The sequence below is a fragment of the Crocuta crocuta genome, unplaced genomic scaffold, assembly GCF_008692635.1.
Source record: "Crocuta crocuta isolate KB4526 unplaced genomic scaffold, BGI_CrCroc_1.0 scaffold125, whole genome shotgun sequence".
Lineage (NCBI taxonomy): Eukaryota > Metazoa > Chordata > Mammalia > Carnivora > Hyaenidae > Crocuta > Crocuta crocuta.
Window position 1 is genome coordinate 9,277,716 of NW_027531143.1, and position 70,944 is coordinate 9,348,659.

At 38.1% G+C, this 70,944-nt stretch overlaps 1 protein-coding gene and 1 long non-coding RNA gene across 3 annotated transcripts in view; both read left to right on the forward strand.

Moving 5' to 3' along the window:
- LOC144237393 (uncharacterized) overlaps positions 1-9,766 on the forward strand; it is a 16,992-nt gene extending 7,226 nt beyond the window's left edge. Inside the window, exon 4 of one of the 2 annotated variants that reach the window (XR_013336840.1) lies at positions 9,711-9,766. This is a non-coding gene — a long non-coding RNA (uncharacterized LOC144237393). Of the gene's footprint in view, positions 1-83; positions 441-9,710 lie in introns of those variants that run through there. The other variant, XR_013336841.1, reaches the window with a different exon arrangement.
- Positions 9,767-18,254: 8,488 nt separating this feature from the next.
- On the forward strand, positions 18,255-55,048 carry CLCA2 (chloride channel accessory 2). Its single transcript, XM_077771034.1, has 14 exons — positions 18,255-18,496; positions 19,364-19,501; positions 22,657-22,807; positions 25,867-25,975; positions 27,035-27,194; positions 29,253-29,480; positions 32,204-32,434; positions 33,223-33,400; positions 34,207-34,313; positions 36,334-36,558; positions 39,411-39,681; positions 42,941-43,111; positions 46,402-46,635; positions 54,513-55,048. Exons 1-14 carry the CDS (start codon positions 18,311-18,313, stop codon positions 54,953-54,955), a joined length of 2,832 nt encoding a protein of 943 aa, XP_077627160.1. The 5' UTR covers positions 18,255-18,310; the 3' UTR covers positions 54,956-55,048.
- The last annotated feature ends 15,896 nt before the right edge of the window (positions 55,049-70,944 follow it).

A 70,944-nucleotide genomic window follows, 5' to 3' on the forward strand; every position in this document is an offset into this window, starting at 1 on the left:
GCAAATGGGTGTCCTAGTTCAGACTGCTATGACAAAAGAACCACTAACTGGGTGGCTTAATAACAGAAGGTTATTGCTCACAGTTCTGGAGTCAGAGAAGACCAAGATCAAGATCCCAGCCAATTCAATTCCTGGTCACCTCCTGGTTTTCAAATGGATACCATTTTGCTGTATGCTCACAAAGGAGAGAGAAGAGAAAGACCTCTAAAAGAGCTACTTACAGAAACACTGAGACAGGCAACTACTCCAATTCTGCACTAACTAACTAAGCCATTGTAGGTTGGGCTGGCCATAAATGTGGAGTGAGGTTGATATGGGTTGTTATAACAACAGTGGTTACAGCGAGGGCTTCGGAAACAAACCAACCCATACTAATGTTTTCTAGCTACAAGTCTTGGACAGGTTACTCTACTTCCCTAAACTGTGTGTTTCTTTAAAAAAAAATCAGGGGCGCCTGGGTGGCTTAGTCGGTTAAGCGTCCGACTTTCGCTTGGGTCATGATCTCGCGGTTCGTGGGTTCGAGCCCCGCGTCGGGCTCTGTGCTGACTGCCAGCTCAGAGCCTGGAGCCTGTTTCAGTCTGTGACTCCCTCTCTCTCTGACCCTCCCCTGCTCATGCTGTCTCTCTCTCTCTCTCTCCTAGAAATAAATAAAAAAAATTTAAAAAAAAATCAAAGAATAATTCTACCTGCCTGCTAGGATTGTTGTGATGATTGAGGTCTTATTTGTAGGGCACATAGCCCTGTCTGATTAAATCATATGTGTCCTATAGGTGGGAGGTGTTAGTAAAAACTGGTTGTTTTAAGGTGTAAAGCACATGATAGAACATCAAGAATAATTATCTCTCTCTTTTTTTAAGACATTTTAAAAAAGTTTAGGTTCATAGCTAATTTGAGAGGAACATTCAAAGCTATATATATATATATATACACATATATATATATACACATATATAAGGCTATATATGTATATATATATACATATCCACACAGATACATAACCTCCTCCATTATCAACATCTCCCACCAGATGGAAATTTTTTTAAAATTGATGAAGCTAGAGTGATACATCATTACCACCTAGAGTCTATAGTTTACATTAGGGCTCACTCTTGGTGTTGTATATTCTATGAATTTGTACAAATGCATAATGACATCGTATTCACTATTACGATATCATAAGAGTATTTTCACTGCCCTAAAAATTCCCTGTGCTATGCCTTTTCATTTCTCCCTTCCTGCAAATCCTTAGCAACCACTGATCTTTTTACTGTCTCCATAGTGTTGTCTTTTCCACCATGTCATATAATTGAAATCATACGTTATATATCCTTTTCATATTGGTTTCTTTTACTTGGTAATATGCATTTAAGTTTTCTCCATGTTTTTCATGGCTTGATTGCTCATTTCTATAATATTCCATTATCTGGATGGACCATAGTTAATTTATCCATTCACCTGCTGAAGAACATCTCAGTTGCTTCCAAGTTTTGGCAACTATAAATAAAGCTGCTATAAACATCTGCATGGAGGTTTTAATGTAAACATGTTTTCAGTTCCTTTAGGTAGATACTAAGGAGTGAGGTTGCTGGATCTGATTAGCTCTTTTCATCCAGATATTTTCTAGAGACATTGTGGCTTCAGACATGAACCTTTAAAAAAAAAAAAAAAACAAACTGTAGTAACATAAGCGAAACTACCTTTTCTTTTAAAGTATAAACAATCCCAGGGGCACCTGAGTGGCTCAGTCAGTTGAGCGTCCGACTTCGGCTCAGGTCATGATCTCATGATTCGTGGGTTCAAGCCCCGTGTCAGGCTCTGTGCTGACAGCTAGCTCAGAGCCTGGAGCCTGTTTCAGATTCTGTGTCTCCCTCTCTCTCTGACCCTCCCCTGCTCACGCTGTCTCTCTCTCTCTCAGAAGCAAATAAAACATTTTTAAAAATTTAAAGTATAAATGATACCAGCAATTACCGTAATTTGCAAAAATCCAGAATATTTGACCAAATAAACACTGTCAAATTCAGCCCAAGTTGTAGCATATGTTCAATATTTACTCTCAAAAAAACTATTTCATGTATAGAACATTTAATATGTCATTAGATAATTTTAAACCAGAATAATTTGTTTTAATATCATGCAGAAAATAACATTTCTTATCCTTATATTGTAAGCTCAGTATTCTTTCCTCTGGACATTATCATTTCTTTGACCAAGGGAAAATGATGCATGAGTATGAAGTTTCCTTCTTAAAATATATTATTATTTGGCTCTGATTAGGTTTTAAAAGCTTTAAGAATAAATCTAAGCAATTTAGGTCTCATGGCATAAAGATGTTGTGTGGTCATAGAGAGTATAGACACTATTTTATTATTTTGTATTGTTTGAAAATCTACAAATATAACTAAAAGTTTATTTAAGGGTTAGTTAACTATTTAAAGAATACTGATAATTGCATAGCAAAGGAAACCATCAATATCAGAAAAATGCACCCTAGTGAATGAGAAAAGATATTTGTAAATGATATGGCCAATAAGGGGTTAATATTCAAAATATTCAAGGGCAGCTGGGTGGCTCAGTCAGTTAAGCATCCAACTTCGACTCAGGTCATGATCTCACGGTTTGTGGGTTCGAGCCCTGCATCGGGCTCTCTGCTGACAGCTAGCTCAGAGCCTGGAGCCTGTTTCAGATTCTGTGTCTCCCTCTCTCTGACCCTCCCCTGCTCATGCTGTCTCTCTCCCTCCCTCTCAGAAATAAATAAAACATTAAAAATATATATTCAAAGAACTTACACAACTCAACACCAAAACCCAAACAATATGACTTAAAAACAGGCAAAAGAACTGATGACATTTTTTTAAAGAAGACATACAGGTGGCCAATACATACATGAAGAGATGTTCAACACCATTAATCATCAAAAAAATGCAAATCAAAACCATGATGAAATAATCACCTCACACCAGTCAGAATGACTACTATCAGAAGACGAGAAATATCAGGTGTTGGAAAGGATGTGGAGAAAAGGAAGCCCTCATACACTTTTGGTGGGAATGTAAATTGTTGCATCCACTGTGTAAAATAGTATGGAAGTTTCTCAAAGAGTTAAAAATGGAAATACCACATGATTCCAGTAACTCTACTACTGGGCATTTATCTAGAGAAAATGAAAACACTAATTCAAAAATAAACATGCATTCCTATGTTTATTACAGCATTCTTTGCAATAGCCAAGATGTAGAAGCAGCCCAAATGTTCATCAACAGATGAATGTACAAAGAAGTGATACACACACACACACACACACACGCAATGGAATATCACACAGCCATAACAATAATGAAATCTTGCCATTGGTGACAATATGGGTGGACTTAGAGAGTATTATCCTAGCGATATGAGTCAGACAGTGAAAGACAAATACCATATGATTTCACTTATATGCAAAATCTAAAAAACAAAACAAATAAACAAAGGCAAAAACAGAACAAACTGGTAGTTGCCTAAGATGTGGTGGGTGGGGGATCGGTGAAATAGATAAAGGGGATTAAATGGTTCAAATTTCTAATTATAAGATAAGTCACAAGGATTAAAACTACAGCATAGGGAATACAGTCGATAATATTGTAATAATGTATGGTGACAGATAATTACAACACTTAGGAACATTGAGTAACTTACAGAACTGTCAAATCAGTATGTTGTATACCTGAAACTAACATAACATTGTATGTGAGTTATAACTTCAATAATAAAACAGAAAAAAAACATAAAGAAGACTGAAAATTATGAAGTCATATTTCTTCAAATATGAAGAAAAATATTCATATGAAAATAAAATGTGGTCCTTTGGAAACAGGAAATTAATATTGCAGAGATACAGTACGAAATTGGCATGGTTAGAACATTTGGTCTAGTATACATTTTAAGAAAAACTTAAGCTGAAGGATTAGCCTTGTTGTTTGCCTTTTAAAAGATAATTTTCTTTTAGGCCTATTTATTTTGGATGGGCTTTTGTCAATAGGTCTTTTCCCCCTAGTTTATTGAAGTTCAGCATGATACTTTTGTATGGAAGAGAAAAGTGCTTGGTCAAAATTCTACCTAGGAGATGAAAATACTATCAATTTTTTATCAAAATATTATTATAGTCCACACATTAAACCATTATGTACATGATTCCAAATACTGATTGGCATGTTTTAGAAATATCAATGCTATTTTTTGAAGTGCCTTTATCAGTAGTAACAGTTTGGGTTGGAAGTAACAGAATACCTGACTAAGTTGGCTCAAAGAATCGGAGCATTCATTACCTCACACGGTAAGATGTCTGGAGTTAGGCCCTCTCCAGATTGGCACAGCTGTCACCAGAGTCATCAAGGACACAGTCTCTTTCTACCTTTCATCTCTACTACCCTTCACTTTATGGCTGCCCTCTTCACCTTCCACCTAAGGGCCACAGAGGCTCCCTCAGCTTCTGGCACCCATGTTGGAAAGAAAGGTGGGATTTTCCTAGACATTTTTCATGTATTTCAGGGAAGAAAATATCATCTATAAATGATCTCAACATCACCATCTCCTTCTCCTCCACCTCCTTCCTGCTAGCAAACTAATCCTTAGATTATTGGCTTGAGTCAGGTCACAGACTTGTGTGCCAATATGAGGGAGGGTTGCGAAAATGAGCATCAGACATGTTTGACCTCCATCATGGAAGACAGCTTCGGCCAGCAAGAAAGCGAAAGAGGCAAGCTATCGTCCAGGCAACTAATGTTGCCTAGGCAGGTGCCACACACACCAGAGAAATGCCATAAATTAATATAGATTAATATTTATTTTTTAAGTTTATTTGTTTATTTTGAGAGAGAGAGCAGGGAAGGGGCAGAGAGAGAGGGAGTGAGAGAAACAGACAGAGAGAGAGAATCCCAAATCCCAAGCAGGCTTTGTACTGTCAACACAGAGCCACACACAGGGCTCTATCCCGTGAACAGTGAGATCATGACCTAAACCTAAATCAAGAGTAGAGGCTTAACCAACTGAACCACTCAGGTGCCCCTGGATTAATATTTATTAAACTTTTATTGTGGCCTAAATACAGTTTTAATCACTATATGTCCTATTTTTAACTTTTTAACTGTTTATTTATTTTTGAGAGAGAGAGAAATAGAGCACAAGTGTGGGAGGGGCAGAGAAAGAGGGAGACACAGAATACGAAGCCTACTCCAGGCTCCAAGCTGTTAGCACAGAGCCTGACATGCGTCTCAAATTCATGAACTGCAAGATTATGACCTGAGCTGAAATCGTATGGTTAACCAACTAAGCCACTCAAGCACCCCACTACACGTACTATTTAAATTTTACAACAATTTTACAAATGTGGAAAGTGGGGCATGGAGATATTGGATAACATACCTAACGCCACACAGTCAGTAAAAGGCAGAGCTGGAATTTCAATCAGGTTAGTCTACTGTCAAAGCCAAAATCTTAACCATTTAATTGCTATTTCTACATGATCATTGCAAACAGGATTAAAGCTGAATGCCAATAAAAATTTATATAATTGAAAACAGAAGTGGCAGAAATTTTTAACATATTCTTAGACTCTGGAATTTTACTATATTGGCTTTATCCCCTGCTTAGTAAGTAATTTACAAAGCATGACTCATTGCTATTATCTATATTATGATAACTCATCCAAGCAGAGATAGAACAGGGATATGATATAATGACATTTAGGATAAATTATGACACTAAAAAAAATTATTTTATTCTTCTTTGAAAAAGACCAAATGTTTCCCAAAAGTTTCCTTTAAAAAATATGTCACTTGCTCACAACCATTGCTTTTAAAATACTCTTTGGGGGCCACCTGGGTGGCTCAGACGGTTGAGCATCTGACTTCGGCTCAGGTCGTGATCTCACGGTTCGTGGGTTCGAGCCCCATGTCAGACTCTGTGCTGACAGCCAGCTCAGAGCCTGGAGCCTGTTTCAGATTCTGTATCTCCCTCTGTCTCTGGCCCTCCCCTGCTCACACTGTCTCTCTCACTCTCTCAGAAATAAATAAAAAACATTTAAAAAATTAAAAAAAAATTACTTTTGGGGAGAGGGAGTGAAGATGGCAGAGCAGCATAGAGACCCTAAGTTTGTCTTATCCCTGAAATGCAGCTAGATCAGCACCAAACCATTTTTTACACCTAGAACACTGATCTGAGGATAAGCACAACAATCGGCATAACTTGAGCCACACAGCCTGGCAGGTACGTAGTGTGGAGAGAGGTGAACTGGGGGAGAGAAAAACCACAGAGGGTCAGGAGCTGTTTCTGAGGCTAGAAGACTGAGAAAGGGGAAGAATGCTACACATCGGGAGACTGCAGGAAAAACACTCCTCTAAAAGTAGTTGGAGTGAAAATGTGCAAGGGGACTAACAAGAAATCTGTTCCTCAAAACCATTGATGGGAGGAAAGGAGACAGTTTCAATACTGCCTGGATTCGATAAACAAGTGGAGTGCAGAGTCTGAAATTCTAGAGCTCTGCCCAGCAGTGCTCTGAAGAAGTAGGGTGAATCCCTAGGAGCAGGCAGCAGGGGTCCATGTGCCTCATGGGGAAAAGTGATTCCTCTACTTGGAGAGCATTTGTAGAGGCCATACAACCTCCCCACAGGCAAAGGTCCCTGTGGGGAGACCTGGAGAGCAGCCACAATTGGTGATATTAGGACAAAGACATCAGAGTGCAGTGAAACCTGGCACTGGCTGTGTTGTGATTTGTCATAATCTCTGATCCTCTGCCACTGCATGATTGCACAGGCATTTTCTGGGGCAAGCTAGTGCCTGGACATTGCTCAGTGAGACCTTCCCTAGAGAGTCGAGGCTGGTCCAACCACAGGCGTCTCTGAAGTGCAGGATTTTGAATCAAACCTCATCTGGAATAAAACTCTGGAGGGAGGTGCCGCCTGGTAGGTGGATGGCTTAGACATGAACAAGGTAGAGGCCAGGAGTGTATGAAGGCATGAGACAAAGGAGGGCTGCTTGATTGTGAGTCAGTGACAGTGCAAAGTTCCTGTGCTAGAGACTAGGGAGCTAGGTGAAGCCATTTCCACCTCTCTCACACATGCAAATGAATGCCACACTGATTCACCCTAGTAAGCTAAGCAGAGCCCCATGATGGAGAATGGAGCCATTACACCAAGCCCCACCCAACAGTGCCCTCCAAGCACATCCCCTAGAAGACCAGCACAAGTCCCTTCAACCTATTTAGTGTATGGACTATCGAGGGCTCCATAGTTTCAGTTCTAGGGGAAACTGGACGTAACTTCATTTGGTTTTTATTCAGTTTGCTGGTTCATTTATTAGTCTTTTTTTTTTTTTTTTTTTGCTTCTATTTTTGTTAAAAATTTTTTTTTTTCCTTTCTTGGATACAGAAAGAGAAAATTTTCTTTTTCTTTTTTTATTTTAATTTTAATTTTTATTACCTTATTTTTTATTTTTCAAATTTTTTATTCTATTTCATTTTCCTTATTCCATTTTATTCTATTTTATTATTTTTAAATTTTTGAACATTTTCTTTCTTTTTTTCTTTTCTTTTGCTTTTTTCTACATTCTATCAAGTTTTTTCAACAAATAGACCAAAACATTCCTAGAATCTAGCTTCCTTTATTTGATTTTTTGTTTTAATTTTTTAATTTCAATTTTTTAATTTTGTTAATTTTTTTTTCCTCCAAAATGACAAAATGAAGGAATTCACCCTAAAATAGAGAACAGGAAGAAATGACAGCCAGGGCTTAATTGATACAGATATAAGCAAGATGTCTGAACTAGAATTTAGAACTACGATAATAAGAAAACTAGCTGGGGTTGAAAAAAGCATAGAATCCTTTTCTGTGGAGATAAAAGTAAAATCTAGTCAGGACAAAGTTAAAAATGCAATCACCAAGATGCAATCTCAAATGGATCCCATGATAGCAAGGAAGGATAAAGCAGAGCAGCCAATCAGCGATATAGAAGACAAAATTATGGAGATTAATAAAGCAGAAAAAAAGAGGGAAACTAAGTCAAAAGACCACAATACAAGACTTAAAGAACTCAGTGACTTATAAAAAAGGAATACCATCCAAATCATAGGAGTCCCAGAAGATGAAGAAAGAGAAAAAGGGCAAAAGGTTTATGTGAGCAAATTATAGCAGAAAGCTTTCCTAATCTGGGGAAAGACACAGACATAAAAATCCAAGAAGCAGAGAAAGCTCCCATTAGATTCAACAAAAACCAACCATCACCAAGGCATATCATAGTCAAATTCACAAAATATACAGACAAGGAAAAAATTATGAAAGCAGCCAGAGGGAAAAAAGTCCTTAACCTCTAAGGGATGACAGGCCGGATTCACAGTAGACCTATCCACAGAAACTTGGCAAGCCAGAAAGGAGTGGCAGCATATATTCAACATGCTGAATCAGAAAAATATGCCCACAAAATTCTTCATCCAGCAAGGCTGTCATTCAAAATAGAAGGATATGTTTTATAGAGAACATATCAAACTTAACACCCATGAGACAAATAATCCAGTGAAGAAATGGACAAAAGATATGAACAGACACTTTTCCAAAGAAGACATCCAGATGGCTAACAGACACATGAAAAAAAAAAAGCTCATTACTCATCATCAGGGAAATACAAATCAAAACCACAATGAGATACCACCTCACACCTGTCAGAGTGGCTAAATTTAACAACTCAGGCAACAACAGGTGTTGGTGAGGACGCAGAAAAAGAGGAACACTTTTGCACTGCTGGTAGGAATGTAAACTGGTGCAGCCACTCTTGAAAACAGCACATAGTTTCCTCAAAAAATTAAAAATAGCACTATCCTATGACCTAGTAATTGCACTACTAGGTATTTGCCCAAGGGATACAGATGTGCTGTTTCAAAAGGGTACACGTACCCCAATGTTTATAGCAGCACTATCCATAATAGCCAAAGTATGGAAAGAGCCCAAAGGTCCATCAACTGATGAATAGAAAAAGAAGATGTGTATACACACACACACACACACACACACACAATGGAATATTACTCAGTGATCAAAAAGAATGAAATATTGCCATTTGCAACAATGTGAATGGAACTAGAGTATATTTTGCTAGGTGAAATAAGACAAATATATGATTTCACTCATCTGTGGAATTTAATATACAAAACATATGAATATAAGGGAAAGGAAGCAAAATAACAAAAAACAGAGTGGGAGACAAACCATAAGAGACTCTTAAATACAAAGAACAAACTGACAGTTATGGGAAGGGTGTTGGGCTAAATGTACAAGTGGCATTAAGGAGGACACTTGTTGGGATGAGCATTGGGTGCTATATGTAAGTGATAAATCACTAAATACTTTTCCTGAAATCATTATTACACCATATTGTAACTAACTTGGATTTAAATTTAAAATAAAATACTCTTAATATTTTTATATTGTGAACATCTGATCTTAGCTAAAATGTATTATCCGTTGTACACTTTTAGTTTGTAAGATGACTGCATTTCTAGTAACCAATTATATTAAAGGAACTGATAGAGTTTTCATTTTTTCTAGTTACATGACTTTAAAGAGACCTTAATCCAAAAACAATCCCATTACTTTCTAATAGAGAAAAAAATAAATACAGCTAGGTAGTGAAAGACATATACTGTACTAATCATTTCTTTAAGTTGGTCCCTATTTTTTTGGTAGGAGAATCGAAAAAGACAGAAGAGAAAGTACTCATTATGGGAGACACAAATGAATTGGTGAGTAGTAACCAAAAAGAAAGGAAACCAAAGATGGTCTCAGTTTAAGCAGAGTGTTTATTGGAATTTTCAAGCAAGCCGCAGCCAAATGTGGAGGTTATTCAGGAAAACTGGGATCTAGGCAGGGTGCTAGGTACTGCAGATCAGGGAAAAACTCAGAGACCTTACCTATGCCCAGATAGTTAAAGGGAAAATGGCAACTTTAGGGAACAGAAATGACATATCACAAGAAAAAGAATGGTGGAAGAATAAAAATTTTAACTTCCAATTTAGAGGAGAAGAAATAGAAAGGTGTTGAAGCAGCTCTTGAAGCCATTCAGGAAGATTAGTGACTAAGCCAAAAGAGTCTTTGAAACCCCTCATTGGCTAGAATCCCTCCTGGGGAGAACACTCGATAACCTTCTGAGGTTGAAGGCAATCCCTTCTAATCTTCCTAGGCTGCCTGGTTTCTGAGTGGTGCTAAGGACTCTAAGGAGTAGGGCATTGGCTCTGTATGAGGCCAGGCAGGGGTTTTGTAGGTGGTGGTTAGCTAGTTGTTTGCTTTTGCTGTTGAAAGTAAGGAAAAGAGGAAAAGGAGGAGAGTTTAGATCCCTCAGGATAGAAAGACACTGAGGCAAATGGGGGCCAAGAGCGCTCCACATTTATGGAAAATTAAGGAATGCTTGTTATACCCAGATCGCAGTATCCTCACCGACCAGAGACCACCAGGGAGACTGAGTCACACATGCAAAGGCAAAGGGCTTTATTACGGGCTCGAGCTCAGGCTCACAGACTTCACCAGCACCGTGGATCCGTGCTGAGAGACTCGAACAAGGGCAGAGTAGGGTTTTTATGGGGTTTGTGATGGGGGAGTTACAGAAGTTGTGACATGGGAACAGTGATCCAATCATAATTATTCAACATTATTGCAGTGGGTTTAACCATACACATTGTCTAGAGTATTCGTTACTTTTGGCGGGATCCAATTACAACATTTAGAGTACCTTTAAATTCAACCAATCACAGAGTGAGCCTAGGGTCTTGTTCGGCGACTAACAGGTTAACTTTAACATTAGGTAACAGGGTCCTATCTATAGTTTCTATCTCCAGGCCTCTCCCTTAGTAATGTGGAGGGTGGTCGCTGGCCTTTCCTGATTGGGTGTTGCAAGGGTGGTTTCTCCTGCCTTGGGCAATGTGTAACTGCCTGATAGTTTTGGGAAAGCTGAAACTTAGGCCTTCTAGTTTAGAGGGGAAACTTAAAGCCTGTCATGGAGTCAGTTTGGGTTAGACGTTTAGACTTGTGTCCTTACATGCTGATGCCCTCAGTGATTGGGAAATGCTTTATTTGTCTGTGACATAAATACTATTCTAGCTCCACCTATGAACTCTTCAATAAAGTCTAAATTGGTCACAAACAACCTATGTACATGTTTCTTTGGAAAACTCCAAACGTTATGTTTGGAACAAAGTAGCAAAGAACATGGACAGCCCCTGTGGCTCCAGGAAACAGGAATTTTAAGAAATCAAGTGTGCAAGTAGTTGTGGAAATCTAGGAGGGGGACCTGTTTTCTCCAGGTCATGAAATTGACACAGATAAAGACCAATTATACATAAGTTTCTGAGGGACAAGGGGACCCCAGCTGACAACAACAGATAATTAAATTAATAATAACTATATCTACCACTTACCAAGCACCTATGGACAAAGCATCAACTATAGATGTCATTCTACTATAGATAGCCTCACATCATTTTCATGTCATTGCATCTCATTTTATCTCTTCCGTAGTCAGCATTATGTGAGGGATTTCTGGGCAAAGTATTCTTTGATTCCTCTCTTATTAAGCCTACAAGCCACAGGACTTTTATTTTACCTTAACAGCAAAAAAAAAAAAAAAAAAAATTACCTGGAGAGAAGAAAGGAAAGTCCTAGAAAGCTGAAGGAAGGCTAAAGACAACCAAGACCGTCACCGGCCCCTGCTACCACCCTCGGCCTCTTCACAGAAAGGAAACCTGGAAGTCGGATTGTGTCACTCATCCACCTCCACCAGTGATGGCCCATTTCACCGGTAAACTCGTCTTTCCCATGAGCTACCAGCGTATGTGGTGTGTGCACTGGACACGGCCTCCGTGTCACAGCCCCTCCAGGCCCAGAGCCCCATTCATGGCCTCGCTCACTGGTCTCTTGTGCCCGCTCCTCTCCAGGCAGCCTCCAGCCTCAGGGGCTTCCCACTTGACCTTTTCTCTGCCTGCAGTACTTCTCACTCAGATGTTTGCATGTTTCCTTCTTCACTCTGGATAATCAGATCTGTGAGGCCTCCCCCCACCCCCTGATACAAAACAGCAGACTTCAACGTCTGCCCTCTCATTTCTTTCCTCCCCTTACTTCATTTCTTGCTTTGCATAACACTTTCACTAGATATCTCATCGCGTTTGTGTGTTGTCTCACTCCCTTTCCCATTAGGACAGAATGTAAACTCTATTCCGTTCACTCACATCCAGCACTTAGAACAGTGCCTGGCATCTAAAAACAGTTTTATGTTTTTAACACTTTTATTGAGGTGTGTTTGATGCAATTTTATTTTTGAACGAATAACTGACTGAGGTAGGAGAAATAACAGTTCAGGAAGCAGTCCCTGATGAAATATGGTACATCCTAGGCAATTACTTGTTTGACGCTACATTTTGGAGATCATTAAAACAATCTTATCATGGTTCACATAATGATCAATAAGAAAACAGATTAAATTTTGAGGTAAGGGCTCTAATCATAGAAAGGTGATTGTGACTTTCAAGAATCTAAATTCTGTGTTGTTTATTTTTAAATTTTAACTCTGTAAACTGTTTCTTTACAAAGAATAAACACATATCAGATAAAGGGCTAGTATCCAAAATCTATAAGGAACTCACCAAACTCCACACCCGAAAAACAAATAATCCAGTGAAGAAATGGGCAGAAGACGTGAACAGACACTTCTCCAAAGAGAACATCCAGATGGCCAACAGACACATGAAACAATGCTCAGCATCCCTCATCATCAGGGAAATACAAATCAAAACCACACTGAGACACCACCTCACGCTGTTCAGAGTGGCTAAAATTAACAAATCAGGAGACTCTGGATGCTGGCGAGGATGTGGAGAAACGGGCACCCTCCTACACTGTCGGTGGGAATGTAAACTGGTGCAGCCCCTCTGGAAAATAGTGTGGAGGTTCCTCAAAAAATTAACAATAGAACTCCCCTAGGACCCAGCAATAGCACTGCTAGGAATTTACCCAAGGGATACAAGAATGCTGATGCATAGGGGCACATGTACCCCAATGTTCAGAGCAACACTTTCAACAATAGCCAAAACATGGAAAGAGCCTAAGTGTCCATCAACGGACAAATGGATCAAGAAGATGTGGTTTATCTATACAATGGAATATTATATGGCAGTGAGAAAGAATGAAATCTGGCCATGTGTAGCAATGTGGACGGAACTTGAGGGTGTTATGCTGAGCGAAATAAGCCAGGCAGAGAAGGACAGATACCATATGTTTGCATGTATAGGTGGTTTAGGAGGAACTTAACGAAGGACCATGGGAGAGAAGAAAGGGAAAAATAGTTGGGGAGAGGGAGGGAGGCAAACCATGAGAGACTCTTGAATACTGAGAACAAACTGAGGGCTGATGGGGGTACGGAATAGGGGAAGGGGGGGTGATGGGCACGGAGGAGGGCACTTGTTGAGATGAGCACTGTGTGTTATATGGAAACCAACTTGACAATAAACTATTTTTAAAAAAGAATAAACAATGATGTCACCATTAAAAATGCATAATTAATGCAATGTTTTTCTCCTGAGGTCTGAAGAAAGCACAGACCTTTCCCATAAGAAGGTAAAACATATGCATAAAGACTACATAGACTGCGTCGTTGCCCTGTAAGAGCTACAATCACACAGCAAATCCCTGGGTATTCCCCAAGAGCTCTTCGGAGGCCAGCTACTCCAGGTATGGCCCAAGGACCAGTGGCCTCAGCATCACCTGGGAGGTGGGTACACATGCAGAATGTTGGCCTCACCTTGACCTACAGAGTACCTACAGAGTAGAATCAAATTTGAACAGGTGATTATTAGGTACATTCAAGTTTGAAAAGTTCCACTTTAAGTAGCTTTTGGTGTACTCTGGGAGGGAGGTCTGTACTGGTCGATTCTGTTTGCTGAGAGTTTTGTCTGGAGATTCAGAGCCCCAGGTACCTGCCCCCTGAGAACAGAAGGGGGAGCCCTACTCCCCCAATTGCCAGATCTTCCAGTGGGATGGAGCCGCTCCTGTTCTTTTCAGGGCTGGTGGGGTGAAATGGAGTTATTAGAAACAGCACAAGAGGAAGGAAAACCGAAGGATGCGCTGCCCTGCAGTGGGACTGAGGGCAGTAGGGGAATGTGGCAGGGCCTCGGAGTTTCACAGATGGACAGAATCAGAGCAGAAAGAAAACAGGAGGGAGGCTAGGGAAGAACTATGTAGTGTTTGTGCTTCTCATTTCATTTACTGCTTTCTGAGTCTCCCTGGTTATGTTTCATCTCTTTAAAAACTTTCCACTGCATGTCTGCTTTCTCTTTGTATTCTTCCCTGGAAAATAATGATAATAATGATGATAATATCTTATCCACATGATGCCATATACTAACTGGTACATAATATACATGAGTGTTTTATATAAGGCACTTTTATACATGTTTTGCAAATTGGATATATTCCATACCCTTTCCCCCATGTTTTTTTTTATTGAGTTATCATTAAAAGTAGTTCTTGTTTTCCATTCATTTTGGAAAATTTTAGGGGTGATTTTTTTTCATGCAGAGTTCTCGGCACAGTGAGGTTGAGGAGGGGGCTTAATAGCAAAATTCTGGGGGTGAAAGACAACATAGGGAGAATTAAAACAAGTAAAAATATAAGAGTTTCATGCTCTGACATGGTGGTAACTTACCAAAACACAAATAACTTCCCATACCCTATCTGCACCATCCACTTCACTCCTTTCCTTGAAGATGAGTCTAAGTTTGAAGAAAATGGGCTAAGGGAAGGATGAGATGTGCCATCTAAGTTGCTGGCAAACTGTTTTATTCAAATTCTTACTCTACAATTTGTCTCACTTCTTTTTTGATTTATTGCATAAATGTTGCAAAAGCAGAGTGGTCCATAAGCTTTGTAGCCCTGCTACATAGGGAACTTTCCTGCTTTAAATGGAATGGCTAAAGAGTTGAAACAAAAGCCTGAGAGGAAATAATCAAAAACTTCCTCGGGCTCCTCACGATGCCAGATCTCCTGACTTCTCTGACACCAATGGCATGTTTTACGTCCTTTGACTGTGAGTCTCTACCTGCAGACTCCATGAAAATGGATAGAGAGGCCTTCCGGGGCCAGGATGAACTGCAAATTCAGACAATGAACAAAGATGTGCTTTCGACTATTCAGTTACTGAAAGTGAATAATTCTTATTTTCTTGAAAGCAGATAAAAGCAGAGCAGATTCTTAGAATTTATTTATAACCTGAAATAAATGTCTGAACACTGTATTCCCATGTTTCTTCACTTTAGGCATATTTCATTTTTCAGATATCATAAAATCTATAGACATGAACAGTGACTAGTTTTTGAATGCAAGGATAAATTGTGCGGTTTTTTGTTGCTGACAAAGTCACACTTTATCAGAAGTGGACAGTCTGCTCAGGAATGACATTTAAGATGTTTAGAAGTCAGTTTTTAAGAACTTTTTACTTTTGTTTCCTGTCAGGTCCACCTGGTCAGAGCAGAAGGTGGTAAGAATAAATCTTTAGCTGGTCTGGGCCCACGCCTAGTTTCTGACAGCAAAAAGGCGTCGAGGGTACAATGGAACAGAATCGGGGGGAAAAGGCTTTCAAGAGTGAATGTGACACTCCAGACATGGTCAGAGAACGGGTCAGTGACCAGGAATCTTGTAGGGACAGATGATGAAAGTGGATGTCAGTTGAGTGGCCAGACCTGGTAATCAGGTTCTAAAACCAATGGAGCAAAAACAGGTAGACAAGAATGGATGTCATATCTAGGCCCTCAGCCTAGGAAGAGCAAAGCCTGAGTGTACTTGTTCAGGTGAAGTTGAACAAGATTGTTCACATACGGCTGTTCTTTATAAAGTTACCTGCAGTCACTAGGCAGCATTCCACCTCACATGCTAAGCATCCATTGTGACTGTTGTTAAGAGCAAATGGAGAGACAGCCCTCACTGGCCCCCTCAGCCAGAGAACAATTGACACAAGTGTGCACAGAGGCGAGAAGAAACTCTTCTCTGATTGTTGGTGGAAAAAGCTACTTTTAGAAAGGCTTATGATTTTAATTTTTGAGCATATTGGGTTTTTTAAATATTTACTTATTTTTAAGAGAGAGACAGAGAGAGCGAGTGAGAGAGCGAGCATGTGTGGGAGAGGGGCAGAGAGAGAGGAAGACAGAATCCTTAGCAGGCTCCAGGCTCTGAGCTGTCAGCACAGAACCCGATATGGGGCTCGAACTCGGCCCTAGAGATTATGACCTAAACCGAAGTCGGACGCTTAACCAACTGAGCCACCCAGGCACCCCAAGCATGTTGTTTTACTGATGCCAGTAATTTCAGCACAAGAGATTGGCACAAGAAAATAAACTGCCAAGAAAAGTTGAAAATAAAGTTCACTGCTCATCAATGAGTCACATTTACAGGCAAAGCCTCAGAGTCACCACACCTCTGGGCTTCCACTCTGTAATGCAGTGAGAATGTGAGGAAAAATCCACAGCTGGGCATCAGCCTGGGAAGACAAGACAGCTAAGCCGACCTCTGAGTGAGCCACTGTGGCAGCCATGTGGTCACCAGGGACATTCCATTCTCCTACATCCTCCAGGGAGCACCAATACCCCAGTCCCTTCTGACAAGAGGGAGCAAGAGGAAAACTGTTTCAGAGAAGTTTTCTAGAAGAAGAACCTTCTTCTTTTAAAGTCGGGGTGGGGAGTAGCATTTCCACACTATCATCCAGGGCTCTTTTGTAATCAAGCTTTTATTTTCTTCTCCTGACTCCATTCATTCTTTCATTCAACACATACTTATTGAGAGTTTATTGAGCTGAGTGCTAAGGAGGTAGTGATAAAAACAGACAGGGCAGGATGCCTTCTCTCATATGCCCTTCATGGAAAGCAGACAACTACACAAATTACACAGAATGAATGTGACACTTGTAACTATGATCACACCTCAAAGGAGAGGCATCTGATGCTGTGAAAGCACAAAAGAAGGAATTGGACTTAGTTAGGAAGCTCAACTCAGGCTTCCAGGCCAGGACTGGAGACAAGAGGATCCAAATAGAGGGACAGCAAGAGAAGATTTTCCTTTAATATCCCTTAATGTCACAGCTCTGATCACTGTATTTCCATTTCCTTGAGAATGCAAGGAAAGTAATATAGTGAAAAACATTTGGACCCAGTCGGTTTCATTCTAGCACTATGACAATGCTCGTACAACCGTGAACAAGTTACTTAGATTTTCTGAGCTTTAGTTTTGTCACCCATAAAATAGGCATGGTAAAATCCATCACACAATAAAAGTTAGTTCCTTCCCCTACTGGCTAATTTTCAATCCTTCTGAGATTCAGTGTCTTCACTAAAAAAAAGTCAAAATTATGCTTGCATAAGGGAATTGACATTTAAATGGGCCCATTTATAAACTCTAAAGCATTATTTGGTAGTTATCAAGTACTATTTATTAATCACTCACAAAATAGGTGTGATGCTTGCTACGTGCAGATGCGTTGATAGGTCCTTGAAAAATGGAAGGTTAGACTGAAGCACACCCTTGCCCTCAGAAGAGAGTTGCTGAAGGAAAAATTTATTCTTTTGCCTGGTCCAGAGAGAAAAGGCAGCAAGGGCCGAGGGAAAGGCCTCTGTGGCCCACACAGGCATCCAAGCTCCTGGCACTTGGCCCTCCCTGGGGGATATGTGATACCTTACCCTCAGCCATCAGCTGAGAGCTTGCCCGGACGACCTGTTCCAAGGGCCCCAGGGACCGGGCTAAAGGATGAATTTCTAAATATTCAAAATAAGCAGACAAGGGAATGTTACAACAAACAAAAAATGGCTTGAGTGCAGTAGAAAAGTTGTTGTACTGACAGAGGGGATTGTCAAGGATGAGGAGAAATGACGGATTTCTGTGTTTCTGCTGAAAGTGGATTGAACAATCCAAATTCTCTGATTTTCAGCCCAACCAGGCCTCCCTCTTTCAAGCTCCTTTTGTACTGTTTCCCTCTTCCTCCTGAGATCTACAATGAATAAGGAATAATTTCTTGCCCAACCATGATTCAAAAGGAAGCTCAGCCACAGAACAGGCAAGTGTGGCTTTGCCTGTAGAAAAAAGACATGCAGAGGCAGGTTTCAGAGAGATCCACCCAGGTTTTGCAAAAAACACACCTCCTTTATTGCAAGTTCTAGGACCTTCCAAGTTCAGGAAGAAACTATCTGCTTCCCCACTGACAACCTGGTGCAATGAACCCAGGAGGACTCGTGTAAGTAAACTGGACACTTCTCTCCAACATGACGCATCGGGACAATGTGGGTCCTGTTTGCAGCCTGAAGTTTGTGACTCTCCTGGTGGCCCTAATTCCAGAGCTCTTATTCCCAGGAGCCGGAGTACAGCTTCAAGACAATGGGTATGATGGATTACTCGTTGCAATCAATCCTCAGGTATCCGAGGATCAGAACCTCATCCCAAACATTAAGGTGAGTGGCAAGCGTGTTCTAATTATCCTCTTAGAACAGGACTATAGCCTTGTTTAAAAAGCCAACAACCTTCCCTGATTTGTATTTGAGTAGTAAAGAGACCAGCATATCTTTTAAGTACCCAAAATTATAATTATGGCCAAACCAGTTTGTTCATCTAATTCTGTACAGTCTCGGCTCAGTGTTGATCTCGCCGTTTTTGATTTGTTCTTGTTAATTACTACTAATTTTAGCTTTTTTGTTGTCCTAACACAACTACGTTTGGGATAGCAGTTTAAAAAATAACCCATTGTGGTAACAAAGACCAGATGTTTCACCGATGAATAAGCATGATTGTGCTTATATTAAAATCAAATAGTCAGATTTCATCCTGAGACAGAATTCTCTGACAGAAAGGGAATTTGAGAGCAAAATCTTTTCACCTGAATGTTCTCTAAAGTAATTGACTATGTTCACCTTAATGTGGTGCAGAAGGGTCATAACTCCATTACTTAAGAGCTTCCATTGGTATTGCTTAAGAGAAATTGGTATCATCATAAGGTGTGGTCTTGAACATGCTCACAGGAGTGACATGAAAGGGATTTGTCTGGTAGAAGCTTAAAAGCCTTTCACAAAACTGGGGAAAATTATATAGGCAAGCCCAGACTCACTATTAGTGTCCTAAAAATCTCTTCCAGTTAACTATTTGAGATTTATTTATTTTGCTCTGAAGGTTTTCCCAAAGTCTAAAGGCTGTCTCTAAAAGAAATGGGCTCCTTTAAAATCTTTTCACTATCCTTCACTGCTACTTACTTAAGTATAATCAGGAAACCAAAACATAAAAGATTGACATGAGCCGAGATAAGCTTTTCTTTTCTTTGGTTATAGGAAATGATAACTGAAGCTTCTTTTTATCTATTCAATGCTACCAAGAGAAGAGTGTTTTTCAGAAATATAAAGATTTTAATACCTGCCACATGGAAATCTAATAATTACAGCAAAGTAAAACAAGAATTATATGAAAAGGTAAGAATTCAGGGTTTTCTTAAATAAGCTTAACTCGCAAAAAAAAAAAAAACAACTAATATACATGGTGTTCAAATTTTTAAAGTGAGAGCTTAAGCAAAAACAAATAACTAATGTTAATATACAAATAATATTATTAGGAAGATTGTTATTCACAAGATACATGGAAATATAATAAACAAGTGCAAATTATGGAACAATAAATAAGCAAAATGCCATTGCCCAAGTAGCTTCTCAGAAGGTCTCTACTTTGTAACTTACAGGGTCCTTTCTGAAATTTCTGCTTAAGGACCAAAAGTGGGTTTTATCCTCCTGACTCTGAACTGTGCAGGAAACAGTTCCAATTATGATTACCTTCTTTTCCCATCCTGTCAGGGGCAGTAGACATGCATGTCCAGACAGAAACATAAGCCATAAAAATATGACTGACTTCTCCTGCCTGAGTGTAAATTAGCAGAATTTCACATGAGCCCAAGTCCAGGACACTTTTTGAGGAGTAAAGGAGTATGGTAATAAGGAGGAAGGCAGAAGGGGTAGGGGGAGAGGAGTGGCTACCTTTTCTTTGCCAACCAAAAAGAATTTAACCTTCAAAGGACTTTCACAAGCTGTCAATCAGAGTCAGGCATCCATGATGATGTCTGCATTCTCTGAATAAATGTTAAATACATTTGGCAAATGACTGAAGTTACTGTCAAGAGCAACCCTGGCAGCCACCAGAAAGGGGCAAGAACACAGACAGTGAGCACTTAGCTCAGGTCTTCAACAATGGAGTGGATTCCAGATCTGCAACCACAGCTCAGACAGAAGGGCTGGGACATGTGGTCTAGCTTCTCCTTTTTCTCATTTGTGTTATTTGGCATGAAATTTCCTAAGATTATTTTAATGCTCAGCTCTCCTCTGAAGTCACTCAGTAATTGACTAGCAATCTAGATAGCATGTTGGTGTCCTGAAGAAGTTAAAGAGGCTCTTCAGATACTCAATTAATGGCTAGATGAAAGCTTTTGACAATTTGCTTGGCCATGGAGCTAGGAGAAAGAGAGGAACTGGGATAAATTGGAAAGAAAGCTAGTGATTTTTAAGCTTCAACTAAGCACCAGGCATGCTGCATGTATTGTTTGGTTCTCACACACCCAAAATTAGTTGCTATCCCAAATTATTATCACAAGTTAGGAAACAGAGGCTCAATAAGGGAAGGATCTTATCCCAAGTCAAACAGTAAATTAAAAAGGCACGATTTCGATCCACGTCTATTGGCTTCCCAAACCCATGCTCTCTGCACCAACCTATGCTGTCTCCAGCTATCTATACAGATGGCATTAATCAATTTGACCTTCCATGAAACAAAGAAGCATTGGAGACAACTAACATCAAAACCAGGTCATACTCCTGATCCTAATGGAGGTGTGAGAAATAAAGAATTAAAAATAAATTAAAATAAAGAAATAAAGAATATTACTGGACCGAAATATTAAAGGAAAGGATAATCATTGAATGCTGTTCATATGTCTATTGGATACCAATTCCTTTAGCCTCATAATGTCAATTAAGCAAACAGTGAATGATTATTATATACAGGGCCATGCTACTCCCTACAGAGGACACAAGGACAAGCATAGTAGTGCCTGTCCCTGTGAATCCACAGTGTAATGCAGATAGGAAGCAGGGGAGGGGAGGGAGGGTTAGAAAAAAGTAGGTAAGAACTTATTACTATGGCCTCTAGTAGAATGGACCCCCACACACAACCTCTGAGTATTCCATCCCCAGCAGAGCACCCCTTCCTTTTAGCTTCAGGAAAAATTTCAAGACATAGGAATGAGGTTTTGTCCTTATGAAAAATATCCAAGGGCATAATGGCATGACATCTGTAGCCCTTTTTGCAGGTGCTGCCTTACAAAGGCCCTGGCTTTAATTCTTATCTTCCTAAAAATAAATGTTAATTATTATCAAAATAATTCATGCTCATTGCAAAAAACTCAAACACTGTAGAAGTAATGCAAAATAAAAATGAAAATATTACCTTCTACCGAGTGTTATGCATGCACACACACATAAAACATTATACATATGGTACATATAGTGATAATGTGATATATATTTATAGGATCATATTAGATCTACATCTCTAAAATCAGCTTTAAAAAAGCTAACCACATACCTCTAAGGATAAGTCTTGAGACAACATGTTATATTTCTTCCTAAAAATAAAAGAAACAATGTTGTCTATAAAATTATATTCTCTAGGTGGTTATTTGAATAGACATTCACTTTAGTTTTGGACTTAAACTACTGTGTTTTAGCAATAATAATGGAAAGGGTCAGGGTACAAGATGAAATACAACCTCATTACAGTGACTATTTTGCTGATCTAATGATAATGGGAATGAAAAGGAAAGGCTTAAAAAAAACCCGCGTCTTATTGTCTCCTGCTGATGACATAACTCACAGAAAGCTGTTCACAAAAGGCTATAACACTTTACAGTACAATTCTGAATGACATTTGTTGCTTTTAACATTTGTGCAACTTTTTATTACATTTTATAGTGTTTTATGTCAGAATTTTACAGTGTTGACTTTTAAGAAAATTTTAATCTGGAGAGGGTCCCCTGGGTGGCTCAGTCGGTTAAACGTCCGACTTTGGCTCAGGTCATGATCTCATGGTTCGTGGGTTCGAGCCCCCCGTCGGAATATGTGCTGACAGCTAGCTCAGAGCCTGGAGCCTGCTTCAGATTCTGTGTCTCCCTCTCTCTCTGCCCGTCCCCCATTCATGCTCTGTTTCTCTCTGTCTCAATAATAAATAAACATCAAAAAAATAATAATAAATAAATAAATAAATAAATAAGAAAATTTTAATCTGGAAAATGGGAAGGTCAAAAGGAAATAATAAAACTCCATGGAAATGTGCTAGGCTTTGAAAATATAGATGTTTTTAAAAGTGCCAAGTAATTTTATTGACATTTAGTTGTGCATGCATTTTAAACTTCATCTATAAGACATACCATTTTCTAAATCTGTTTTTAAATTGGAATATAATTCAAAAAGTAAAATGCACAGGTATTAGGAGTACAGTTCAAAGTGTTTTTAACAAATGTATATGTTTATGTCACCAACATCACTGTTAGGATACAGAGTATTATAAAGCATTTCTTTTAATTTAGGCAAATGTCATAGTAACTGACTGGTATGGGGCACATGGAGATGACCCATATACTCTACAATACAGAGGGTGTGGAAAAGAGGGAAAATACATTCAATTCACATCTAACTTTCTACTAAATGATGACTTAACAGCTGGCTATGGACCACGAGGTAAGTGTGACCAATCCATAAACAGGCATTGGGCAGTACTGTTTACAGTATTTTGTGCTTGACACTGAAAAGCAACTCAGAGAGCCTGAAACCTGCTAAGGACTTACCATTTGGATGGGGAGATAGGCTATGTGCCCATGAAAAGACAAGAGACAAGGTGAGCCAGAAAAACTTGGACACAGATTCGTGGCCCAGACAGTGAGGGCTATGAGAATTTAGTGAAAGGAGAGAATATTTTACACTAAGGGTGCTCAGGAAAGGCCTCAGTGGAGAGGGTCTTCAAGGTTCATAACATGTTGATAAATAGAAAGATGGGAGAGAAAAGTGCAAAGAGTATGAATAAAACAGTGGCAGCAGAAGAATCCAGAGCATATTTGAGAGATGGGAGCGGTAGTCGCACTGATGGTGCAGAAACTGTGGGTAGTGAAGTAGTAGAAGAAAATGCTGAAATGCATGTGGGGATAGGTGATGAGGAGCCTCAAATGCCCAAATTAGCGAGTCACTGCTGAAGTTTTAAGAGCACAGGAGCGAAATTACTAAAAAAAGTGTTTGTATAAGATGAACCTGCTGTATGGATAATGTGGCTCCCTCAAATCAGTGAGAGGGAAAGCAAATATCAGGAGAATAACTAGAAATCCAGGCATGAAGCAATGAGACTTGAAAAGAATGGGGGCAGTGAGAGGAGGACAGGAAAGAATATTGAGAATGATAAATATATATAATGGAATGTTACTTGGCAATCAAAAAGATTGCAATCTTGCCATCTGCAACAACGTGGATGGAATTAGAATGTGTATTATGCTAAGCAAAACAAGTCAGAGAAAGATAAATATCATATTATTTCACTCGTGTGGAATTTAAGAAACACAACAGATGAACATAGGGGAAGGGAAGGAAAAATAACATAAAAAAAAGAGAGGGAGGCAAACCATAAGAGACTCTTAAATACAGAGAACAAACTGAGGGTTACTGGAGGGGTGTTGTGTGTGTGGGGGTGGGTGGCCTATATGTGCATATGCATTAAGGAAGGCACTTATTGGGATGAGAACTGGGTGTTATATGTAAATGATGAATCACTAAATTCTACTCCAGAAACCATTATTACACTATATATTAACTAACTCGGATTTAAATGAAAAATTTTTTAAAAAGAACAATGAGAATTTTCTATGTGCTGAGTGCTGTGCTGTTTGCTTTTCAAATGTTTTATTATTTAATCCTAACAACTCTAAGTGATGGGAGCTATTCCAGAGGGAAAAAAGAAAAATAGAGGTCTGACTGCTACAGAGTGAAAGACCAGGGTTGGGGGTGGGGGGCGGTGTATAGCAGGATTAAGAAACACACCAGGTTTATGGCAGAAGTAGAAGGGACGTGTTTAATGGGGAAATCCACAACTCTGGATCCAAGGAAGTTGATTGTGGGGAGCAATGGACTGTCCTGATAGGCTCAACCTCTGGTGAGTGTAGATGGCTGATGTTTGGGAGAGAAGTCAGGGCCATAGGCTTGGAGACTGCCATTTAGTGGTTGAGATCTGAGGGAGAAACTGCACAGTGAACAGATCAGCAAGTCAAGGGCTAACTATCCCCTTAATTTTTTGTTTTTGATTTTAACATACCGCAGTGCCCTTCAAATTATGTTTTCACTCTTACCCCCATTTAAATCTACATAGATTTCATTATCCTCTGTATAGCTAACAAGAGCCAGAGTGATACACTGTATAAAATATACTTTATAAAACACTTTATAAAAATGTCCTTTCCCCAGTAACTATGAGGTGCTGATAATCTCTGCACAAATAGCTGATGACTTCACCAGGACTTCTAAATTCCATGACTAGGCAGAGACTAGCTTAGATGGTTCCCCTCCCTTCCTTTGTCCCACGGTCCAGAAATTGCACAATATGCTGCAGCTTCAGTCAACTCTGTAAACACTTCCTGGGTTCCCAGAACTTAACAGAATTCTGAATAAAAGAAAAGTGGACTTTGGGAGGGGAGTTAATCTGGAAAGCTTCTACTGGGGAGTGGTTTTGACTGGAACACTGAAGGAAATGCAAAATTTAGATAAGTGGAGATAAAGATATAAAGAATTTGATGGAGGTTTCCCTGAGCCAAGAGCTGGAGACAAATATAAACATGGAGAATCCTAGATCAAATACAAGAGAAAGGGCCATCCAAGCTGGAGAGGAGGTTTATGATCTTTTTCACTCCTTCGTCCCTCCCTGGCCCCAGAGTTTCAATCATTGCTCTAGATGATTACTTACAAGAAAAAAATAGGCATGCTTGGATAACCCAGACTAATGAATGGGAAATCTTTATTTGCTTGTTTGGTATCTTAGTCTGTTTGGGCTGCTATAACAGAATACCACAGACTGAGGGCCTTCTACACAACAGAAACTTATATCTCACAGTTCTGGAGAATGGGAAGTTCAGTATTGAGGCCCTGGCAGATTTGGTGTCTGGTACCCACGTCCTGGTACATAGACAACTGTCTCCTCTCTGTGTCCTTACATGGTGAGAAGAGGAGGGAGCTCTCTGGGGTCTCTTTTAAAAGGGCACTAATCCCATTCATGATGGCTCCACCCTGGCAACCGAATCACCTTCCAAAGGCCCCACTTTCTAATACCATCACATGAAGCAGTAGGATTTCAACATATGAATTTTAGGGGGACAGAAACATTCAATCCACTGTATTAGATATGCTTCTTTCCCTTTCCCGTAAATCCTGAAAATGTAGGCCTGTATAAAGCTAAATAGAAGTGTGTTAGGCAGCTTCACTGGGGAAATGAGAGAATGTGGGACTCATCACAAATTTCAAATAGATGTGCACCAAGTAAATCACTGGTTTGCCTCTACACGATTAAGCATAATTTCAGACTGCCCCTTTTATGATAGGGGTAAAATCGGAGATGGAAATAGGTGAGGAAGAGAAAAGTGGGAGGCAATTACACTTCAACCTTTCATAGTAAATATATATGGTAAAGTGATGTTACGTGTTCACTAGTTAGCAAAGCCACTGCTGAGATTTTAGGAACCCAAAACAAAAAGCTCTCTCTTCCACAGGTAGAGTGTTTGTCCACGAATGGGCCCATCTCCGTTGGGGTGTGTTTGATGAATACAACAGTGAGAAACCTTTCTATATAAATGGGCAAAATCAAATTAAAGTAACAAGGTTGGTACTTTTTTGCATGTTTAATGTTCATTGTTTATTTTTTTGACTCTAAAATGAAGCTGATAATGGCAGCTAAAACCTGACAAGAAAGTGATCCTTTTATTTTTAATTTTTAAATTTTATTTCATTTTTTAAAAGTTGGTAAATATTTATGTGGTTCTGATATGAAAACAATATAAAAAGTTACGCTCTAAGATATCTTGTTACCACCATTGTCTTTACCCTGTTCCCTCTCGTCCCCTCCAGTAACCATTTTTATTAGTTTCTGGTTTATTTCTTTAAACAAATCTAAGTAAATATGAATATATATTCCTCTTCATTTTTTTTCTTAAAAATAAGTGCTTAGTGTTCTGTTGTATGGAAGTACTATATTTTTTCAACCAGTCTCCTATTGCTGGACAAGTGGGTTGCTCCCAAATTTTTGTTATTACCAACAGTACTGCAGGTCATAATGTTATGTATATATATCATTTCTCATGTATGCAGGCAGATCTATATATCTATTGAGTAGCTTTCAAGAATTACTGGGTCAAAATGTACCCTCTGCTATAATTTTGAGAGATATTGACCAATTATCAATTGATCATCAATTGGAAGATATTTCTCTCAAGAAGTTTGTATTGTTTTTTACTCCCTTTGGTAGAATTTGAGATTGCTCATTTAGGAATGAATCCTTTTAAATATCATCGTTCCATTTTCACTCTCCTCTACTCTGATGTCCAATGGCAATGAGCTCAAAAATGCTATGATTCAGGAACTATCGCTCTTGCTGTATTGTGGGTCTCCAAAAGTTCACATTGATTTTCTGGTATCTTTTCCTTTGACCCTGTTTAGTTGGTTAAAGCCTTTGCCAATACAGAATTTCTTATGCAGATCCAAAGCTTTAAAATAAAATGTAATATATTTCTAAGTTAATGAACTTCCTTAACAGAGGAGTTTCTAAATGTTTTATGTGTAGCTTATTGCCAGCTACAAGCCTTGCAACAAATTATCATATGAACCAATGAAGAAGAAACAGAGGTATTTCTAAAATAGACCATTTTCTCTTTCTATTTTTAGGTGTTCATCAGACATCACAGGCATTTTTGTGTGTGAAAAAGGCCCTTGCCCCCAGGAAAACTGTATTATTAGTAAACTTTTTAAAGAAGGATGTATGTTTATATACAATAGCACCCAAAATGCAACTGCATCGATAATGTTCATGCAAAGCTTATCTTCTGTAAGTACGGCCTTGGAATGAAAAACTCCTACAGCATTTCATCTCTTCCCAAGATGGCCTGAAATGGTTGAAGTATTTAAACAAAAAGACATTAAAGTTCACTACGTTTTAAGGACCTTAGGGTTCATCTAGTTTTTATTTCACAGAGAAAACCAAAAACACTGAGGCCTCAAAGATGATCGCCAAAAAACAGATTCCTTTAGAAAAGTGATTATTTGCTTTCTAGGGAAGGTGATTTAATAAGGGAACTCTGGAGACCTCAAAATAAACTGCTCATATGGTGGCCCTTTCACAGGAAGGTGTATGAGTAAGAGTAATAAAACATGCAATTATATTTCTCTCACATGAAGTAGCAAACCACTTTTATTTTGTTTCCTAATTCTCTTTGCCTTGTTTTGCATAGTATAGAAATTAAAAGGGACTCCTCCCTCTTTGCCCCTCCTCCACTCATGTGCACTCTCTCTCTCAAAATAAATAAATAAACATCTAAAAAAAAAAGAAATTAAAAAGGAAAACCAGGTGCTACCAAGAGAAGTCAACTAACCCTTAGTCTTACAGGTTCAGAAACTTATCATGTCAGTATTATGCACTGACAGGAGACTAGTGTATGAATCCAGACCACCATTGTTTAAGTTATTATTTAAAAATAGTACTCTGCCATGGGGATCCAATACTTGTGTCCTCTATCCAATTCATTTTTTCTCTAGAGGAAGCAGCATGAAATAGCCAAATTCTCACTAGAAACCTCTCTGAGAGAACGGAATCAGAAAAGAGAGAGATTGGTGGTACAGAGGTTTGATGGCATCAGCCTTCATGACTGGATATATTCATCCATCTTCACAAAGACCTGAAACTCATGTCTGTGTGTCGTCTCCCCTCCACGGTGCTGGGAGCACACGGGCACGGGCCCCTGTGAAGTTTTCTGTTTCCACAGCTGGCCAGTGTCCCGTAGATTGGCATATTCTTTTCTTTAGCTAACTTTTTCTTCTTCTGTCTGGTTTTAGTCAAGGCTAGGAGTCCTTCTGTAACTTTAAGGTGATTTTTCATATTTCTTGTCTGATCCGTTATATTTTTAATTTATAGCCTGAATATCTGAACCCAACTTGATTCCATGTATTTCATCCACACTGTTTGTGACTAGACATTATCTTTGTAAACCTTTGAAAGACCCAATCATTAATATCCAATCATAGAAGTTTTAGAGTCATGAAATAAACAGAAAGGAATTAAAAACAAAGAAATTATAACAGCAAAAAGTGGGTTCTATTCCTGTCTCCCCATGCTACTGAGAAACATCTCTTTAAGCAATTATTAACCTTCTGAAGCTTCAGCTTCCTCTTCTATGAAATTAGAGTAAGACTGGAAACTCTATCGGGTTTCTTCTAGTTCTAGCTCCCATGGCTCTGTTAGCACAAAGTAGCTACTCGACAAGAATATAGTCACTGGGAACAGATAGTAACATGTACTTTGCAATGCGAACCATACCTTTAAATGGGGTGACATATGTTCAGTATTAATAAATCAATCATATCTATTTCAAAATGGGGAGAAGGACCAGGAAGTAAGTTTAAGTTGGTTTTTGTCCCTCATCCTATCGCTACTGACATCAATATTTGAACTAGATCAATTTATGTTGACTGATCAATAAATAAAGGTGCAGGTGGGTCATTAAGTACAATTTCAAGGAATAGGCTGACCAAGATAATATCTTCTGGTGTGTTTTCTTTAACACACTATCATACTAAAGAAAGGAGATTTTTTTGTTTTCTTAAGACTGAGATATATATACACGGTCTGCTCTCTGTTATCCAAGTGCAAATAGACGATAATAGAGACTGATTGCAAGCACCAGAAGGTGCCAGTGTTTCAAACAAAGGGTGCCGAGGTATATTTGTAAACTCAATGTCATTCCTGAAGTAATAAAAGGCTGCTCCAGCACTTCTAATTTCTCATGTTTCAGTTCACCTTTCCTCTTACCTTTAGTTGCTTGAGAATGAGAAGTATGTCTAATATGGGAAGAGTCCCTTTACTCTCTGATAGGCTTTGTTCTTTTTCTAGGTGGTTGAATTCTGCAACACACGTACCCACAATCAAGAAGCTCCAAACCTACAGAACCAAATGTGCAGCCTCAGAAGTGCGTGGGATGTAATCACAGACTCCTCTGACTTCACTCACAGCTTTCCTGTGAATGGGACTGGGCCTCCACCTCCTCCTGTATTCTCCCTTATTCAGGCTGGTGACAAAGTGGTCTGTTTAGTGCTGGATGTGTCCAGTAAGATGGCAGAGGTAACACTGTAGTAATTAATGGCTGTAAACCATTCACCACTTTTTTCCATCAGTTTTTAGTTCTTTTGATCTCCAAAGGGTAAGACCAGAGGAGGGGAGGCCAAAGGTTTGGAATCTTCATGCATTTTGTCTTTTCTTGGGGACAAGAGGAACAAGTTCAGAATGTAGGCCAGGGATTAAAATAAAGTGGATAAAGGAAATCCACAGGTTATCCATAGCTCTTATTTTTTTGCCACTAATTGCAACTTTTTCCAACCAAGACCCTTTTCTAAAACTTCTGACATGTAACAAAATCTCTTATTTGGCCACATTTCACTCACTGGTACACATCCATAGCTGAGGCAAGAGACTGACTTTACAGAGAATGTGCATATCCATTTGTGTGTGTGTTTCCCATGTCACCGTGGATGGAAAACCACACCTCGGTCATCCAGTAACTGAGGAGCCTTCTAGAAACCTCAGAGCTCTCAGACAGTGGTTAAAAGCTTAAGCTCTGGAACCAGGCGCATGTGGTTTAATTCCTGGCTTTTTCACTTACTGTCTCTATAATCAAGAGCAAAATAACTTTCCTGAACTGTTTTCTCACCTGTAAAATAGGGATTATAATAGCTACTTTTAGTGTGGTGGCAGAAGCAGCTGATACTGTCTTCTTAAAGTCAATAGTTAAATTTTTAGGAAATTTGCAAGCCAGTAGTTAAATACAGCCGTTCTTAAAAATTAAACTATGTAGATTTATAATTAAATAAAATTGTTAAAATATAATAAATGCTAAAACGCATCACTTCCTAATTATTCTCCTACTATTTTTTACTATTATCTATGCCCAGAGTCAGTAAACAACAGCTCATGGGCCAAATTTGGCCTACTAACTGTTTTTGCATAGCCCATAAACAATAAATGGATTTTACATTTTAAATGGTTTACAAAAAAAAAATCAAGAGAGTAATGTTTTGTGACATGTGAAAATTACATGAAATTCAAATTTCAGTCTCCATAAATAAAGTTTTATTGGAACACAGTAACACTGATTTATTTACATCTTGTCTATGGCTTCTTTAGTGCTAAAAGACCAGAATCGAGTACTTGCAACAGAGAATATATGGCCGACCAAGCCTGAAATACTTAACCTCTGGCCCCTTTCTGAAAATGTCTGCTGATCCCCAGTCTGTGCTCTTGAGATTATTTCTGGTCGATTGTATCTGTATGGGCCTACTACTACACATCTCTTCCCAACTCTGCTTTTAATGACTTCACATTGACAGCTTGAAATCAACCATGGTGGGAGTAGTTAGCCCACAGAGGTTGTCAATTGCAACAAATCAGGGTGTCTCTCTCTCTTTTGCAAGAAAGCCAGTTTTTGAAAAACATTTACCAGCACACTACCATCTACTTCATAAACTTGCTGAGGGGAAAGAAGTGAAAAAATGAATATGAATCTTTTGGTTCAAAAGTCGCAGTTATTACTTAATTATAGAACTTGTCCTAATGAAGAGTTTTTCCTCTTGTAATCTCTGGGTCAGTAGTTCTGGAAATATTGCCTCTTTCAGTTTGTCTCTGAAATACGAGGGACACCACTAACACATTCGACATCTGCATAATTGTGTAATCTTGCCCACCTACAGTTGACAAGGCCATAATCTTCTAAACTAAGGTCTCAGGGTAATTTATATTGGCTAGCTGCCTCTATTGAGCAAGAATAGATAGAGTGAAAGGGATAGTTGTACTTGAGAGAAGATGTGAAGGTAGTAGAAGAGAAATAAGCCTAAAGGAGCACACTCACAGCAAAGCAAACTTCCCTCCCTTTTCTTGCCAATATTATCCTTGAACCATCATAGCCATTCTTTCATTAGATGCCTAGACTGTGCTTGCTTGGTGGATACAGAGATGACAGAACATAGTCTCAACTTCACAATGCTCACAATCTAATGATGCTACAGGGGCAGCAAGCTGAGCTTCAGTGACCACCTCCATTCAGGGATGACTCTGGTCTCTTTCTCCAACTTAGACATCTCCTTTCATATCTGGACCTCCATTTCACCTTGCTTCAGAAGCATCATTTCCCATTTGGAAAGGGAGCCAATGAACTCAAAGTGGGTAGAGTTTGAGATACCCGTGGGACATTAAATTGGTGATGCCTCCAAAGCAAGGTGAAATGTAGGTCCAGATATTAAGAGAGATGGGTGGCCATTGAAGCTCAGTTTGCTGCTCCCGCAGCCTAGAGATCCTAATGAACATCAGTAACATCACCTGCCCAAACCTGGTCACTAATATTACTTTTTAATTGGTTAACACTCAGGTATAACTATACTGTCATGTATATATCTCATACAATCCTATTTTAATAAGTAGGAAAAATATTATGTTTCCTCTTACCCAGACTGGATTTTAAAAGAAACAGTTACAAATCTAGTTTTAACTGGTTTCATAGACCTTGAATTCTGATTTGGAGAGAAATAGTGGAAATATGTGTTCTTAGAGAGTGGTGAATATGAATAGCTTGGTGGAGGTAGGGTTCTAAACCACTCTCCCCTCCTTGAAAAGCATTTATTTTTGAGCTTGCAATTAATTGAACAAGATTCCAGCATGGCGTCACTCTATACAACTCAAAAATTACAATGTGACATTGCTAAATGATTGGCAAGATATTTGCTAAGTTGCTTAGTCATACTTTTGTCTACCAACCAAATGTTGTTATTTTTCTTTTTTTCCTTTTTGGGGCATAGGCTGACAGACTCCTTCGACTGCAACAAGCAGCAGAATTTTACTTGATGCAGATTGTTGAAATTCATACCTTTGTGGGCATTGTCAGTTTCAACAGCAAAGGGGAGATCAGAGCCCAACTACACCAAATTAACAGTGATGATGACCGAAAGCTGTTGGTTTCACATCTGCCTACAACTGTGTCAGCAGAAGCACAAACAAGCATCTGCTCAGGGCTTAAGAAGGGATTTGAGGTATAGTAGGGTACCCAATGCCCAAATCACCATCACTTTCCTTCCTTCATTTTGTATCTGAGGTTCCTTCTGATTTGGGGCAATCTGTTACAGTGTGGTCATAACACCTATAGGAAAGTAATGATGGGTTATTTTTAAGGTCAAAAACCATATCTTGTTTACCATTAAACTCCATGTGCCTAGCAAAGTACCTGGCCATAATAGCTATCCAATAAATGCCAGTTGAAGGAATGAATACATTAATACAATGGCCAAGGCTGGGGAACTTCCATCATCATCTGGACAACTTCTAACACTGTCCTTGTCCATTCCATGACTGTCCCAACTGTAGCCATTTTTACTGTTGGGTTTTCCAGTCAAAATCAGCATGCCTAGATTTTGCTTATAGTCATTCTAGATCCATCTACCTCTAATGTGTAGCCAAGGTGGAGAACCACTTCTCTAAGGCCTCTTATTGGTCAATTCACTGGATGTCAGAGGCAGAGATAACACACAAGTACATGCCCCATATCCTCTATCATGAACCCTCTTCTAAACTAGGGGCATATTGTGATGATTCAAACAGGAAGAGTCCCTTTTGTACAAGCAAACGAGCAATGGCATGTGGGGTGACAAGTCCTGTGATAAGGTGAGTTGAGGATGGGATGGGGATGGGCTTGGAGTGCAGCAAGTCACAGAGGACCTCAAAGAGTCATATGCCTTACTGATGGGAATTTGGAATGAGTGAATTCTGTTCAATGACAATTTGAATTACATTTCCTTCCAAATGACTGATACTCTGTATTCAGGTGGTTGAAAAACTGAATGGAAAAGCCTATGGCTCTGTGATGATATTAGTGACCAGTGGAGTTGATGAGCATATTGGCAATTGCTTACTTACTGTGCTCAGCAGTGGTTCAACCATTCATTCCATTGCCTTGGGCTCATCTGTGGTCGAAAACCTGGAGGAATTATCACATCATACAGGTAAATATATTTGAAAATACTTCTATTTTAGAACATTTCCTTTTAAATTGAATATTCAAAGCCTTTTAACTTGAATATTCCCAACCATGAAGTTCACATTATGACAATAGAATGTGTGGCTTAATTGGGAAAACAAATAGAAACATCTATCTTAAGGAAAACAACACAAAAATCATTGCTAAAATCTGCCAAAATTTTGCTGGCCTTTAAACATTTTCCTTAGAAGGTGCCAATCATATACATCCAATGAAAATATAATTTTTATAATTTCTTTGTTAAACCAATCTGAGCATGTATAATCACTGAGCTAAAAATACATTTAAGATTAAATGCACTAACTTTCATGATAAGGACACATACCATATTTTTAAGATCCATATGTTTTTTTTGTTTTGTTTAACTTACAAATTAAAAGTTAGGTTTTTATTGAATTATTTTTGAGAACAATGTTTTCAGAATGTAAGTATAAATGTAAATATATAGCACTGTGGATAGCACTTAACCCAGACTGTCTAGGAATCACCCTCAATACAAGAGTATTCAAACAATATTTATTGAGTTTCTGTCACGTACTAGACAGAGGTTTAGACCTTGACGTTACAGCTTGAACAGAACAAACAAAACCACTCACTTCTGCTGCTCACCATGTGGCTGGTAGGATACCATGCAATGTCAGCCAAGTGCAGCTCTTCCTTCCCCAAAACTAACACCGTTACACAGGAAAGGTTGTTGGAAAAGACCTCACATATAATTTTTTGTTTTATTTTATACATTTTAATGGTTATCATCCCAATCCTGTATTTCAGGAGGTTTAAAGTTCTTTGTTCCAGATAAATCAAACTCCAATAGCATGATTGATGCTTTCAGTAGAATCACCTCTGGAACCGGAGACATTTTTCAACAACGTTTTCAGGTCAGAATTTCATCGATATTGCACTTCCAGATGGGACTGGGGGGTAGTGAGAAGGAAGCAAGGAAAACAAATGAATTGTGCTAACTCCCTCATTAACCTTATTTGAATATGTAACAATTCTTGCATAGAAGCTTTTAAATGAGCTTCTTGGTGTCACCAGAGCCAGGATTCATTGTTACCTGATGCCTGTTCTTCTCAGCCCTAGTAGTAATTTCCTGAAACTGCTATCTCAGCTTTTTAAGGTCTGTAAGCAGAGTCTGCTCCTTCCTAGTGGCTCACAACGGGGGAGGGCATGGGAAGTGAGGTAAGACCAAGAAGACAAAGAAGAAACTGTGTCTTAGTTTTAGTTCTATAACTTTCCATCAATCAAAATCCATTTTACTTTTTTTTTGCTTCTTTAAAAACTCCTTTGAAGCTCCTTCCTCATGTTAAAAGTATCAACCATTTCATTAAATTCTAAAAAATTTTAAATATCTCTTCGACTACTGCAATTAACTTGACTTTGCTCACAAAGGCTTCCTCTAATCAAGCCATTTAAAAGGGCCAATTTTTTTTCTTTCTAAGTACTTTAAAGATATTTTGAACATAACTGAGGGTTTGAACAAAATTTCATCTGCTGTTTCCTCACAGATGGTAAGTTAACCTGCCAAGTTAATGACTTGATGTGAACAATGAAGTCAGTTGAATTATTCTTAGAAAATATTTAACATGAAGATTATATGTACACAGCAAAGGCAATAACCACAATTTCATCATTAGAAGTTAAAAAAGGTGAATCATAAATGAGAACATGTATTATAAATTAGATTACATTGGCTCTTCTGAATAATCTTCCTACCCTGTGATTTCTTCTTTAATGCTATGAAATAAAAGCAAACGTTTAAAGAAGTTTTTAAAATTTTACCAAAATATTATTCATATGGTTCAAATTTGCCTATGTTCCCAAACGTGGCCACCTCTCCCCAGTTATGTCATTAGCCCACTAGTGTGGACAGCAGCTACATTTCCTTCAGCAGCTCAGGCCCAGGGAACAGAATGTGCCCCAGGAGTCAGCAGTCTTCAAATACTTATAAGATGGATTTGAACAAAGAATCCACAGTGTCTTTGCTGTCATCCACCAGTAAATTTTTTATGCTTTCCGAGTTTGAGCAATATTACAGAGCATTATCTAGCATATTTAATAAATAAAAGTGTTCAAAGTTATTTATCCACCCGTGTCTGTTGTGGATACACAGTGATTAAATGTAGGAATTCTGGTGTCAGCCTGCCTGGGCTCTATTCCAGTTTCACCTCCTTGCCATGCAGCCCTGGACACTCATTACTTCTCTAAGGCTCTGTCTTGTCATCTCTGAAATGTGGATAACAGCACTACTCACCCCAGAAGGTTTCAAAAGGATTAAGTGAAGTGATATATATAAAACATTTAGCACAGTGCCATCACCTGTGTGCACTCAGTACGTGTTGCATGCGTGCATGTATGCGTGCACACTCGCGCACACACACACACATAACACACACACACACACACACACGTGTTCACGTAGCTCATTGCAGATGGCTAAATAGTTCTTCTAATGTACCCAAGCTCCCTGAAACTCAGTGTTTTATTTCTTATTAAAATACATGAAAGTATCTGGAGAGATAATATATAAATTAAGCCACTGAAGCACATTCACAAACAAAAACTTTTTTAAAGCTTGTTAATTGCTGATCTGAGGCTAATGTTGATTTGGATAACAGACAGTCTGGAAACAACTAAAATCAATTGATAAAAAAATAATAAAGAGACATTTGTATTCACTATGGCAATATTTTATATCTTCTGTACTTCTATAATATGGAATATTTTGCGCTGGTGAGGTATTTTATGAAAAGTGATTTATATAAATATAGTACTTGTCAGAATTAAGGCATTTTTATTTTTGCCAATGTATTTTTGTCCTAGAAGTAAAGAAAGAGATGAAATGTTTATGCCTAGCACTAGAAACTTTCACATATATATTTGAATTCTCTTGAACAGCTTGAAAGTATGGGTGAAAATGTTAAACCTCACCATCAATTGAAAAACACTGTGACTGTGGATAACAGCGTGGGCAATGACACTACCTTTCTGGTGACATGGCAGACCAGTGGTCCCCCTAAAATTACATTAGTTGACCCCAATGGAAGAAAATACTACACAAGTGATTTTATCACTAATCCAGCTTTGCGGACTGCTTGCCTCTACATTCCAGGAACTGCTGAGGTAGATGCTGTGAGCTTTGTTCATAACGACAACATTTAGTCAAGTACATTACTTTCAAATGAATCACATAATTAAATGCATTATGTAAAGAAATGCTATTTTAATACATAAAAATTTTACTTTATTTATTTATTTTAAATAGTTTATTGTCAAGTTGGTTTCCATAAATTTATACAAAAGCGTTTGGTGAATGTTAAAAATTTAAGAGAGAAAACTAAGGTATGTTCAAAACTTTAAATAATGGAGGGGCGCCTGGGTGTCTAAGTAGATTTAGCATCGGACTTTGGCTCAGGTCTATGAGTTCATGAACTCAGGTTTGGCTCAGGTTTGATCTCATGGTCAATGAGTTTGAGTCCCACATCTGGCTCAGTGCTGACAGCTCAGAGCCTGGAGCCTGCTTAGGATTCTGTACCTCCTGCTCTTTCTGCCCCTTCCCAACCCATGCTCTTTGTCTGTCTGTCTGTCTGTCTGTCTGTCTGTCTGTCTGTTTCTCTCAAAGATAAAAAACATTTAAAAAAATTTTTTTAAACAAAAATATTTAAATAATGGATACCAAAGCCTTCTCTCTTCAACAGTGGACATTAATGGGTATGCAGTACAAATAATTTCTTTTCATTTACTTTCTTCATTACAAAATTCACATAGACATAGTTATCTATCTGCTTGGGGAAAAACTCTAGCTAGAATGTATATGCATATATGCAATACATACATTTTTGAGTATCTGCTGTGTGAAGGATCTTGTTTTAGGTGCTTTACAATAAAATGCCAAGACAGGAATAAGAACAGGGTACTCAGAGCATACAGGAGGGATGCACAGGCTTTGGGGGAAGATGACTGCCTTCTGGAAGTAAAAACATCAAAATGGAAATATGGGGGATAAAGAGGCCAGAGGTGTCAATGACATTCTAGGCAGAGGAAAGAGCACGTAGAAAGCCTCAGAAAAAATAGAATATAACTTTCATAGAACTACAAGTAGGTTGGGGCACCTGGGTGGCTTAGTCGGTTGAGCGTCCGACTTTTGCTTAGGTCATGATCTCGCGGTTCGTGGGTTCGAGCCCCGCGTCGGGCTCTGTGCTGACTGCCAGCTCAGAGCCTGGAGCCAGTTTCAGTCTGTGACTCCCTCTCTCTCTGACCCTCCCCTGCTTGCGCTGTCTCTCTCTCTCCCTCCTAGAAATAAATAAAAATATTTTTAAAAAATAAAAAAAAAAAAGACTACAAGTAGGTCAATATAGATGAACTACCCAGCAGCATGTAAGGTGAGAGAGGAAGTGATGAGGCTAAACACAGAAACAGAAGCTATGTCACAAGGGCTCTGTGAGCCAGGAAAGGCAAGAAGAGTTTGAATCCTAAAGGTAAAGGGAACCACTAAAGGTTCCAAGTAGGGCGGCAGATTAATCAGGACCACTCTTGCACTGCCTGTGTGCAGTCCTTAGCACCGTTGGGCCTTCCTGCTTCCAGACCACTGTTGTAACCTGCTTCCCTGCCTCTGGGCTTCACCTCTACCCCAGTGATTCTTCTAAAGCGTAAATCTGACCAAACCTTGTCTCCTGTTCAAAACTCATGGGTGGTCTCAGGATAAAATCCATGTGGTTACCATTATATATTAGGCCATTTATGTTCTGACTGTTGTCCAAGCCTATCTCTTAACCCTCCTCTCAAACACTCTCTGCTCTGCTCCTCCTTACTTTTCTCCCAACTCATCACGTTCTTTTTACATCACATCCTTTGTACAAGGGCCAAGAACACTTCACCTACTTTTTGCTGCCTTTGCCTAACCTCTTAGTCTGGGCCAGGTGCCCTGTAGCAAAACACATATTACACCCAAAGAGAAGTTTTTGATACAGAGATTTGTGCTAAGTGTATATTACTAATGTTATGGTTACAAATAAAAAAAATTATTGTGAATTATGACCTCAGAGGAAAATGGCCAAGCACATGAATTCCAGTGAAGGAGGCTAGGTAGGGTGTGGTGGCACATGAACTTTCCATTCTGAGTCACAACTTAACCCCTTTCTTTCTCTCTTTTCCCTCAAACTCTCTTGCACTCCTCCTGTTATGTCCAGGGTTTAATAAGGAGCAACAGCAAGAATGAGAAAAAAAGAATATTTATGTATAATCTTATCCAAAGAATAAATTTCTGCTACATGGTAGTTTAAACTTTTTTTCTTTCTGACATTCTTTTCCAGGTTTCCCCCAGGCAGCCTAGACAGGCAATAGAGAATTGGATTTAGCAATATTTCTATAAACTACTCAACACAGACATTGTAGAATCCTGACTTATTAAAATACAGTGTTCTTTTTCTTGGTGTCTAATAGTGTATGTGGGTTTTGTTGCTTGAGACTTCTGTATAATGGGGGTGGGAGTTGAGGGACATAGAGGGAAGGAAGGGTACTATTGCTTTTTAAATTCAAGTATTCACATAAATCATAATTGTTTATTTAATTTGCTATAATTTTGTCAATTGTAGAAAAAGAATAAAAATGTTGAAATTTCTTTTGGGTGAAGGGGCTCAAATTAATATTTGTAAAATAAGTTGGACACTCATCATTATTATCTTCTAAAAATGTGAATCAAAATATGTCCTCCCAACAAATAAGTTCATGGTAAAATTCCCTGACGAGTTACCTAACAATAAAAGTGGGTTGTGCTGTAAAAGCTCATGTAAATAGTGAATTGTTATCCCCTAACTGATATCATTTTTCCGGACGTTTGTTTGTAACTCCTTTAGAAAATGCAATATCAACAAAACAAGGAGTAAAACCCCTAGAAACTTAGACTTGTGCTTTAAAATTGAGGGATAATTTTTTTTTCTTCACACTTGACAAAACAAAAAAGCTTTGTTTTGCAGCCTGGGCTCTGGACCTACACACTGAACAATACCCACCATTCTCTTCAAGTCTTGCGAGTGACGGTGACCTCTCGCGCCTCCAAAGCAGCCATGGCCCCTGTTACTGTGGAGGCCTTTGTGGAAAAAGACAGCACCCAGTTTCCCCATCCTGTGATGATTTATGCAAATGTGAGAAAGGGGATGTATCCCATTCTTAATGCCACTGTAACTGCTACAATTGAGCCAGAGACTGCAGATCCTGTCGTGCTGAAACTTTTTGACAATGGAGCAGGTAACAAGAAATGTCTTGCCATTTTTCATGTTCTCAAGAGGTGCTGTGCTATGATGCTGCGGTATCAATCTTAAGCTTTGTGTTAAATTCCATTATTTTTCTCATCCAATCTTTTTAATTTTTTTAACGTTTACTTCTTTTTGAGAAAGAGAGAGAGAGACAAAGTTTGAGTGGGCGAAGCGCAGAGAGAGAGGGAGACAGAATCCAAAGCAGGCTGACAGCACAGAGCCCGACAAGGGGCTCACACCAGTGAACCATGAGATCATGACCTGAGCCAAAGTTGGATCCTTAACCGATTGAGCCACCCAGGTGCCCCTCATCCAAACTTTTGAGAGTCTCAAGTCCTCAGAGAATCACTGACATACTGAGTAGCTACAGGTCACATCTGCACAAGGAAAGAGAATGTGAACTTGGGAGGAGTCTCCTTAAGGTTCCTCAGTGTGGCTGTGGGGTGAGCAAAAGGGTGGAAGAAAGTAGCCAGACACCTAGGTCTTGGCTTTTTGTTGTCCAGTGACACCAGTAACTCAATGAGGTCATACAGAACAGGCTTATATGTCCGTGTGACAAGTCCCATATTCCTCTAAGATTCAACAGCTGTATTATTCAGTGAAATAGTAAGATAGGAGAATTAAAATAACAAATGAAAATCCAAAGAGTGAGATGTAGTGGTAGTCTCCTCGACCCAGCTGTAAGGAGAAAATTGGAAATTGGAACTTGTGACCCAGGAGGTAACCCTAGACTATTCTTTAGCCAAGTAGCAGGGTTGCTAAGAGGGCAGGGCCAGTGTGTTCAAATGTGTGATTTGCTCACAAGACCACCAGGCCAGAGAGCCAAGCGGTATCTGAACAGAGATTGTCCTACTTCTGGGAAAACAAAGTAAGAGAAAACGAAACCTGACTTCAAGCACTCATTTTGCATATCGAGTTCAGAGCCTCATCATCATACATCACAGACGGCACAAAATCAGGCCAGGAAAGGGCAGCACCTGGACTCTTTTTTATTTTTAAAAAAAAAAAAGTCTTTTGTTGTTTTATCTTCCCTGTTGTTCTTTCCCTAAAGAATGAGAAGTTTCCTCAGAATGAGAATTTACCTCGAAGTCTATGTTGGCAGCTCCAAGTGTTTGATCTACTAATAAAACCATACTCCTTTTCTCTTGTGTTTCAACCAGACATTCCTTTTCAAGAATCTTAGGTTTGGCAACATATTAGCACTCTCCCATGGCAGTCTGGTATGACATTCATGAAACAAAAGTTCCTTTAAAAGATTTTAGTTCAGGTTTATTCAGAGGGACACCAGAGAAGTCCTCTCATTTTGCCTATTGGAAAGGATCCAAATGAGCTTCTCCTGCTCTGATTGCTTATCCGTGGCCACACTTTTTAGTTTTTGTAGATAGTCCAAAAGTGCACTTTGCAGAACACTTTGCTTCAGTCTGTGGGCTGGCCTGGAGAGTAGTTCCTGTACTCTTAGGAAAGATCACCTGAGCCAGCTCAGCAGCTTTTATATTTATTCCCTGGAACCATTTCATTTATTTGATGTCTACACTTAGGCTCTAATGAAAGAAACATTGGAAAGTACCACTTAGACATCAAAGTGTAAATTTAGGGTTTTTCTTTCACCCAATACTTACAACACATGTAGATAGCTAACATTTATTTTTATAATGGAAGCAATATTTATCTGCTTCCAAATTAATGAACAATAATAAAAATGTATACTTACGAAAAGCCTTATCATTTAAAATGTATTTTCTCGTGAACACTCTGAAATAACACAACAGCCCTGTGAGATGAGTTGTTCCTGTTTTATAGATGAGATAACTGAAGATCAGAGAGTTTGTTTCCCAGCTACTGAGTGGCAGATCTAGTCCTCAAAACCAAGTCCCACAACACCCAAGCTAGTATTCTTTCCCATTTCCTTCTGACTCGGGGATTAAGGGAGGTAGAGGCAGTCACTGTGGCAGAGAGATTTTCCTTTATCATTTCCTAACAAAGGTAGACCTGATGAATCAGTAAACCACTAAATACAAAGATTTAATTTCTTTCCAATAGACGAAAAAAAGTTTCTAGGACACCTGGGTGGCTCAGTCAGTTGAGTGTCCAACTCGATTTCAGCTCAGGTCATGATCCCAGGGTTGTGAGATCAAGCCCCGAATAGGGTTTCATGCTACATATGGAGCCTGCTTTAAGATTCTCTCTCTCTCTCTCTCTCTCTCTCTCTCTCTCTCCCTCTCCTCCTCTGCCCCACTCGTGCTCCCTCTCTCTCTCTAAAATAAAAAGAAAATTTTCTAAACCTACTATGATAATAAGTTGCTTAGCACTTTTTATTTGAATTAAATATACTTCTACTTTTCTCATGCTGCTAAGGAGCAGCCCTGCCTCTGCAGTGGGGATTCAGAAACACTTCAGTGATAATACAGGGTTAGGGTCCAAGGTGGAGTATGTGGTGTGAACTGACTCTAGGATAGCACAAGCCATTTGCCCAGGGTGGCCACCTGCACGTGAATAGTGAATGTGCTCTGCACTTGGGCTAAGCCCTACCTCCCACTGCTACCCTGGAGTCTCTCCCAGGCCTCCCCACCATTCTGTCATGGACTTGGTTTGGACTTGAACTGCTCTCTAAGGATCAATTTGAAAGGAAGGAAGTCTAGCACTGGCCAAGCTTTCAGAATGCCTCCTGAAGCAAAGCACAGTGGGCAGAAACAAGGCCTGTCAATGTCCAAGTCAGCAAGCCCCTTAGAATCTAGAACGGCAGTTCCATGTACCCTCTAGTGAGAAAATGAAATAATTTCACATTACTTTATCAACTACCAGTTTCTTTTTTCCAATCAGGGCTGTAGGACATTCATAAACTCCTTGCAATTTTATGAAATGTGTATATGTGCATCTATATTTATTTCCTAGGAACAGAATAGCTTTTATCTCAAAAGGGCCTCATAAACAAAAAGAATATGCTTGGTTTCCATGAAAAACTAGTATTATTTTTAATGATAAGAAAGAGAGCTCTAAAGTTGATAATTGTTTTATTAGCACTGAAATAGAACTCATTCACCATTAGAAAATAATTTTTCAGAGGTTTAGGAATCACAGGGAAAGTTAAGGAGCCATTGGACTTTAATATTAAAAGTAACTACACCATGACGGTATATGCTAAAATGGGAAGTACCAGGGGAGTAAAGCTTATTTTTTAATGATTTACTTAAATATTAGTAATCAACTTTGATGACACTGTTGACACTGAGCCTTTTTATGTATATATGCAGGTGCTGATATTATAAAAAATGATGGAATTTACTCGAGGTATTTTTTCTCCTTTGCTGTAAATGGTAGATACAGCTTGAAAGTGCATGTCAGTCACTCCTCCAGCATAAGCGGCCTTGCCCACTCTGTTCCCGGGAGTCACGCTATGTATGTACCAGGTTACATAGCAAATGGTAAGAACCATTAGCACTGTTGTTTGAGTAACATCATTGAATGTATATATCTCTGGGGTGTGTGTGTGTGTGTGTGTGTGTGTGTGTGTGTGTGTGTATTAGAGGGAGGGGAGTGATGGAAAAAGAGAGTTGGAATTTCAAAACCCTTTATGCTTACGTCAATGCCTAATGTATTGACTATCTCCTCAATTCTCAGTGATTCATGATAGTGGATAACAGGAAGGCAATAGAGAATTCCCACAGATATTTTTGTGCCTTCATTGCAGACATTATTTTGACCTCTCTTTCTTGTGGCTATTTCATCAGAATTACTAACAGATAAAAAGATTTATTGTGTTTTTTCTCAATTATAGCTCCTGTATTTCCTTTATAGAGGTTTTGCAAGAAAAAAAAGCAAAAGTCATTAGCAGTTGAAAGAAAAAAGCAAATAGCCCAAACAATCCACACCAAAAATGAGTTCCTGAATAAATATGAGTTTGGATGTTACAGACAATTGAGTTATTCCGGAAAATGTCCTGTCTTCCTTCAAGAAAAAAGAACCAAATAATTAAAAAATACACATCTTTTCTTAACACCATTATTATAGCTCCTGATGGGAAGCAGTGGTTAAAGTATAACAAACAAAACTATGCTATAATCATTTTAAACGATCTCAGAAAACATTTCTAAACATTTTTGTTTCTAACACTGCAGAATCTTTATGCGTAGTTTTATGTATGTAGTTTAATGTATAATTAAATCAGCTATAACTAATCATTTGGACACATGATTCTATATTTTTGTTCTTTTAGTAGAAAATAATCAAGGTGCTCCAGTGAATTTGCATCATCTGATACTTTTAGTGATGCCTAAAACATAATTTACTCACACGTATTTTTATTTTGGGTTACTTTAAAACCAATATAAATCAAATTGCAAGGTAACATGGTTTTACTGCCTATATATGATTTCATATCCAGCTATAATACCTTACTTGTAAAATAAATATTCCCTCTTTCATTTATATATCAAACATTTATGAAGGCTTACTAGGTGACAGGAACTAGGAACTTGGGAGACCAGGTAGAATAAGACTGGATACTTACTGAGGAGCTTGAAGGCTACTGTCTGGTCTAGTATCTTTTTAAAACCCATGAGTTTAAAGGATACACATATTAGCATCTAGTATACAGTGAGATTAGAAAAGTAATATACAATTGTGCTTTTATCTGTATATCTTGGAGAGGCCCTTAGCAGCATAGTAAGAAAAAGGTGGATTTCCCTAGGCATGCCTACTAAACGTAACATTTATTACCTCACTTTTAGATAATCACCTGGAACACACACTTCATTAAAAAATGGAAGTGCTCTATTTTCATACTACTAAATCCCCAGACACAGTAATGTCTGTATCCTTCATCTCCTCTTCTCCAAAGACCAGTGTCTCTGCTGGCTTCTGCTCTGGATCCCATCCAGCATGCCCATCCAGAGGCCTTACGATCTCACCTTTGCATGGTCCCACTCTTCTGGCCCCTCTGAACCACACTCAAGCATGATTTATTAGATCCCGTATTTAACTACCTTCAGAGACTGTCTACTTCTCTGTCATCTACATCCTTGGCATTAGTCTAATCCTGCCATCTGCACTTTCTCACCTCCAATTTACTACTCTCTATTCATCACAATCTGACTTCACCCAAATCACCCCACTGGAATTGCTCTGGCCCTAACCACCAATGACTGTGCTGCTGTTAATCCAATGAACATAATTCAGTCCTCATTTTATCTGGTCTCAGCAGTGTCTGCCATAACTGATTTCTCCTTTGTCATTTCCTGATTTGTATGATTACCTCTTATGCTCTGGAATTTTTTGTTGGGCTCCTTTCCCAGTTCTTCCTTTTCTACTAAGCCTTTAACTGTTGGCAATTCTCAGAGCTCACGCCTAACTTTCTTACCCTATCATCTGGAACCATACAGCCTAGGTTTGGAATCTTGCTCCTCCATTTATTAGCTTTGTGACTTTGGGCAAGTTACTTAGCTTCTGTGTACTTAGTTTCATCATCTTGAAAAAGTGGGTAATATTTGTACTCTCTTTGTAGTGGTTCCAGGAAAATTAAATAGTCAATAGATGTAAGGTACTTAAGTAAGTACTTGGCACATAGTGAGCCAGGCAGTCAATTAATGCTATCTAACATTATAGTTGAAATTTTTATTAGGTAACCTCATTAATCCATATGGCTTTAATAATATCTATATGCCTATAACTTCCAAATTTGTAAGTTCAAACTATTAAACTTAGATAATAACCCTTTTTTGAGCTTAAAATCTGTAACTGGCTCCTTGTCATCTTTTATTAGTGTTTTAAGGAATCACATACCTTGAAACTTACATGTTTAGTCTCCTTCCCTTTACCCGCTTTTCCTCTGAAGTTGCATATTTTAGAAATCTGAGAGCTGTTTATTTTTCTTTTTTTTTTTTTCCCTCCAAGTGTCTTTCCTTTACCGTTCCATATTCAAATCCAGGACCAGCTTTTATTGATTTTTTATCTCCAAATTACACCTCAAGCTGCCTACTTCTTCCCTCCCCTGTCTGGACTATTGTGTGGCGATCTTAAGGGCCCGCTGCTTGCTACACTAGAACCCATTCTCCAACGAGAGCAGCCAGAGTGACTTGTTAGAGAGTAAATGTGACCATGTCACTGCCTTGCTTGCCCCGAGCTTGTAAGATTAAACTCTAAAATCATTACAGTGTCCTGCAAGGCCTTACATGGGCTTCTCTCTCCTGTCTTATCTCAAACTATTCTCCTCCTTGCTTTAATTAAGTTTTTCTAATTTGCAAAGGTCTTTAGTATCTCAGAGTTTTTACATAACCTGTTCCCTTTGCCTGGGATATTATTACCTCCACTCTTTGCCTGGCTGACTCCTACTCACCCTTTAGGATACTTTAAATGTTACTTCCTTGATGCCATTATAAATTATGTAACTGCGTTATTTTTTTTTCACAGCACCCTGCCTTTTTTCCTTCCTACGTGTATCACCAGCTTTAAGTATAGTTTTATTAGTATGACTATAAAATCCATCAAGGGATACTGTTTTGTCTGTGATTACTGGCACAGCATATACTTGATATACATATTTAGTGAATGAATGGATGAATGAATGAATGAATGAATGGTGGAATAAATAAACTCTGTTATTCTAAAGATGTATTAAAGAAAAAAAGGTTTTAAAATGTCTCTCAATAATCTCTCAAAAATAGGTTATTCAGAAGATTCTAATTTGTTGTTTTGGACTTTCTTTTCATGTTCATAGGTAACATTCAGATGAATGCCCCAAGAAAATCAGTGGGCAGGAGTGAGGAGGAGCAAAAATGGGGCGTTAGCCGAATGAGTTCAGGGGGCTCCTTTTCCGTGCGAGGAGTTCCAGCTGACCCCTATCCTGATGTGTTTCCACCATGCAAAATTATTGACCTGGAGGCTGTAAAAGTGGAAGAGGAGGTGACTTTATCATGGACAGCACCTGGAGAAGACTATGATCAGGGCCAGGGTAGGCTTTTTGGTTTCACTATCTGTTTTTCCACCTTGTGGTGGAATTTCTAATAACTGTGTCAGGAATTAGTTGGGTAAAAATTCTTTGGGGGCTTAGAGACGACAAAGCTGCAGAAAGTTGTTATGAAAAGCTTTGAGTTATTCATAAGGCCTTACCTGGAATGAGAGTCTAGGAACAGGAGCTTGTTAGCTCTCCCAGAATTGAGGAGGCTTTAGTAAACTAACTGACACTGATTATCTTGATTGGAAACAGAAATACCACATGCAAGAGTGGTCTAGTCAACAGAAATGGATTCTACATTATAGAGCATGGGCTTCCCAATACTGGAGGTATTTAGTTTTCTGAAGATTAGATAGTGAAGAGTGAATTCAAAGATATACAGGTCAGGGTTAGGGGAATAATTCCCATAAGTTATGCAAAACTTGGTGCATTTCCTGCCCCCGTTTCTGGACATCACCTTCACTAGGGAAACTAGAACCGGGTCCCTTATTTGGGCTTTCCTACCCTTGTCTGGATGGACATTGATGAATTTCTTTCTTAACTTTCCTTTTTCTAAAGCCTATGCCAGCCTTCATGCTTCCATCATCATTCCTTGACCCTCACTGCAACTCAACATAGTAACTTTTCTCCAACAATAACCTTTCTAAACATCTTTGCCATCACCAAAACATGGTTATCTTTGATTATACATTAACGGTTTATTTCTTGTTGAAGATTTATTTCTGATTGAGATTCCTATAAGAACCAACCTTCTCTATTGAAAGCTTGTTTTGTCATTATCAGTCAATAGCAGTAAACACCTTGGGCCTTTGTCAGTCTTGCTTCCAACTTGGGTCATCACTTTTTGGCTTAAAATTTTCTGTCCATTTACTTCATTCAGCAGAAAGCATCTCAATTACAAATAATTTGTGCTGCTGAGGAACATCAATATTGTAGCTTTGCCTTCCATTTCTTTTATCAAAATCTATTATATTTCTTCTTGCCAGAGGAAAAGGAAGTAAAACACTTTACATTCTGAAGTGTAAGGATTCGTGTAATTTAAAGACTGGAGATATGAAATGATCGAAACTGTGGGATGGATATGCCCCTTGTATAAATGAAAAGGCTGCAACTCACATATCAGGAAAAAAATTCTTCCTTCTGTGGCTTTAAGCCCAGCTGTTTGATCTGTGGCAAGTTGCTTAACCTCTATTGGCCTCTGTTTCTTTATATGGAAAATAGGATTACAAATGTTTAGTTCATAAGGTATCATAAAGAAGAAACGAAGTGACACATATAAAGTCATAAAGGGAAGAGAAAGTATGACAAGTTTCCTGGGCTCCTCGTTTGTGTTGCTATTGCCTTCTCTAGCTTTTTATTTAAAGTAAGGAGCCATAAACACTCCTCTCTGTATTTAAAGGTAAGAGTGGTGCCTGCCACCTAGTGTTCTCACTCCTTCCTCACTCTCTCAGAAATGTAGTGTGCTACGTGAGACAAACAAAAGCTCAAATTCCCATCCCTACTGGGAACTGTTCTCTCAGTGCTCCAGGAGTTTTAACTACCCAACTAAATTAAAAGAGTAGAGAGAGGGGTGCCTGGGTGGCTCAGTTGGTTGAGTATCCCACTTTGGCTCAGGTCATGGTCTTGCAGTTCATGAGTTCAAGCCCCATGTTGGGCTCTGTGATAGCTTGGAGCCTCCAGCCTGCTTCAGATTCTGTGTGTATCTCTCTCTCTGCCCTTCCCCCACTTGTGCTCTGTCTCTCAAAAATGAATTTTAAAAAACATATTAAATTTTTTTTAAAGAATAGAAAGAAAGTGTGTCATATTGGTGGTTATTAATGGCTTAAAAAGAAGAAATAGAACCATATGGGATGTTAGAATTGACATTACAAAGGGCATTAATCAAGGAAATAGGGAGATCTTCAAATAACTTCATCGATGCAAGGGATGACTGAAGCAGATCTGGCTTGTTATGATGTCAAAACCGTAAACCACAGGGGCGCCTGGGTGGCTTAGTCGGTTCAGCGTCCGACTTTTGCTTAGGTCATGATCTCGCGGTTCGTGGGTTCGAGCCCCGCGTCGGGCTCTGTGCTGACTGCCAGCTCAGAGCCTGGAGCCTGTTTCAGTCTGTGACTCCCTCTCTCTCTGACCCTCCCCTGTTCACGCTGTCTCTCTCTCTCTCTCTCTCTCCGAGAAATAAATAAAATATTTAAAAAAAACCCATAAACCACAAAAGATATGTGGGGGAATGGCTGGATGTGTATTAAGTTGCTGAAATCACTCAGTCATTACTGTTTTGATGACTCAGCGATGGCAAAATTGACCAATTAGTCATGAATAGATCAACTAGCAAGCAGATACCTATTTAATTCATAAACATGTGCTTTTATTGACTCCCCCTCTCCAAATTATTGTTTGGAAAAGCATTGTCTTCACCTCTATGACCAGAGTTAGAAATAATGGGGGTGTGTCTCTGACTTTAAAATAATAAAACATGTGACTATTCTTAAAAACGTTGTTAGCAATAAAGGACTATCTAATACATGCACAAGGATATGAGTGTATATCCAGGTGCCAGCTCTTCACCATACACAATATCCTAGAAAACATGACCAATTACATGTTATAAATAAAACACTATCAGATCACCATTATGTCTGGGAATGTATACAGGCTAGGCATGATGGAAATGGGTTACTCCTTGGGTTTTCATTATAAATCTGGGGTAAAATACTTGTTAAAATTGAGCACCAAGCATGTTATGTATCTTTGCTATAAGATATCCTTTGTATATCTTTCCAGAAATTAAAGTGAAAATAGATTTACTAAGTAACTATTAATACTCAGCAGAGTGCTAAACATTATATACCATAATTTATGATGGTCATTGCACTCCCAAGAATTTATAATCCTATATTGGGGGGGGGGAGGCATAAAATAGTCAAAAACACAGTTTAACACCATGCCATTTGTCTGGTTTGGAGAGGCCAAGTTCTTATCCCAGGAGCCTGGCCAGAGCCTAGTGGGGCCAAACCACAAAAAAGCACCAATCTTGAACCTATTTCCCTGCACTGCATTCCCTAACTGCCTATCGACCTGACCTGCACGCTCTCACTCTGACATCTTTCCATCATGTTCTTGGATAACCATTTTTCAACAGATTGTCTTTAAAAATTGTTAAAAATGTGCTGCTTCTGAAGAAGCTGCAGTGACAGCCACCTGTTTTTCCCTCTATCCCCTCCCCTAACCCTCAGCTATGCTTCTGAGCTGGAAGAACATTTAATGTAGGAGAAACCAAAAATAATCCTTAGGGGATAGCTTGGATTTCAAACGAAGAGAGGAAGTAGGAATTTTTCTCACTAGTAAAGGGAGAACTCCCTGAAGATGGGACCAAGTCTGCAACTTCCTCTCTCTGTCCTCAGTCCAAGCCCAGAGCTTTCCATACTAGGAATTTATTGGTAAGGGGGCTAAATGAAGATGTAAGCCTTGGTAACTGGAACAGTACAATTACTGGGAAATGAGAAATAGGAAAGAGTGTAGCCTAGTGGGAAGCTGCATAGCACAGCGTTAGGGTATTGGGCTCCAGAATCAGAAACAGTGTCTTTTACCTGTGTAGTTACCTGATACAAGTTACTTAATTTCTCTCACTTTCTGATTTTTAATCTGCAAAAGCAGGTAGTAAGAGTAGCTACCTAAGAGCATTGCTGAGGTAAAGCACAGAGAGGGATTAAAATAGTGCCTGGTCCATATTAATTGCTCAGGAAATATCAGCATTTGTAACATTTTGGAGACAGAAGGGATCTTAAAGACGTGCTAATCTGACTCTGAAAGTTAAAGTGTCTTGCCCAAGGCCATAGAACTACTTTGACTGGCTAAAATATACTGTGAAAGCAGATTTAGAGATGAAAGAAACCTAGAGTGATACATACCTAAAAGGTCAAAGATGCAGAAGCGGCCTGATTTCTCTCTCGCACAGTGACAGGGGCAGCACAACAACTACTGTAAATAGAAGGAGCCTCTCCGTGAATGCGTGAGCGGTCTTTGCAGTTTCACAGCTGTCCTACGTAAAGTTTAGTAGGCTCTCATAGTAGAAAGTGCCCGGGATTAGGGGTTAGAAGAAAGAATTTGTTTCCAGCACTACAACTTTCTAACTGTTGACCATGGTGTCACATTTAACCTCCTGAGTCCCCATCAGTTTCACAGAGGGAGGGCTGTCCATGTGGGAAATCTTTGTAAATGCTAAGGCTTATGAAATATTACTTGTTTCGTTATCCAGGAAAAGACTCTGGGACAACCCCTGGAGAGCTTTCTCCATGGAGAACAACGGACACAGGATCAATGGTTATGCTCCACTGTGAGTGTGGGGCAGATGGTCAGCCTTGCTCCTTATCCATGTCTGTCCCCCTTTATGAACTGCAGCAGGGAGTAACTCAGCTCCAAGTGGGTTCACCCAGAGGGAACTGGCTGATCGATAAATTCGAATATAAAGGCTATTTTCTTTTTTTTTTTNAGAGGCAGAGAGAGAGGGAGTCACAGACTGAAACAGGCTCCAGGCTCTGAGCTGGCAGTCAGCACAGAGCCCGACGCGGGGCTCGAACCCACGAGCCGTGAGATCATGACCTAAGCGAAAGTCGGACGCTTAACCGACTAAGCCACCCAGGCGCCCCTAAAGGCTATTTTCTTTTGACAACCTTCTCTAAGCATGCTTTCCTCTAATTACTACTCAGGAATAGAAATAGTCTCATTATTAAAAACTATTATAGATTTGGAAACTGATCAAAACATAGTCATCAGAACATTTTCATTTTTTATTTAAAACTTGGAGTGTCCTATGGATTTCATTCCTTAGGACAAAATCTTTGTTTGAAGCTGCTCTGTTCATTGTTAAATCTATTTTTACCCTTTTCAGATAAGAATTATGATCTTATTAGAGTGGGTTATTACTATAGGTGGCTTCCTTTTTTACATCTAATGATCATTGGTTATTAATTTTATTTTTGAGTTGTTAATACATTCACATGGGTTGAAAATCAAAACAGCAGAGCAATGTGAATGTACTTAAAAAGACTTAAAAATGTACTGAACTGTACACATAAAAAATGGTTAATATGATAAATTTTATGTTATGTGTACCTGACTCCAATTTGGAAAATCAAAGTAATATAAGGAAAATCAAAACAATAAAATTCCTGCCCTCAGCTACTCCAAATTTGGCTGTTCTATAATGTGCAGTTATCTTATCCAGTCTGCCTTGAATTAATGTTTACCATTTCACATATAATGTGAGAATCTTTCAAAAGTATAATTCTATGTACCCCTCTGTCATCTTTTGTGGTCTTGTCATATATTGTACTTCTACATTTTCATAAAGCCCACAATGTGTTGATATGGTTTTTGTTTTAAACAATCAATTGTCTTTTTAAGAAATTTTAATGAGAAAAATTTGCCCTTTTTAGTAACCCAGATGGTCACCATTTCTAGTCTTCTTCCTTCCTGTAGGTCTGAATTTTTATCTAGCATCATTTCCCTTGCCACTCAGGTCTTTGGGTGAAACTCTCTCAGGATTCATTTATGTGAAAATGTGTTTATTTCACCTTAATTTTTAAAGTACATTTTCACTATAGAATTGTTAGGCAATAGATTCTTCTTTCAGCACTTAAATATGTCATTTCATTGTCTTGTGTTCATTTTTTTTCTTATGAGAAGTCAACTATCATTCTTATTATTATGTTCCTAAGTATAAAGTGTCTTTTTTTCCCTTTGGCTGCTTTAACTTGTTTTATCTTTTGGTGTTCAACAGATTGACCATGATGTGCCGCAGTGTGGTTTTCCCGTATATATTCTATTTGGGTATTACTGAGTTTCCTGGATCTGTGGAATATTCTTTTTGACCAGATTTGGAATATTTTCAGCTTACTGTATCTTCAAAAGATTTGTGTTCTATTCTTTTTCTTCTTTCCTTCCTAGATAATATTAACATAACATAATACAATACTCACACTAAATGGATAGGTCAGTTAGTCACAAGGATCATTGAGATTCTGTTTGTTTTTTCTCTTTTTTTTTTCCTGAGTGCTACAGTTTTATTTCTATGCACTTCTCTTCAAGCTTACTGATTCTTTTCTGTTGTGTCCACTCTTCTGTTAATCTTCTAAATTTTTTATTTAAAAAATTATTTATTTCTGAGAGAAAGAGAGACAGAGGGTGAGTGGTGGAGGGGCAGAGAGAGAGGGAGGTAGAATCTGAAACAGGCTCCAGGCTCTGAGCTCTCAGCACAGAGCCTGACACAGGGCTCGAACTCAGGAATGGGGAGATGGTGACCTAGGCTGAAGTCAAGTCGGATGCTTAACCAATTGAGCCACCCAGGCGTCCCCCAATCTTTATTCTTAAAGCACGGTGTTTCCAGTGTTTAATGGTTATCTCCAGATGTTTACGAAGCTCCTCTAACTTGGCAAGACTCACACTCCAAAATCCATACCTATACCTATATATCTATATAAAACTCTGCTCAGTTTTTCAGCCTTCTAGCTATTGTTTGTCTCTTGAGCTCTTAATGTTTCACCCATACATGAATAATTGGACATCTCCCAGTGACTTGAAAAAAGTTAATATATAGATTTCAAGCTGGTCCCTCTCCAGCTCCTTCAACTTTTACCCGCTCTGGCAGTCTCTTACTCTGCCCTCTGATTTCCAGATCCGAAAGGCAGCTTTCAGTTCCACTATCTGTACAGGAGAGGGAAGTGCCTTCCGAGGAAAAGCTGCATAAACATGAATCATTCCTACTCTGGTTTCTTTTTTTTTTTTTCTTTTCTTTTTTTTTTTTTTTTAGGATGTGACTCCTCTGGTTTCTACCTATTGTTATCTGAATCCAGTGCATCAAAGGCTTTGTGTTGTTTTGTTGTTTTGTGTTTTGCTTTCTTCAGAGTTCCTACCCATTATCTGCTGGAGAGGTAGTCTAGGAGAAGCCACTTAGCCATTACCAGAACTCAGAATTAAACTTTTACCTTTGACTTAAGTAACATATATTTTTTGTCACTTAACACTTATGCCTATATTTGGCTTAAGAGGATATTCCCCATGTAGATGTTTTTCATCTTGTGTATTCAAATTTATCAATTTCTTTCTTATGGCTTCTGAATTTTGAATTTTAATTAGAAAAGCCTTTCCTACTTCAAGACCATCCTGGAATTTACCTATTGTTTCCTACGAAATACTTAATATTTTAATTTTTCACTTCAAACTTTGTGATCACTGTTGAGTTTATCCTGGAAAAAGGTTTGTGACACGGATCCAATTTTATTTTGTTACATAATTTTATCCAGCTGTCACAACACCATTTATGAGGAAATTTGTACTTCTCCCCATTAACTGGAATTCTACCTCTATCATATGCTCAATTCCTGGATGTATTTTGGCCAGTTTTTAGATATTAGCTTATTCATGTACCAGAACTGTAGATTTTTAGTTATAGAAATATTGCAATGTTTTCATATCATATAGGTTTAGTCCTTCCACATTGCTATTTTTCAGACTTTATGGGGTCAACCCTGATTATTTATTTTTTCATTTAAGCTTTATAATAAGCTTGTTAAAATAGAAATTAGAAGCACTTTTTATAGACTCATGTAAATTTACAAAATAATTTAGGGAAAAATAACATCTTTATTATGTTGAATCTTCCTATTCAAATAACATAATAAGTTTTTCCTCTTGTTTAGGTTTCAATATGAGACTTTACATAGTGTTTTAAAGTTTTGTTCATATGCAATTTTTTTGTTATGTTTTTTTCTAGGTATTTTGACTTTTTTGTTGCTATTCTCATTAGTCACTTCTAGTAAGCTAGAAAACTTACCCAAATGACTTAACCTTTCTATTTATATTTTTTTTAATTTCAGCTAACAGCTATGAAATAAGAATGAGTAAAAGCTTACAGAATATTCAAGATGACTTTAACAATGCCATTCTAGTGAATACATCAAAGCTAAATCCTCAGCAAGCTGGCACTAAGGAGATATTTACATTCTCACCAAAGCTTTTCACAAATGGACCTGACCGTCAACCTGATGGAGAGAGGCAAGAAAGCCATAGAATTTATGTGGCAATACGAGCAATAGATAAGAACTCCTTAAGGTCTGCTGTATCTAACATTGCCCAGGTCTCTCTGTTTATTGCCCCAAATTCTGCTCCTGTTCTTGCCAGAGACCATCTGATACTAACAGGAGTTTTGACAGCATTAAGTTCAATAGGAATCATTTGCCTCACTATCGTTATAACACATCGTACTTTAAACATGAAAAAGAGAGCAGACAAGAAAGAGAATGGAACAAAATTAATATAAACAAATGCACAGAGTGCCTTCCTTCTTAGATATAAGATCCATGGCCTTTGTACTTTATAAAAGTGTACCAATAAAGTCAAATTAACATCAGAACTATTAAAAACCCTTCAAGGTTTTGTATGATACAGATCAGATTTTATATGGTAAACAGACACCAAAAAAATCTTCTATAACACTCATTTTTAGAAGGAAATTAGGAAACCCTTAAGCTTTGGCTATGGACAAAATAATAAAAATTATTCTCCAAGGTAATGTCTTTACAAGCAAAGGAAAGGGCAAAGTTGAACTAAAGAATCAAGAAAGCCTTCTTTCATTGTAGAAGAAACATAGCCCCAAGTAAAGAAAAGGTTGGTATAACTGTCTATATGAAGCAATTGTTCAGTTACTTTGATTAATTTTTCATTTCCCCTTATCTGTTCAGAACAGGTTGCTTATTTATGACTAAAGATCAAGCTGCATTTTGTATGTGAAGCCCTTGTGTAAAGTTCTTCACCTCTTGCCATTTGTTAACTACAAATGATCAAATCCCACTGCTAATGCTCAGAGATATCTTTGTTCACTGTAAGAGTTAACATTAAAATGTGGGTATTATCCTTGTCCCCTGACACTGATTTGATAACAGAGGTCTATTGAATTTATTGCATATAAGTTTCTATTCTCAACAAAGCAACTTTCCAAGTTAATGCCTTGGATGTTATTTAATAAAAAATGGTTATAGCTCTCATAAGGCTTTAAGTAAAGAAGGAGACATAGTTCTGAGCTTATTTTAACACATACATAGTCTATATAGTTTTATTTGAGTTCAACCTAAAGAAGAGGCCATGGGGGAGGGGGTGGAGAGAGACTGACTTTTGTAAATGATTAACTGATTCTATCTTTTGTTTAAAGATGACTCTACAGGGGCACCTGGGTAGCTCACTGGGTTAAGCACCTGACTTCAGCTCAGGCTGTGATCTCATGGTTTGTGAGTTCGAGCTCCACAGCAGGCTCCACACTGAAAGTGGAGCCTGCTTCAGGTTGCCTCTCTCCCTCTCTCTCTGCCATTCTCCTGCTCTCACTTTCTTTCAAAAATAAATGTTTAAAAATAAATAAATAACAAAGACTCTAGGAATCCTTTCTCCATTAAAGGTTATTTACCTATGGGGGTCACAGGTGAATAGAAAGAGAGAAACACAGGTCACAAGGAAAGAAAAATCAATTTTCATCTAATTTTAATATCCTTATTTTTTAAAGATTATTAAGCAAATAGAATCATTTGCTTTGTACACTAAAGACTTTAAACTCTATTGAATAAATACGAAGAATAATGTGGAATAGATCTATTTTATAACCAGGTCTATTAAGAATGAAAATTAAATTAAGTTCTGGAGAAGCAGGGAGAAAATTGTGGGGAATTGGGACAAGAAAGAGAAAGAACACATAAAGCCTGAGTCAGAGACTCAAAGCAGTGCTAAGGGGTAAAATGACCGGCAAATCTCTCTACACAGGCTGTCTCCTTGCAGTTCATACCACATCCCACGTCTGACTTGTTAACATTCTAAATCTCATAGTGCCTAAAGTTTTGCAGAGCAGACTTCAAGTCCCCACTTGGCAGTCAGTCCCCTCTCCCTCTATTGCCATTATGCTTGCTAACCTGGGATTTTCTTCACAGTTTCTGTCAGCTAGCAATCTAGAATAGTGAGACCGGGACCAGTGGGTTTTAAGTATTCTAGTGTTTTCCTCATTTTACAGATAGGAAAATAAAGGGTTAAGGCAGCAATCTACAGCACTGTGCTGATTAACAGCAGTATATAGGAGTAGAGCCCGATTCTCATACTACTCCTTTACTCTTTGTATTTAAGGAGGTGTGGGAAGATTGTGAGGATTAAGCCTAGAAATATTTAACTCTTTTAAGATCAGTGAATAAGAGAACCAGCTAGTTTTAAGGAACTGGCCTATTTTTCCATCTTGTGTATACAGGAGTGAATAAATGGACTTAAATCCAGAAATTAGTGAATTGAAAGAGGCAAAACAAAATAGACTAAAGATGTTAACATGAGAAGCTGAAATATATCGTAGCAGGGTAGAAAGGGTGATCTCATAAAGCAGATAAAGCAAAAAAATGTTCAGTGGTTGTGAGGGAATGAAGCATTAGACAACAAGAAAAATATGATAAATGTGGGGAAATATTGATTTAGAGATCCCAGCAATCATCAATAGAATAGAGTCACTGAAAAGGATGTGACACTGATCTTGAACAAATGGTAGAAAATAAAAGACAAGAGTTGAGCTAATGAGAATGAGGAATTGAGAAGCATTGGTCATTGGTGAACTACCACACAAATAGTGACATCATTAAAAATTTGACCTGAGATTATAAGAGGAGGAAAAATGTAAGCCAAACACTCACTTACCTGGGAGAGGGAAGAGAAGACTGGGTAGACAGTTATTATTATTATCTTCCAATGCCAGTATGGTTGTTGCTATTCAATAAATAGAAATTTGTTTTGGAAACTGAGGAGAATATCCTCTCTATTTTTTTTTTTTTTGCTCTACTCTTTAAAGGATAGCAAAAGAAGGTTAAATCTCAATGGAAGTAAGAAATAAGTAGGAGATAGAAAATTTTGAGGGGATGAGTTAATATAGTCTGTGTACATTGCTATTTATGTATGCACTCTTGACTGTCCCCCATTTACACCTCCATGTTAGTATCAGAAAGCCTACCAAAAATGTTATTTTATTTGCTTTAGCCTTTGCCCTCTACTATAATACAATGATTCGTAGAAGAGTTGATCCTGAAAAATAGCAGTGATTTAAAACTTAACATGACAAATCCAATTGCCCTAATGGCAGGGTTGCTCAGATCAAACTAATCCTCTTGCTAACAGCTATAATTCTCAAAATATATAAAACACAACTCTTTGAAGGTATTAGACACCAAAAAAAAAAAAAAAAAAAGGTAGGTTGAATCTAGTAGAAACCCTTGAAAAGGAGAAGCATTCTATGTGAGACACTTATTTAACTAGCTTTTCCCTCTGAAGGTATTCCCAGTTTGCTTACAGCATCTGGATGGAGCACAAGCAGAAAGCAGCAGTCTTACTGCTGTTGGAAATTGAGAGTGAAAGTCCCAAGAAGAAAGCAATCACAAGGGGAAGCTCTCAAATCTGTATCCTCACAATCCTTAGAGTCCTAAGTTGCAAAGAAATCTAATAGAAAATGAAAGCTTGGAGGCTAAACAAGCTAAACACAAATTTCAGCAACTGCCCAGTCTAGGGAGAAAAAGTTTGAAGGTCAACTCCACTCTGGTTAGAGAGGGTTGGTAAGAACCTTGTGTTGTCATTGAAACTCCAGAAGGACAACATTAGGGATAAGCACCACATCCCCAGACTAAGAGTTATGCTGTAGAATAAGAGCAAATCTGAAATAGATCTGCTCTGGGAAAGCCTAAAACCAGGTCTCCACAGGATCAAGATGATTCACTAATAATTAAACTACTGCTAGAACATAACTCAGAAGAAGAAAACATATACTGAGTCTCTACAGCACATCATACAGATATAATAAAAAAAATTACAGACATGCCAACAAGCAGGAAATGTGTCCCATAATTAATAAGAATAAAAATATGTCAACAGAAGAAACAGTTAATCCAGTTTTGAAATCAGCATACAATGAACTTACAACAACCATTATAAATATGATAAATTATAAGCAAAGATAGGGAAAAGTAATGAAAAGAGAAGAAATTTCGGGAAAGATACCAAAACTCTAAAAAGAAGTAAATAAGAATACTAAAATAGAAAATACAATGTATGAAGACTTTTGTAATGAATTAACAGACTTGTACTACAAAAGAAAGGATCAGATGATTTGAAAACAGAAAAATAGAAATCATGCAAACTGAAGCAAGCATTTCACTTTTTAAAAGTGGAAAAGCCAAAATGATAGGTGGAACATTATCAAGCAGGTCAACATACATAAAAATTAGTCCCAGAAGTAGAAGAAAAAATGGAGCATAAAAATATTCAAATAAATATTGGTTGAAATTTTTCCAAATTTGACTTCAACTATCAACCCATAGATCAAAGAGCTGCAGTAAACCCAACATAAGATTTATACAAAGAAAATAGCACATCAGTATATCATAGAAATAATGACTGTTTATTCATCAGAAACAGTCAAGGCCAGAAAACAACAAAATGACATCTTTGAGTGCTACAAGAAAAATCTGTCAATGCAGATCTTATTATGAAGCAAAAATACCTTTTTTTGTATTTTACATACATTATGATATTATGGAGCAAAACTACCTTTCAAAATGAAGGCTTATAGATAAAAACTACAATCATGTTCACCATAAAGAAATACTACAGCAATTTCTTTAAGCTGAAGGAAAACTGTCAGCTGAATATACAGATCAACAGTATGGAATGAAGATCACTAGAAATGATAAATAGGTAAATATATTGTTGGTTTCCTTTTTTACTTTCAATTCCTTTAAAAGGCAATTAACTGTTTAAAGTAAAAATAAAAATAATGTATTGTGTTATTAATAACATAAAGAAGTAAGATATATGACAGTAAGAGCAGAATAGACTTACACTGTTGAAAAGTTCTTACATTACACTAAAAATTGTATATTCAAGTACACTGGGATCAATTAAGGATGCATATTATAATCCCCCGACCATTCATTAATAATGGAGAAATGTATATCTAAATATCTAATAAATGTGGTAAAATGGAACACTAAAAGTAACCAATTAACACAAAAGAAAACACAAAAAGTACAATAAGGAACAAAAAACAGAGGGAAATAACAGAAAGCAAATAGCAAGAAGGTAGACTTAAAGCCAGCTAAATTAATAATTATATTAAATATAAATAGACTAAACAACTAAAAAGCAGAGATTTTCAGGCTTGATTAAAAAAAGCAACACTCAACTATATGGAATTTATAAAAGGTACATTTTATTTTATTTTTTATTTTTTTTTAATAGTTTATTGTCAAATTAGTTTCCACATAACACTCAGTGCTCATCCCCACAAGTGTCCTCCTCCATGCCCATCCCCCCTCCCCCCACATCCATCGGTCCTCAGTTTTTGTCAGCATTCAAGAGTCTCTCATGGTTTGCTTCTCTCCCTTTCCCCCACCATTTCCGCCTAAAAGGTACATTTTAAATATAAAGACATAAAAGTCAAAAGTGAGAAAAGGAAATGGTATATCATGAAAACACTAAGTATACGATAGCTAGTGTTAGTATATTACCACAATACAAAATAGGTCTTTAGAAAGGAGAAAAATGATGGTCATTTTATAATAGTAGAAAATAAATTCACTAATGAGATATAATATTCTTAAATTTGTATTTACCTATAAACAAAACTTCAAAATAGCAGCAACAAAAATTTCCAGATATAAAGGGAGAAATAGACAAACCAATAATAAAACTTAGAGAAATAAATCTCCCAGTGTCAAAAACTGTGGCAACTAGATAGGAAAACTCAGTATTATGGAACAGCATTCAACAATGGAACAAGAATTTGAACATAATCAACCAATTATGACATTTATAAAACACTACAACCGACTAGTGCAGAGTACAAATTCTTCTTAAGTGTTATAATAGTCACCAAATTAGATCATGTGCTATGCCATAAAACATTTTTCAGAATATAGAGTCCAGAAATAGACCTGCACACATATGGTCAACAGGTTTTCTACAAAGGCATGGGCAAATCAGTGGGGGAAGGCAACTCAATGGATAAAGAAGATTTCTTTTCAATAAATGATACTGGAACAAGTAAACCTATGTTTGGGAAAATAATTTTACTCCTACCTTATAAAAATATGAATTCATAATAAATCATAGATACAAAAATTAATTAAAACATAAATTTCTTCAAAAAATATAATATCTTTATAACTATAGTGTAGAAAGACTTCTTCTAAAAGAGAAAACTAAACATAAAAGGAAAAAAATAAGTCCGACTGCATCAAAACTAAATATTTGTGCTCATCAAGGAGCACTGTTAATAAGGAAAAGTAAGCTACAGACTGGAAGAAATACAACACATATGTCTGACAAAGAAGTCACATCCAGAACACGTAAAAATGTTATAAATCAGTGACAAACAGATAAAGAACCCAATAAAAATGGGCAAAAGACTTAAACAGACACTTGACAAAGAGAATATATAAATGACCAATAAGCACATTCATACAAAGGCTATCAACACTATTACCCAACAACAAATTAAAATGATAAATATCATGATATACTTCTTCATTCCCACCAGAACAGTGAAAGTATAAAGATTGACAAGAAAACATCAACAAGGATGTGGAACAATGGGAAGTTTCCAACACTGGTGAGTATGTAAGCACTTTGGAATACTGCTTGGCAGTTTTTCTTTTCTTTTCTTTTTACTTTTCTTTTCTTTTCTTTTTTTCTTTTTTAATGTTTTATTTATTTCTGAGAGAGAGAGAGAGCATGAGCAGGGGAGGGTCAGAGAGAGAGGGAGACACAGAATCTGAAGCAGGCTCCAGGCTCTGAGCTGGCTGTCAGCACAGAGTTCGACGCGGGCCTGAACCATGAGATCATGGCCTGAGCCGAAGTCTGACGCTTAACCAACTGAGCCACTCAGGTGCCCCTCCTTGGCAGTTTCTTAAAAGTTATGCATATATCTAACCTTTTACCCAGCAATTCCACTTCAAGAGAGATGAAAAGATGTCCACCAAAGGACTTCCTCAAGAATTTTTATAGCCACTTTATTCATAGCAACCCCAAACTGGAAACAACCAAGTTTCTATTAAGAGAATGAATAAAACAAATGTTTCTATTTGTATGACTTCACAAGGGAATACCATTCAGCAACAAAAAGAAACAAACAACTGATATATGCAACAATGTACATGAATCTAAAAAGCATTATCTTGAGTTAACAAACTCAGACTCAAAAGAACACGTTATATAATTCCACTTATTAAAAAATTCAAGAATAAGAATATTCTCTGAATATAGAAATCATAACAGTGGTTGGTTGTCTCAGAACAGAAGTGTTGGAATTGATTTGAAGGGCCGCAAGGAGGCTTTCTGGATCAATGAAAATTAATATATATTGATTGGGATGCTGGTTACATGGGTGTACGCATTCATCAACATTCATTTATCGGTGTACACTTGATCTGTGCATTGCATCATACATAAATTTTATCTCAAAAGAAACTTAATATGAATGAATTTATTATATCCTTACCTGTTAGGAATCTTTATAGCAATGCTTCTCAAACAGAGGTAATTTTACCCTACCAGGGGACATTTGGCAATATCTATGGACATTTTTGATTATCACAGGTAAGGAGTTCTCTAGTGAGTAGAGGCCAGGGATGCTGCTTAAACAACCTACAATGCATAGGACAGCATAGACAGGAAGTGAAAGGGGTCATTTGTAAGGATATTCAATATATGAATATAAGAAAAAGTGGCCTTAGTGATGGGGAAGGAGGGACAGAAAATTGTGAGGCAGGGGCACCTGAGTGGCTCAGTCAGCTACGTGTCTGACTCTTAATTTCGGCTCAGGTCATGATCTCATGGTTCATGAGACTGAGCCCTGCATCAGGCTCTGTGCTGACAGCATAGAGCCTGCTTGGGATTCTCTCTCTCCCTCAATCTCTCCCACTCCCCTGCTCCTGCGTATGCTCACTCCCTCTCTCAATCTCTCTCCCTCAAAACAAACTTAAAAAACAAACAAACCTGTGAATCAGATTTAAATGAAGTTGAGAAGACAAGATTGAAGAGAAAAAATATTTTAAGTAAAATAAAGATGGTCCATGTTAGAGGATCCAGATTCAAAAGGCTGATAAAAATCCAACTGATGAGAAAATTAAGAGGAGGAATGAATATAAAGTAGGGGGTATTTTATTACATATTAAGATATGTGTGGTCATTTGTGAATGTAAAATATAGGGAAATAAGGAACAGAAGCAGAGGGGAAGCCAGATGAGACGTGAGCTCTAATGAAATGAGAATCTGATTTATTGTGTAACCAAGGAAACAGAAAAAGTACAGATGAGGCCCAAAGAAAGACAAAATAAGATATGAAAGCTAAGGATACTGATTATAGAGTACACGATGATAGAAGAGAGAAGCACTCGAGGACATAGAAACATATGTTCATATCCATGAAGGTGATTAAAGCCTAATCCCCAAGGCTCAAAAGGAATGCCTCCCTCTTGCACTTAGAATATATCTAACTCTTATCAGCATGATGGTTCCTGGGTAGGGTGGAGAGTGACCCAGATGGTAGCCAATTTTATTCCCCACTCCCTCTCATCTACAGGCTGCTGAGTGTTATCAAAAAAGCTGTTTCTGAAAACAGTTCCCTCAAGGGCAGAAGAAGAAGGAAGCTACCCAGTACAGTGGGTAATTGCTTTTTTACCTCCTTGGCTCTGTGGAGCAGGAGCAATATAAATTAACAAACATGCAAGAGGAACTTTTCTAAAATTGACATGACCTCATTTCACACAAAGATAGGAAAGAAGAAACAAAAGCATGAAAAAGATAAAAGAAAAAAAAGAGTGGGATAGAAAATAGAAAAGTAAAGGAAAAAATCAGAAATTCATAGTAGAGAAGACAGGACTCTTATGCCAACATGTTACGTATTTCAAAATGATGGCCTTTAATCCAAAATTTTTAATTTTGTGTATAAATTTGTTTCAGTTACAAAAGTAATACATGCTATTATAAAAAGTACAGACAGTTAAGGAAGATGTGACAAAGTAGACTTGAAATAAATCAGCTTACTTATTTATTCCTTTATTAAAGGAAATTTGAGTAATTCAGTTTCTTGCTATTATAAAGTAGACTTTTAGGGACAAGTTATATTACCCTTGTGCATATAATCTTATGACTTTGTCTCTTTTAAGTGTAGTCATATACATCTATGTGAGTATATTTGTAGGGCAAATTCCTAGGGGTGGAATTGCTATGTTAAAAGATAAACACACTTAAATTTTGATGAACATTTCCCTTCAAAGCAGTTATACCAATTTTTCTTGCATCAACAAAGTATGAACACCTGTTTCTTTATGGCCTTATCACCATTACTAAAAGAGGTAATTAACTAGGAGTTGGAGGCAGGAGTCATATTGGTGGAGGGTTGTGGGAGGGTCCTATATGGCAAATGCCTTAAAACTGACTCTTAAGTTTCATGTCCTTACAATACACTTTGGTCATTCTTACTTGATACAATCTAATATAAACCTCCAGCTTTCTCTATCCTGCTGACTTCTCTCCTATCTCTCCCCACAAGGCTAAATTTTGGGTAAGTGGGAGAGAAGGTGAAGCACAAATAGACTTTGTTTATTAAACAAATTCTATGTGCCAGGCATTGTGCTAGCTGTGTGAACTAGTGTTGTATTTATTCTGCCTTTATTTGTCAGTATTCAGAATACCAGAATACCATAGCTAATGTCATTTAAAAAAAAGTAGATTTGATGCAAGAGATAATATTAGAGAAAATTTAGGTACTATAGAAAAGACATTTTATGATAATGATATAACAACCCTAAATTTATATTCATCAAATAACAGCTTTCAAATATATAAAGCAAAAATTGACCGAACTGAAAAAAGAAAAAAGAAAAGAGAAAGAAAAAGAAATTGACAAATTCACAATCATAGTTAGATATCTTAATTAATACAACTCTATCAAAAACTGAGAATAGATAAAAAATTGATAAGAATAAAGATATGAATAATGTAATTAACCAACTTGGCCTAACATATTTAGAACACTATACCTAGCAACTATAGAATGCCCATTTTTCTCAAGTGCCCATGGAAGATTTTATTACAATAGATCATAACCTAATTCAAAAAGGAAGTCTCAACAAATTTCAAGTATTTAAATTTTAGAGTATATTTTCTGACTACAGTGAAATCAAGCTAGAAATCAATAATAGCTTAATTAGAGAATCCACAAAGGTCTGGGAAATTAAGCAATATATTCAATATCGCTCATATGTTAAAAAAGATCTTGAAGGTTAGAAAATATTTGGAACTGAATGATAATTAAAATATGACACATCAAAATTTCTTACATGATGAAATGAAAGTAATAAAAGGAAATTTAAGAAAGAAATAATATCGGTTTTAGACAAATTATTCTAGAGAATAGAAAAAAGAAGAAATTCTTTCCAACTAAGTTTTTGAAGCAGATAGTCTTGATACTAATACCTGGCAAGGACATTACAAGAAAGGAAAAGTATAGACCAATCTTTCTCTTGAAATATAGATGCAAAAATCCTAAACAAAATATTAGCAAATTAAAAGGAAACCACATTGGGGTACGTGGGTGGCTCAGTCGGTTAATCATCCGACTTCGAATCAGGTCATGATTTCATGGTTTGTGGGTTCGAGCCCCACATTGGGCTCTGTGCTGACAGCTCGGAGCCTGGAGCCTGCTTCAGATTCTGTGTCTCCCTCTCTCTCTGCCCCTCTCCCACTCATGCCTGTTTCTCTCTGTCTCAAAAATAAATAAACATCATAAAAAATAAAAGGATACCACATCATGATCAAATAGAATTTATACTAGAAATGTAAGGTTGATTTAACATTGAAAAATCATTGTAAGTCACCATGTTACCAGCACAAAGAAGAAACATCACACAGTCACCTCAAAAGATGCATAAAAGGCACTTATAAAATTCAACATCTTTTCATAATAAAAGAAAAAAAAAGAGGGATGCCTGGGTGGCTCAGTCAGTTAAGCGTCATGATCAGCTCAGGTCATGATCTCACAGTTCATGGGTTCGAGTCCCGCATCAGGCTCTCTGCTGACAGCTGGCTCAGAGCTTGGAGCCTGTTTCAGATTCTGTGTCTCCCTCCCTTTTTCTCTGACCCTCCCCTGCTCGCTCTCTCTCTCTCTCTCTCTCCCTCTCTCGGGAATAAATAAAACCTTAAAAAAAGAAAAAAGAAAAAGAAAGAAAGAAAACTCAGGGAACACCTGGGTGGCTCAGTTAGTTGAGCATCTGACTTTCGATTTTGGTTCAGGTCATGAACTTACAGTTTGTGAGACTGAACCCTGCACTAGGCTCTGTGTTGCCAAGTGGAGCCTACTTGGGATTCTTTCTCTCTCTCTCTCAGCCCTTCTCCTGCTTGTGTGCTCTCTCTCTTTCTCAAAATAAATAAATAAATGCTAAAAGAGAAGAAAGAAAACTCAGAGCAAACTAGGAATAGGAAATTTTCTTAATCTGATAAAGATGCCTATAAAATGTCTTAGATAATAGCACACTTTATGGTGAAATATAGAAGGCTTTTCTACCTAGGATTGGGAACAGGAGAAAAGATATCCATTCTTTCCACCTGCAGTCAACATTATACTGGAAATCTTAGCAAGTGTAATAAGTGAAGGAAACAAAATAAAAGACATAAGTTACAAGAGAAAGAAAGAAACAGGTTATTATTTATAGGTGGCACAATTATATACAAACTCCAAAAGAATCTAGAAACTACTAATCATAATAAGAATTTAGCAAACTTGTTGACTATAAGGTCAATACATAAAAATCTATCATATTTCTATATACCAGCAATAAACAATTAGGAAATAAAAATGTTTAAAAATACCATTTATAATAGCACACCCCAAAACAACCTAGGAGTAGATCTAATGAAAGATGCACAAGACCTCTACCCTAAAAACAATAAGATATTGTTGAGATCAATTAAATAGAACTTAAAATGAGATATGTCACGTCATGGACTGAAAAACTCAGTATTATAAAGATGTCAATTCTCCTCAAGCTGGTGTATAAATTCCATGCAATCCTGTCAGACCCAGCAGATTTTTTTTCCATGGAATTGAAAAGCTGATACTAAATTTTATATTGTAATGCAAAGGACTTGCAGGAGGAGTTAAGATGGTGGAGTAGTAAGGGCATCCTGGGCTTGTCTCATCCCTCTCACACAGCTAGATCAACATCAAATCATTTTGAACACCTAGGAAATCAATTGAGATTAACAGAACAATCTGCATAATTTGAAAGAGAGAACATTGCAGCTATATAGTGCAAGAGGTGACTTTCGGGAGAGAAGAGCCATGGTACCAAAGAAAGGAGGGAGCAGTTTTTTCAGAGAGGAGAAAGACAGAGAGGGAGAGAGAGCAGCACACTGGGTTTGTGGAAGAAAGCACTCTCCCTGAAAGGAGCTAGAGGGAAAGAGTGAAAACAGGCAGGGAAATTGCACAAGAAAACTGTTCCCCATACCACTGACAGGGAAAAAGGAGAAAGTTTCAATATAGTCAGGTTTTTTTAATGTTTTATTTATTTCTGAGTGAGAGAGAGAGACAGGGCGAGCAGGGGAGGGTCAGAGAGAGAGGGAGACACAGAATCTGAAACAGGCTCCAGGCTCTGAGCTCAATGTCAGCACAGAGCCTGACGGTGGGGCTCGAACCCACTAACTGTGAGATCATGACCTGAACTGAAGTTGGAGGCTTAACCAAAGGAGCCACCCAGGCGCCTCTACCATGAGCTTTTTATAAACAACACAGCACAGTCTGAAGTTTCAGAGGTCAGCCCCTGGCGGTGCTTGTAGTGAGGAAGCAGGGTGGGCCCCAGGAACAGCTAGCACAGTCTGAGGATCCCCTGGGGTTCACGGGAGACGTGGCTCCCCTGCGTGGAGTGCATCTGGTAGAGGTGATACAGCCTCTCCACAGTCAAAAGACCCTGTGGGCACCATCAAGCCTCCACACTCACCCATATGGGAACAAAGCTGCCAGCTGAGGGCAGCAAACCCTGGCACAGGCTGTGTTCCAATTTACCATAACACTGAGCCACTGTCACTGCATGGTGAGATGGCGGTTTCCTGGGACAAGCTGGCCACAGCGTGGTGAGACCCTCCCCCAGATGATTACCCATGGGGGTCTCTGAAGTGTGGGGTTTTAAAACACAACCACCCAAGATAAAATTCTGGAGAGAGGCACTGTCTGGTAGGCTGAAAGCTTGGACACAGACGAGGAAGGTGGGGAGCTGATGGAACTGGGGGACACAGGAGGGGTGACTGATCACACATCAGCAAGGGTGTGAATTTCCTGCCCTGGAGACTAGAGCATGGGGTAAAGCCATTTTCACCATAGCCCACCAACACTGATTGACCTCAGTGTGCTAAAGAGTGCCACCAAGTGGAGGCAGAGCTATTAAACCAAGTCCCTTCAGGCACATCTCCACTAGGGTAAATGGGCCTGAGAATTAGAACAGGCCCCTCCCCCAGAAAACCAGCACAATCACTTGAAGGCACTAAATCTACTGATAATAGAGCACTGCAAAGTTGCAGCTCTAGGGGAAACTCAATATAATTTCATTTGGGTTTTTTTGTTTGTTCATTTGTTCAATTGTTTTTATTGTTACTGACGAATGGATAAAGATGTGGTTTAGGTATACAATGGAATACTACTACTTGGCAATGAGAAAGAATGAAATTGGCCATTTGAAGCTATGTGGATGAAATTGGAGGGTATTATGCTAAGGGAAATAAGTCAGTCAGAGAAAGACAGATACCATATCCTTTCACTCATATGTGGATCCTGGGAAACTTGGCAGAGGGCCATGGCGAAGAGGAAGGGGGGAAAAAGGTACAGAGAGGGAGGGAGGCAAACCATAAGAGACTCTTGAATGCTGAGAACAAACTGGATGGGGGAGGGGAAGAGGAATGTGGGTGATGGGCATTGAGGAGGGCATTTGTTGGGATGTGCACTGGATATTGTATGGAAACCAATGTGACAATAAATTACATCAAAAAAAGAAAAGGAGAAAAGCTCCTTAAAAATGTTTTTGTTGTTGTTGCTTCTGTTTTTTTATTTTCCTTTTATGTCTTAGATACAGAAATGGCAAAAAAAATTATTTCTTTAATTTTTAATTTGTTTTTCTTCTTTTCTCTTTTCTCCTTTTTCTATCAAGTTTCTTTTAGCAAGCAGATCAAAACACACCTAGGATCTAGTTTCCTTTATTTGATTTTTTAAAATTTTTACTTTATTCTATTATTAGTATTGTTGTTTTTTCCTCCTCCAAAATGACAAGACATAGGAATTCACCTCAGAAGAAAGAACAGGAAGAAATGATGGCCAGGGATTTAGTCAGGGCAGATGAAAGTAAGATATCTGAACTAAAATTTAAAACAAGGCTACTAGCTGGGCTTGAAAAAAGGCATAGAAGACACCAGAGAATCCCTTTCTGCAGAGATTAAAGAGCTAAAATCTAGTCAAGCCAAAACTAAAAATGCTATAATGGAGATGCAAACCCAAATGGAAGTCATAAAAAAGAAGATGGACAAAGCAGAAGAGCAAATTAGTGATACGGAAGATAAAATTATGAAAAATAATGAAGCTTAAAAGAGGAGGGAAACAAAGGTCAGGGACCACAAAGGTGGACTTAGAGAACTCAAGGACTTCTTAGAATCAACTAACATTCGTATCATAGGAGTCCCAAAAGTTAAAGAGAGAGAAGAAGGGACAGAAGGTTTATGTGAGCAAATTACAGCTTAACATTTCCCTAACCTGGGGAAGAATACAGACATCAAAATCCAAGGACAGAGACCTCCCATTAAATTCAACAAAAGGCAGCCATCACCAAGTTACATCATAATCAAATTTCACAAAGTACACAGAAAAGGAAAGAATCCTAAGAGCAGCAAGGGAAAAAAGCCCTTAACCTATAAGGAACAGGTTCATAGCATCTCTGTCCACAGAAACTTGGCAGGCCAGAAAGGAGTGGCAAGGTATAATGGAAAAAAATATGCAGCCAAGAACTGTATCCGACAAAGCTGCCATTCAAAATGGGAGAGATAAAGAATTTCCCAAAACAAAACAGAAACCAAAGGGGTTTGTGACCACTAAACTACCCCTATAAGAAAGTTTAAGAGGGACTCTTTGAGTGGAAAAAAAAAAAGACAAAAGCAAGAGAGACTATATAGTACCAGACAGCATCACCAGAAACACCAACTGTACAGGTAACACAATGGCACTAAATTTATATCATTCAGTAACCATTCTGAGTGTAAATGAACTAAATGCTCCAATCAAAAGACATAGGGTATCAGACTGAATTAAAAAAACAAAAAACAAAAAACAAGATCCATCTAAATACTGCCTACAAGAGACTCATTTTAGACCTAAAGTCACCTGCAGATGGGAAGTGAGGGGATGGAGAACCATCTATCATGCTAATGGATGTCAAAAGAAAGCTGAAGTAGCCATACTTATATTAGGCAAACTAGATTTTAAAACAAAGACAGTCACAAGAGATGAAGAAGGGCATTATATCATAATTAAGAGGGTTTGTCTATCAAGAAAATTTAACAATTGTAATTATGTGCATCCCTAACTTAGAAACACCTAAATATATAAACCAATTAATAACAAAAAGAAACTCATTGATAATAATACAATTGTAGTAGTGGACTTTAACTGCCTTACATCATTACTGTCCCTTACATCAATGGACAGATCACCTAAGCAAAAAATCAACAACAAAGCAATGGCTTTGAATGACACACTGGACCAGATGGACTGAATGGATATATTCAGAACATTTCATCCTAAAACTGAAGAATACACATTCTTTTCGCATGCACATGGAATATTCTCCAGAACAGATCACAAGTCACAAATCAACCTTCCACAAGTACAAAAAGATTGAGATCATACCATTCATATTTTCAGATTACAACACTATGAAACTTGAAGTCAACAATAAGAAAATATTTTGGAAAGCCCTCAAATATATGGAGGTTAAAGAATATCCTACTAGAGGGCCGCCTGGGTGGCTTAGTCGGTTAAGCGTCCAACTTTCGCTTAGGTCATGATCTCGCGGTTCATGGGTTCAAGCCCCGCGGCGGGCTCTGTGCTGACTGCCAGCTCAGAGCCTGGAGCCAATTTCAGAGTCTGAATCTCCCTCTCTCTCTGACCCTCCCCTGCTCACGCTGTGTCTCTCTCTCTCCTAGAAATAAAAT

Bases quoted from the DNA above. Each gene is read 5' to 3' on its own strand.
- CLCA2 (XM_077771034.1), top strand. From the start codon at position 18,311: ATGACGCATCGGGACAATGTGGGTCCTGTTTGCAGCCTGAAGTTTGTG. The intron at 36,559-39,410 runs GTAGATGCTGTG...TTTGTTTTGCAG, and splicing joins ACATTCCAGGAACTGCTGAG to CCTGGGCTCTGGACCTACAC. The intron at 43,112-46,401 runs GTAAGAACCATT...TCATGTTCATAG, and splicing joins ACCAGGTTACATAGCAAATG to GTAACATTCAGATGAATGCC.